At 30.6% G+C, this 71,675-nt stretch overlaps 7 protein-coding genes, 2 long non-coding RNA genes and 1 other non-coding gene across 17 annotated transcripts in view; 4 read left to right on the forward strand and 6 right to left on the reverse strand.

The window, feature by feature from the left end:
• Positions 1–5,974: 5,974 nt before the first annotated feature.
• Positions 5,975–6,428, forward strand: LOC132804139 (uncharacterized). The gene is made up of 2 exons (XR_009639293.1): positions 5,975–6,129; positions 6,234–6,428. It is a non-coding gene; the product is annotated as an uncharacterized LOC132804139 (long non-coding RNA).
• A 2,364-nt stretch (positions 6,429–8,792) lies between these two features.
• Positions 8,793–10,729, reverse strand: LOC107434994 (uncharacterized). The gene is made up of 4 exons (XR_009639475.1): positions 10,575–10,729; positions 10,395–10,499; positions 10,191–10,241; positions 8,793–9,447 (listed from the first exon to the last, which is right to left on the reverse strand). It is a non-coding gene; the product is annotated as an uncharacterized LOC107434994 (long non-coding RNA).
• A 542-nt stretch (positions 10,730–11,271) lies between these two features.
• On the forward strand, positions 11,272–13,776 carry LOC107434984 (monooxygenase 2). Of its 3 annotated transcripts, none has more exons than XM_048464259.2 (6): positions 11,272–11,588; positions 11,886–12,032; positions 12,291–12,356; positions 12,463–12,625; positions 12,859–13,087; positions 13,161–13,776. In XM_048464259.2, exons 1-6 carry the CDS (start codon positions 11,395–11,397, stop codon positions 13,664–13,666), a joined length of 1,305 nt encoding a protein of 434 aa, XP_048320216.2. In that variant the 5' UTR covers positions 11,272–11,394; the 3' UTR covers positions 13,667–13,776. The 3 variants fall into 3 exon arrangements, with proteins under 3 accessions (XP_048320216.2, XP_048320217.2, XP_048320218.2); XM_048464261.2 differs by lacking the exon at positions 11,272–11,588 and adding an exon at positions 12,134–12,184 and having other exon boundaries at positions 11,915–12,032; positions 12,283–12,356; XM_048464260.2 differs by lacking the exon at positions 11,272–11,588 and having other exon boundaries at positions 11,891–12,032; positions 12,283–12,356.
• A 171-nt stretch (positions 13,777–13,947) lies between these two features.
• On the reverse strand, positions 13,948–15,982 carry LOC125419097 (uncharacterized). The gene is made up of 2 exons (XM_048464262.2): positions 15,605–15,982; positions 13,948–14,341 (listed from the first exon to the last, which is right to left on the reverse strand). Exons 1-2 carry the CDS (start codon positions 15,864–15,866, stop codon positions 14,328–14,330), a joined length of 276 nt encoding a protein of 91 aa, XP_048320219.1. The 5' UTR covers positions 15,867–15,982; the 3' UTR covers positions 13,948–14,327.
• An 8,364-nt stretch (positions 15,983–24,346) lies between these two features.
• Positions 24,347–27,234, forward strand: LOC107434990 (ras-related protein RABD2c). The gene is made up of 8 exons (XM_048464048.2): positions 24,347–24,556; positions 25,296–25,368; positions 25,646–25,693; positions 25,778–25,825; positions 26,122–26,193; positions 26,283–26,438; positions 26,561–26,664; positions 26,883–27,234. The coding sequence occupies exons 1-8, from the start codon at positions 24,543–24,545 to the stop codon at positions 26,974–26,976; spliced, it is 609 nt and encodes a 202-aa protein (XP_048320005.1). The 5' UTR covers positions 24,347–24,542; the 3' UTR covers positions 26,977–27,234.
• LOC107409633 (pentatricopeptide repeat-containing protein At4g16835, mitochondrial) lies at positions 26,906–30,297 on the reverse strand. The gene has a single exon (XM_025070218.3). It carries the CDS (start codon positions 30,152–30,154, stop codon positions 28,100–28,102), a length of 2,055 nt encoding a protein of 684 aa, XP_024925986.3. The 5' UTR covers positions 30,155–30,297; the 3' UTR covers positions 26,906–28,099.
• A 27-nt stretch (positions 30,298–30,324) lies between these two features.
• On the reverse strand, positions 30,325–30,397 carry TRNAE-CUC (transfer RNA glutamic acid (anticodon CUC)). Its single transcript has one exon. It is a non-coding gene; the product is annotated as a tRNA-Glu (tRNA).
• A 2,904-nt stretch (positions 30,398–33,301) lies between these two features.
• Positions 33,302–37,093, reverse strand: LOC107434989 (RGG repeats nuclear RNA binding protein A). The gene is made up of 7 exons (XM_048464006.2): positions 36,563–37,093; positions 35,333–35,639; positions 35,167–35,232; positions 34,927–35,053; positions 34,501–34,665; positions 34,362–34,418; positions 33,302–33,726 (listed from the first exon to the last, which is right to left on the reverse strand). Exons 1-7 carry the CDS (start codon positions 36,756–36,758, stop codon positions 33,547–33,549), a joined length of 1,098 nt encoding a protein of 365 aa, XP_048319963.2. The 5' UTR covers positions 36,759–37,093; the 3' UTR covers positions 33,302–33,546.
• A 4,721-nt stretch (positions 37,094–41,814) lies between these two features.
• On the reverse strand, positions 41,815–43,656 carry LOC107434995 (phospholipase A1-Ibeta2, chloroplastic). The gene has a single exon (XM_048463396.2). It carries the CDS (start codon positions 43,548–43,550, stop codon positions 41,907–41,909), a length of 1,644 nt encoding a protein of 547 aa, XP_048319353.2. The 5' UTR covers positions 43,551–43,656; the 3' UTR covers positions 41,815–41,906.
• Positions 43,657–62,833: 19,177 nt separating this feature from the next.
• LOC107434986 (polycomb group protein EMBRYONIC FLOWER 2) overlaps positions 62,834–71,675 on the forward strand; it is a 9,489-nt gene continuing 647 nt past the window's right edge. The window contains exons 1-14 of one of the 6 annotated variants that reach the window (XM_048464110.2): positions 62,834–62,992; positions 63,210–63,356; positions 64,284–64,339; positions 64,655–64,719; positions 65,135–65,187; positions 65,633–65,686; positions 65,768–65,827; positions 66,333–66,379; positions 66,528–66,661; positions 67,147–67,420; positions 68,438–68,486; positions 69,457–69,540; positions 70,656–70,735; positions 70,938–71,027. In XM_048464110.2, coding sequence (XP_048320067.2) covers positions 63,231–63,356; positions 64,284–64,339; positions 64,655–64,719; positions 65,135–65,187; positions 65,633–65,686; positions 65,768–65,827; positions 66,333–66,379; positions 66,528–66,661; positions 67,147–67,420; positions 68,438–68,486; positions 69,457–69,540; positions 70,656–70,735; positions 70,938–71,027 — 1,172 coding nt within the window. In that variant the 5' untranslated portion in view covers positions 62,834–62,992; positions 63,210–63,230. Of the gene's footprint in view, positions 62,993–63,186; positions 63,357–64,283; positions 64,340–64,654; positions 64,720–65,134; positions 65,188–65,632; positions 65,687–65,767; positions 65,828–66,332; positions 66,380–66,527; positions 66,662–67,146; positions 67,421–68,437; positions 68,487–69,456; positions 69,541–70,655; positions 70,749–70,937; positions 71,028–71,675 lie in introns of those variants that run through there. The other 5 variants (XR_007238040.2, XM_048464109.2, XM_048464111.2 and 2 more) reach the window with 5 other exon arrangements.

The following is a 71,675-nucleotide window of genomic DNA, read 5'->3' on the forward strand; positions in this document are numbered from 1 at the left end:
AAACCACCAATAATTAGGTAGGGAAAAAAACAAAAATCCAACACAAACAAACTATTAAAATCTATCTCTATTACTCCTTTTTTTCAAATAATTTATAAACAATCCCACGAAGATACAGGCAAGGATAATTTTGGTATTAAAAGATTAACTTTTATTCATCATCAGATTTTACAATGTAATTGATGGAAGGGTAATTTTTGCAAAATATCTAAAAACATAATGGAAGTATATCTATGAAAAATAAATAAAGGATTTTTATGCATTTTTTCTTTTTTTCTGAAGAAGAAGAAAAAGATTATTATGTAAGTTATCCTATATAAAAAAGTTATGATAATGACCATTATTAATATGATAACAATTAATTGATAATATTTAATTATATATTAATTATAAAATTTTAATTTGAGAAAACAAACCGTCTTGGACTTAAATTGGTAAATGAGGGTTCCACTTTAACCAAGATGATAAAGAGCATTTTACTATATAAATTAGGGGAATTTGGCCCAATACCCCCATAGGACCGAGCTTCATGAATTTTGCCCCCTCAATTCATTTCTTTTTTTATCTACCCCTTAATATCCCTTATAACCCTCAAACAAAAAACAATTACTTACATATCCTTTTATTTTTAAAACCAAACAAAAATCAACTATTCCTTTTCTAAACGTCTTTACACTTTCACAAATACAAAAATACAAAAAAAGCAAACAAACGGCTTTATACACGAACACACAAATACAAACAACCAAACCGAAGCTGTCGTGGAAAAGGCAAACATTAGGATCTCATCTCAGCACAGGGAATAAGGTAATTGGTTAAATCTTTTTCTTTATTTGTTGCCGTGGGACCGGTGTGGGTTGTTTTTGTGTGGATTTGGCTTTACGTTTATTTCTTTCATTGCCGTGGAGTGGGTTTTTATTTATAATTTTTGTGTTTATATTTTTTGAAGATTTAGGATAGATTGATATTGGGCATTAGTAGAAAATGAAGAGAGGAAAAAAATGGGACCGGTTTGGCCTTGATCAGTGGCCGGAGGTGGAAGAAATAACCCGGTGAAGAATCGGGTCGGTAGTGGTTTAGGCGGGTTTATTTTTTGAAGATTTAGGATAGATTGATATTGGGCATTAGTAGGAAATGAAGAGAGGAAAAAAATGGGACCGGTTTGGCCTTTATCGGTGGCCGGAGGTGGAAGAAATAAACGGGTCAAGAATCGGGTCGGTGCTGGTTTAGGCGGGTTCGGATCGACCCGGACAAGGGTTGAAGATGGATTGAACGACATGTCGTCTTGGATGAACGACACCCAGACGACACGTCGTTTTTTTTTTTTTTTTAATTTTTATAAAAAATGTTTTTTTTTTTGGGTATAGATATATATATATAGAATTGAAGATAAGAGAAAGAGAGAAAGAGAGAGAGAGAGAGAGAGAGAGAGAGAAATTAATTAGAGAAAAAATGAGAGAAATACTTTATGATTATTTTTTTTGGGTATTGTTTGGGAAAGAATGAGAGAAAGAGAGAGAGAGAGAGAGAAATTAATAGTAATTCATAAAGGAATGTAATACCGTCAAGAATTCCCTATTAGATTTTTTTCCTTGTATTCATATACAAAATAATGAAATATATTATGAATTTTGTGTCACAAATATGTATGAAAACTAGGATGGCGTTTATTTGATCCAAAAAGCATAAAAGCATCCTGTCTAGATAAAGGTAATATGTTTTAACGGTTGTTGACTAAGACCAAAAGGACCCTTACAAGCAGCAACATCAACATACCCATCCTTTCCACAAATTCCAACACATGCTGAAACCCTTAAATTACCATAATATATATATATATATATATATATCAGAGAGAGAGAGAGAGAGAGAGAGAGAGAGAGAGAGAGCAAAAAGAAGTGAGGTCGCCGACTACTAGAAGACTGCACTTTGTTCTACAAATAAATAGAAAAGAAAAAATGCTTATACATGTCAAAACTCTCCAATGGGGAATAAACTGTACAGTATCAAAGTGCTCTTCCTCTGCTGGCTGATGCTATTGCTATGGATATGTTAAAACTAAAACCTCTCAAGTGTGCATATAATCACAAGAAGCACCCTTCTTGCAATGACCACTCTCATGATACTTGCAAACTCTCTGTCCCTTAAACGGAGGCCTTGAAGAACCTCCCCCTCCCCCTCCCCCTCCATTACCAAACGATGACTGCCTGTTCCAAGGTTTATTACCCACCATAACCAGAATCCCCACCGTGAGATCCTCTATCCCTCTGATTTGAGTATCTATCTGCATTATGATTCCGTTCGCTTCCCCATTTCCCTTGGTTCCCTGTTGGTGCGCCCCAACCCGGATTTGGATTTCCTGGTGGTGGCCCTTGACCAGGAGAAAAGAGAAAAATACTTTATGATTAATTAGAATTGAAGTTGAGAATTCCAAAGTTAGTACTTTCTAAAGGTATAGATATATATATATATATATAGAGAGAGAGAGAGAGAGAGAAAGAGAGAGAGAAGATTGATGCATAAAATTTTAGGTACATGGTTAGCTAGAAGCAAACACGCAAACACTTTATCCCCACAAAAGAAAAAAATAAAAAATTAAAGAAGAAGAAGAAAGAAAGATTTAGATGGCATGCACACTGCTATACATTAAATGTTCAGTAAATATTATGGCATGCACAATATCCTTAGGAAGAGAGCGTATGAAATTGAGGATTGCGGATATTTATACATGTATGTATACATAGTTGACAATGTTGTTAAAGGTAGATAAAAGTTTATTAATGTTGTCAATGTACATTTGTAGGTTGTACTTTATAATGGCACCAAAGAGGAACTTGCGACGTCAACCGAAGAAGGGAGTTAAGAAGGTGGAAAGTAAGAGACGCGGTGGTAGCACAGCAGCAGCACCCGACTCTAAGCGTCGACGTACTACTAGGCAGAAATCCAAATCTGAGACGGAAAGCACCAAACTTCGAGGGCACGTTCCACTTTCCTCTCCCCCATCTGATACGATAAGTTTTATATTCATTTAGGTTGTTTTGTGCGGTAAATGATAAGACATGTGACAGTATTTATTCATGAATGTGAAAACTGAAGAAAAACTTCACCCGATGGCCATCGATAATTGCCGATAGGCCATCGGGCTTTTTTTTTAGTTCATTGTAGGTTGATTACCGATGGTTTCATCGGTAATTACCACTTGTGCAAAAATGTGAACCCATATGTCTTAAGATTTAGTTGGAAATTATTATTATCAAGTTAGGGTGGAAAAATAGGGTATGATTAAATCGTTGATGTCAGTTCCATTTATGTAATTCATATTGCAGCCCATCGATGCTCCAAAGGAACGGATGTTGCAGGATGCCGATATAAATAAAGGTAGGGCACATTCATTCGGGAATCCAATAGGGGCGAACAAAGTAATTACAAGTGTCCTCACAAGTGAGCAGCTCGAAAAGTATAGACAAACATGTTTTGGACACTTACTTGACATGAAGAACCTCCGGTTCTCTGGTCAGTTAGTGCATCACCTGCTTTGCAGACAAGTTGAGTCCAACAATCCAGAAGTTCTGGAGTTTAACTTCGGCGGATCTGCAGTGCGGTTTACGAAGTGGGAATTCGCACTCATTAATGGGTTAAAGTTTTATAGGTACCCTTCGATGTATGATATGCAAATTTCCAAAGGAAATGAGCTGCGCACGAGGTTGCTAGATGACAGGAGTGACTTGAAACCGCCCGAACTGGAACGACTATTCAAGGATACACTTTTTGTGGATGATTGGGATGCTGTTAGAATTGCGTTACTATATTTCTTAGTTCATGGTGTACTCGGAATGGATCCGAAGGTTCAAATAAAAAAAAATTCATTGATTTGGTTGCTGATCTCGACGTATTTAATTCCTACCCTTGGGGCATTCTGAGCTACAAGGAGACGATCAACTCATTCCACAATGCATTCCAGCAACGAGGACGAGGACGTGCAGTAAAGAATATATTTAATACATGTAGCGTTTACTTAAAATTTATATTTAGTAACCTATAATTTGTATTTTGTAGGTGTGGGGGTTTGAAGCAATCCCTGATTTTGGTAACCAATTTGCCGACCGGTTGGAAACCCGTTGTCCGAGGATCCTTGGATGGCATACTCCAAGGCAACCGAACCATTTTGCTGTCCATAATTGGTTCTCCTCCAATAGCAATGTAAGGCAAATTTTGTTTAACTACATGGTACGACTACATTCAAGTTACATTACCATAGTCAGTTTCCAAATTTACTTTTTTTTCCTTTCTTCATTGCATGTAGTATGTTGTGCACTGGACGTTAGATGCTACCGATGAGGAGAAGACTATGGATTACTGGCGAACAATAGCAGTTGACATACATGAAGTTCGCTACACATCACCTCCAATTGTAGCACCAATAGTTGGCGCTAAAGATGTTAGCGCTAAAGATGCGTCCAAAGCTGGGGAGCATTCTAGTGGCCCTCCAGATTCTAATTTCAGGGTATGCAATTGTTACTTGCACGCAAATTTGTATTTCATATGTTGTACTAATATATGTTGACTTATGTTTTGGATATTGATATTGATTAGCTTACTTGCTTGGAGGCAAAAGTTGATGAATTAAATAAAGAGATGGCAGCGTTAAGGAAGATGCTTAGTTCTGTTATTGACCAACAAAAGCATCAGGTATCATTTAGACAACTTAGTATACTTTACTTTAGTGCTTCAGCATTATTAAATTACATATTGTAATTCAGCAATTATTTGTTGTTAGAGTTTGGGAACTGCAAAAATAATCATTGTGTTTTGCAGGCCGAGCATCATATGCATAGCCATTCACCGTCATCTTCGGTTAGACCATCATCCCCTGTGGCACCGTCTGTTGGAGAGCAAGCTGAAGAATTTGATGCACCCATAGACGGTTCCAATGGTATGAAGGAGGATGATGATTGTACTACACCATTTGAGCCTATCGTACCTGGAGGACCCTATGTGGAGGATTCCTGGGCTTTGGTGCCATATCGGCCTTTACATTTCGGGTGGGATATCGGTGCTTCAGCTGACAGTCCACATCATGACCAATCAGCTGAGATTGAGGTGGAAGATCGGAAGCATAACGTTGGTGATACAAGCCGATTCGGTCAAGTTTACCACCAGTCACATCACGTCATCTCTCCTTACACCGACCCGTGTAAAAAGAAGGTCAAATTTAATCTTACTCGACCTATTGATGCATCAAAGGAGAGGGCGTTCGATGAGTGGTATAGGGTGGCACCGAAGGAAGCAACCGTGTGTACATCTTATATGACGGTGGGAAAGGAATTTTTTGCTGAGCTACTGACCGATGAAGGATGGTTGAATTCCGATGTAAGTTATATGTTTTATGTTCATGCAAAATCATTGTGGTCCTATGTTTGGAATGATGTTTTATTTATCACCTCGCACTTGTTACTTATTTCCTTTAATGTGGTTTTGCAGCATATTGACACTATTGTGTATTTCATACGAAAAAGACGGTTTGATAATGAGAAGATGTTCACCAACACCTGTGCCATATTAGACGTGTTATTTTGGGTAAGATGATGGGATGTTACTGCGTTGCTTAATGTTATATTGATGATATTTTATATTGTATATATTTCATTATTTGGCAGTCATCCATCAAAGGGCGTTATCCCATATGGAGGGCATCTCGTAGCACATATTCATGTGATGCGACCCTTTGTAACTATGTGCGTGGGAGGTCACCCAAACCTAGCGTGTCGTGGCGGATATGTGATTATGTAAGTCCATACATATATTGAAAAAAATTCTCACTAAGTTTCCCATTTTGTGGATAATGAGGTTATGTTCTAATTTGCAGGTGTACATCCCTGTCAACAATGGAGGCGCACATTGGTTGGCAGCATGTGTGGACTTGAAGGCCCGGCATATTGATTTATACGATCCAAATATGGGAAATAAATATGTCCAGAATAGAGAGTTGAAGAATGCGGAATGCCTTACATATATGCTGCCTTACCTATTGAGGGATGGGGGATACTACAGGAAGAATCCGGACGTGTCTCCCACTTTAGATCCATTCACGATGACCATGATCAAAGATGCACCCCGCCAAGATAATGGGTATGAATGTGTTGTCATTTCAAACAACTTGTATTGCTGCTGTTTTTTATTGTGGTTACGTGTGAAAATACACGTAGTTGGTTTTCATTAATGCTATTCTGCAGGGGTGATTGTGGCGTCTACGCTCTGAAATTTATTGAGTACATGAGTAGTGAGGAGAACCCTTCATTTGGTCCGCAAGACATTATGTTTTTTAGAAAAAAATATGCTGTTGATTTGTACTTTAATAAACTTTCAATGTAGATCGTATGTTTAATGTTATGACGGTCTATACTAATGTTATACTAATGTTATCTTAATATGCTGAACCTATCTTTACTAATGACAACCGTTGAAAAAAAAAAAAAGATAAAAGATAAAAAAAAACCCTCGGTTGTGGTAAAAATTAAAGGAAAGATGATTATCGATGGTGCATCGATAATTCCCGATTCACCATCGGTAATTACAGAAACGCTTTTTCGTAACCAACAAATAAACCCTGGAAAAATTACCGACGGTTTCGTCGGTAATTTCCGAATGTGTACAGTCCATCAAGTTTTACCAATTTGTTGGGCCCCACAAGTTCCATAATGTGTGTTGAATGCAAAAACATGGCAAATAGGGATTCTAAAATTGTACTAAGGAGAGAAAATTCCAAAATTTCATAAAAGTATATCAAATTTTGCAAAAAAATTGATGACTGTTCACCCTCGGTAATTCCCGAGGAAATCGTCGGTAACCACTAAATTCCTTCAGGAAAAATTACCGACAGTTTCGTCGGTAATTCCCGAGGGTGTACAGTACATCATGTTTTGCCAATTTTTTGGACCCCACAAGGCCCCTAAGGTGTGTTGAATGAAAAAACATGCAAAACATGGATTCTATAATTGTACTAAGGAGAGAAAATCCCAAAATTTCATAAAAGTGTATCAAAGTTTGCAAAAAATTGATGACTGTTCACCCTCGGGAAATTATTGACGAAACTGTCGGGAAACTACAAATGCCCTCTGGAAAAATTACCGACAGTTTCGTCGGTAATTTCCCGAGGGTGTACAGTACGTATTATTTTGCCAATTTTTTTTACCCCACAAGGCCCCTAAGGTGTGTTGAATGAAAAAACATGCAAAACATGGATTCTATAATTGTACTAAGGAGAGAAAATCCCAAAATTTCATAAAAGTGTATCAAAGTTTGCAAAAAATATGTATACTGTTCACCTTCGGGACATTACCGACGAAACTGTCGGTAATTTTTGCAGAGGGCATTTGTAGTTTCCCGACAGTTTCATCGGTAAGTTCCCGAAGGTGAACAGTCATCAATTTTTTGCAAACTTTGATACACTTTTATGAAATTTTTTGATTTTCTCTCCTTAGTACAATTATAGAATCCATGTTTTGCATGTTTTTTCATTCAACACACCTTAGGGGCCTTGTGGGGTAAAAAAAATTGGCAAAATAATACGTACTGTACACCCTCGGGAAATTACCGACGAAACTGTCGGTAATTTTTTCAGAGGGCATTTGTAGTTTCTCGACAGTTTCGTCGGTAATTTCCCGAGGGTGAACAGTCATCAATTTTTTGCAAACTTTGATACACTTTTATGAAATTTTGGGATTTTCTCTCCTTAGTACAATTATAGAATCCATGTTTTGCATGTTTTTTCATTCAACACACCTTAGGGGCCTTGTGGGGTAAAACAAATTGGCAAAATAATACGTACTGTACACCCTCGGGAAATTACCGACGAAACTGTCGGTAATTTTTCCAGAGGGCATTTGTAGTTTCCCGACAGTTTCATCGGTAATTTCCCGAGGGTGAACAGTCATCAATTTTTTGCAAACTTTGATACACTTTTATGAAATTTTGGGATTTTCTCTCCTTAGTACAATTATAGAATCCATGTTTTGCATGTTTTTTCATTCAACACACCTTAGGGGCCTTGTGGGGTCCAAAAAATTGGCAAAACATGATGTACTGTACACCCTCGGGAATTACCGACGAAACTGTCGGTAATTTTTCCTGAAGGAATTTAGTGGTTACTGACGATTTCCTCGGGAATTACCGAGGGTGAACAGTCATCAATTTTTTGCAAACTTTGATACACTTTTATCAAATTTTGGGATTTTCTCTCCTTAGTACAATTATAGAATCCATGTTTTGCATGTTTTTTCATTCAACACACCTTAGGGGCCTTGTGGGGTCCAAAAAATTGGCAAAATATGCCGCACTGTACACCCTCGGGAATTACCGACGAAACTGTCAGTAATTTTTCCAGAGGGCATTCGTAGTTTCCCGACGATTTCGTCAGGAATTACCGAGGGTGAACAGTATACTTATTTTTTTGCAAACTTTGATACACTTTTATGAAATTTTGGGATTTTCTCTCCTTAGTACAATTATAGAATCCATGTTTTGCATGTTTTTTCATTCAACACACATTAGGGGCCTTGTGGGGTCCAAAAAATTGGCAAAATATGCCGTACTGTACACCATCGGGAATTACCGACGAAACTGTCGGTAATTTTTCCAGAGGGTATTTGTAGTTTACCGACGATTTCCTCAGGAATTACCGATGGTGAACAGTTATTGACACGAGAATCAAGTACAAAAACTAAAAACAAAATCTGAATATGGAAGAAATTGGATCCTTTCACAAATATGGAAGTTTCCTTTTTTTTTTTTTTTCTTTTTTGTTTATTACATTTTGGTATCTTTTTTTCTACGAAAATCCAGCTGAACACAACTCTATAATTCCTATGTTCCAAGATTATGTATAAGATTCGAAACATATTGGATACAAAGTCCTACAATGTAGCAGACACGGCAAGACTTTGCTGGCATACCTCATGCTGAACCAGAATCCTGATATCCCAAACAAAAATATATAAAAGAAAGAAAAAATTTGTGAAAAATTAAGTGAAAATTCAAACTCCAATGCCTGTTATCAATTGGCCCAGCGTGAAGGATTCTTTTCACATATACCAGGTTAGGCCATCTACCTCTGTGCTAATAAGCCTTTGCAATTCAAATTTTTTTATGATGCTGAAGAATGATGCCTAAAATTCACACAGCAGCATGCATCTCTAGCCGTCTTCATGCTAAGATTTTCAAATTTGTTCAGAATGCTTTGAAGCAACCTGTGTGTCCACCGTTCTTGTGTCATGCTTTCTCTTGCTTCGTCTCTTTGATCTAGATGTGCGGGTCTTTGTAGGATGCTTTAGAGCATGCTCTTGGATGCCCAACACTACATTTTCATTGGTAGGGAGTTCAGGAGGGGCATCAGGCCATGGTGTGCGTTTTGATGGTACATTGACCTCCAGAGGAGGATCAATTATCCATCTGTAAAGAGACCACACTAATGTCAAATGCATGTGCATAGGAAGAGATTCTGCTAAATGAATTTTAATTAAATAGGCAATTGACTGTCATGATTTTTGTGTGTCAATGATATATATTGAAATTTAGATGGCTTGATGAGGGGTGGGGGGAAAAAAAGCATTTCCATATGACAAAATTATTGACTAAAGGTAAAGATTTGCTGAACCAAAGTAAAATAAAAAGAAGCATGCTACATAAAATCATAGTACAATTATATAAGTCAATTGTTTAAATGATTGTAGTCAAATTGCAAGTAAGAAAGCCCTTGGGAATGAGGTCAGAGGACTGAACAGAAATACATTGAAATGCCACACCAATACCACTTGACCACTTGAAACAATGCAATGACATTCACTTGAAAAGAGAAGTTGAGCATCATTGTCACATTCACAGGTAGGTTACTAATTTTAAGTTCTACCCATGTGTGATATTCAAAATCACAATTTCACAGCCACAATTTTATGCTTTGAAAATAAATTAGAGATGCATAGTGCTTAGAAATTGAAGGATATAACAGCAGAAAGTTTAACATGACAAGATTATTACAAAACATTTCTACCAATTGTATATGATCATTGGCACTGTTGACTCCATCTATGCTTCAAATTTTTTAAACAACCATGACAGCTTTCAGAATGCAAAAACCATATGCACTATAAAATGGAAAATGGATTGGAGACACAATAGGAAAGAAGATATGGTACCTGTAGGGCCAAACCATAACCGCCATTCACATCTTGCTCGAAATAAAGTAACTGGAAAATAAAGCAATTAGATTATAAATTTAATGTCACACCAGCAACACAAAAGAAAATGCAGATGCACAGAGAGAGAGAGAGAGAGAGAGTTCATAGTCATCAAACATGGTATATAAACAATTTAAATGCAAAAATATGAAATATACATACCTTAAATTTGCTTTGTGCATTTGAAGTAACTCTTTCTACAATACCACACTCGGCTTGTTGCTCGTTGATCGTAACACCAAAGAAATGAGCATTTTGCTTATCCACCTGCAACAAAACAAAATCAACCAAACGGAAAATTCCAGAAAGAATTAAAGTCCATGATAACAAACATGAAAGCACCTTTCCACTAACTGATGACAGAATGGAATGTATCCCTAGTTGGCTGTACTCCATCCAGCATCATATCATCATACATATCTCTCAGCAAGAAATGCCTACCACCACCGTTATTAAAAAAAAAAAAAAAAAACAGAACACAACTTTCACAATTTCTCTTTCACAATTTCTCCCAAAAAAAAAAATTCCCAACACCACTAACAGAAAATCAAAATTAGAGTTGTTGCCTACCTGTTGCTTCTGCTTCTGCTCCTAGGGCTCTCTAAAATCCTGCAGTTTTCTCTCTGATTCGCCTCTTCACCATCTCCTTCAAAACGCGCAGTCTCCACGCTTACAATCCGGCCAATTCATGAAAGGAAACAGAGGGCTTCTAAGGTCTGGTTATGGATAAAGAGATGGAAGGGAAAAGTCGAAAAAATGAAAAAAAAAAAACATATAAAAAAAAAACACATAAGAGTATTTTGGGATTTTAAAATATTGGAGGGGTAGATCAAAAAAGAAATGAATTGAGGGGGCAAAATTCATGAAGCTCGGTCCTATGGGGGTATTGGGCCAAATTACCCTATAAATTATTTTGAAAAACAATTCAAAATTATGTTTATACTACTGGGCCACTATACTGAAAGCCCATAAAGCAAGCCCGACTCCTGGTAATAATTGAAAGCAGGCCTTTTAGAATTATCTTCCCGGGAAAAAAAAATCTGAGCCGAGAAACCGCCACATCGCAACCACTTATTTCTATGGCTGACCAATTAAACACCGAGACCTCTCTCTCTCTCTCTCTCTCTCTCTCTGCCATTGACAATCTTTGCGCTAATCAGCCATGTCTACAGCTTCTCTTTCTCTAGTGTTTCCGAAACCTAGTGCATTTTCTCAGAACCAATCTTGGTTTCAAGCTCGACCCAGAAACAAAACCATTTCGACCATTATCAGAGCTCAATCTGGTCCTCTGAAAGAGGATGTTATCATTGTGGGTGCAGGAATTGCTGGCCTTGCTACTGCTGTTTCCCTTCACAGGTTTGATTAACAAATACTGAAAAACTGGAAATAAATATTTCAATTCCATTGTTTTTATTTTGGCTTAATTGTTTGTGCAACTACTATATGATATTTACTTTCCTGTACCCATCTAATCGGACTACAACTAGTTGAGTTTGAAAGCAGGTTTTATTTTGTTTGGACAAATTGACGCTAACCCAACTGGTGGAAATTTATTAAAATTTTGATATTTTACTCAGTTAGGATGATTTATAATGTTCTAATTAGGTATTGCAATGATGGGTAATTATTTCCTATATTGCTTTAACCTGTCAGGCTTGGAGTTCGATCATTGGTGCTTGAGCAAGCAGAATCACTTCGAACTGGTGGAACTTCACTCACCCTTTTCAAAAATGGGTGGAGGGTATTGGATGCAATTGGAGTTGGAAATGATCTCAGAACCCAATTTACAGAAATTCAAGGGTATATATGTTTCTCTATTTTTTTCTGGTTCAAAGTATGATCTATGATTTGCAGAAAGCACTATGACATGCATTGGCTTTGTTGATACCCAAATGGTAAAGGCTTTGACATTCAAGTATAGCATTTGTTATTGGAGACTAATACAGCATTTGGTAATATTTTGAATAAAGTTTACTGTAAATGAATTTTGTATTCTGCATTTATGCATAATTCTGTGTTATTTTTCTTCTGAACTGGTTCATGGTATCAGCTGTGCAGGATGGTGGTAAAGTCGGAAGACGGAAGGGAGCTGCGAACCTTCAAGTTCAAAGATGAAGATGAAAGGTACTGAATCTGTTCATTACTTTCATCCAAAAGCAGACAAGCTTTTACTATTCTAGTAGCAATTTTCTTTATCCTCTGAAGTTTTTAATATGAATGAATGACACAGCCAAGAGGTGCGCGCTGTGGAAAGGAGAATACTACTGGAGACCCTTGCCAACCAACTGCCACCAGATGCTGTTCGTTTTTCTTCGAAGCTGACAAATATAGGAAGAAGTGAAAATGGTGAAACAGTCTTGGGACTGGTGGATGGTACTCAGTTATATGGAAAGGTGATCTTCCTTGTATATATTGTCCAATTTCCTACTAGACTTTCTACCTGAGCTTTATCTTGATAGTCTAATTTTCTGAGTTCTGAGTCTCCTGACTGCCACTTTGTTCAGTTCTGGATATTCTTTCTATAATAAGTCAATGAAAGGACCAAAAATATAGTGATTTGGGTCGGATAACTATTATGTTCCAAAATCATTCTTTGATCAAACTAAATATTATGAATTTCCAACAGATTGTGATTGGTTGTGATGGGATCCGATCTCCAATAGCCAAGTGGATGGGGTTCCCTGATCCTAAGTATGTAGGGCATTGTGCATTCCGTGGACTTGGATTTTATCCGGATGGACAACCATTTGAGCCAAAAGTGAATTACGTCTATGGAAGAGGAGTGAGAGCTGGATATGTTCCTGTTTCTCCTACTAAAGTTTACTGGTTTATCTGCTTCAATAGCCCATCTCCAGGTAAGTCTATATACACACTTCTGCAGGATGAATCTGAGAAATAACTGAAATTTGGACAATCTCTTATTTCCAGGTCCAAAAGTTACTGACCCGTCTATACTGAAGAAGCAAGCTAAAGAACTAGTTAGACACTGGCCTTTAGATCTACAGAACATAATAGATATTACCCCAGATGACACCATCAATAGAACACCCCTTGTGGACAGGTGGCTGTGGCCAGCTGTCAGTCCTCCAGCTTCATCAGGAACAGTTGTGCTGGTAGGAGATGCATGGCACCCTATGACTCCCAACCTTGGTCAAGGAGCTTGCTGTGCTTTGGAAGATGCAGTTGTTCTGTCAAGAAAGCTTGCCAATGCAATCAAATCTCAACCAGCATCCATCGAAGTTGCTCTAAATTCATATGGAACGGAAAGATGGCCCCGAATTTTTCCACTAACAATACGAGCAAATCTTGTCGGATCAGTTTTGCAGTGGGAAAACCCAGTGGTGTGCTCTGTTCGGAACAATATCATCATCCCCAAGCTAGTCAGTCTAGGACCATTGCTGGAGCATACAAATTTTGATTGTGAACCCCTATAAAACAAGATTGTGTTATGTATAGAGATCAATTTCATCATCTATTTGGTTCCATTGTTGGATTAAAGAAATTTGATTGTTAATCCTACAGAAATTTGATACCATTTTAACTACTACTGAAATTCCTTTTTCTTTTTCCATTAGATATATCTACAGTTGGTGTTCTAAAACCACATGTTCTATATTATTTTGTCTGCCTAATATGGATTCGGTTTTCTTTTCCTTTCAAGCAAAACAAGGTATAATCTTCCTCAAAACAATGCTTCAATACTCAGATAACCATGTACCAATAAAAATATGCATTAACCAAACAGAAGCACATGTAATGTAATTTTCTTCAGATCAAGTATGACAATAATTTGAATACAACATTTATAACATACTAAGACCTGCAAATTCTCAAAAAATAAAAAAAGAAAGTAAGATTGCATATCTTCGCTTTCAACAAAGAAAAGAAAATGGTATATCATCTCATTTTCACATATATTGGTCTCTCTTCAAGGTAAGAGAGACCCCCCACTACTTGTTCTTCTTGTCCTGCTTGTAAATGTGTCTTTTTAGTATGTATTGTATTCTTAATCAAAGTCCCCTCAACTCTAAGTGTGGAGGTAAGCTTCTCTTTGTATTGTTACCGCTAATATTGCCATTGATCCTCTCCTCATCCTCATAAGCTTGGTCCTGGCAAAAACCAAATCAATACACTGTTACCATCTCCAAATCAATACATGTTATAATTAGAAAACGACGATGATGATCAAATACTGTGATCACAAATTATACAACCCATATTGAAGCATATAGCAATCTTTTGTCTGAAATTAAGTGAAATACAGCTTTATGTAGTTCGTGGCACTTTCTTTTTCTTTTTCGTTTGCAAAGTTTGCCATGATATAATTGGTATCGTATGCAAAGACTAAACAACCTAAAAAAGATTAATCTTTTTCTATCCGAAAATTCTATAAAACATACATATATATATATATATTGATGTAATATCTCAAAGATGTAACTAGACTTTGGAAAATTCTATAAAACATACATATATATATATATATATTGATGTAATATCTCAAAGATGTAACTAGACTTTGAGAATATATAAAAGAAACTGAAGAATTAGTGATATCTCAAAGATGTAACTAGACTTTGAGAATATACAAAAGAAACTGAAGAATTAGTACTCTCTCTCTCTCTCTCTCTCTATATATATATATATATATAAATTGATGTAATATCTCAAAGATGTAACTGGATTTTACGAATATATAAAAGAAACCGAAGAATTAATACCACTGCCAATTCTCCCCCTCCCCCAAAACAAAGAAAACAAAGAAAAAGGAAACACTTTCTTTTTAGTTTATTAATTCTTATCAACTAAATGAAACTATTGCATAATGGAGTTTCCCCACTTAGTATCAATATTTCATTTTTCAAGAACTTCCCTGCAGAGTTTCAAAGGAAATTTGACTGACGAGGATAGAAACATGAAACAACCAAATCAGCTATCCTCAAATTAAGAATTGTTTCTTGCTCAAACAGTTTACAGACAAAAAGAATGTCAATGGCATACTGTTACTAACTCATACAGTTTACAGACAGACAAAGCCAATTTCATATGCATATCAGGTACAATAGGATAAAAAGTAAATCACCATGAAGACAAGCAAACGGTTACTTTTCCCTCCACATATATTACACCGAGAATAAAATTCAACAAAACTAGTATTAACTCTTTATAAGTTAGGATCATCCAACTTGAGAACAAAAGAAACAAGTACAGAAATTTCAAATTTAAGCTTTCTAATCAAGCACTAAATATTATCTGATACAAAAACAAAAAAAACAAAAAAATTCCTAAACTCAAAACCAAAAACCCAATAAAGAAAAGAAAGCAATAATTTGCTAAGCATGGACAAATGGTTAAATCAGTTTGGTAATGACCTGATTTGGAGAAGAACCAGAGGATGATGGCGCAGAGCACAAGCACGAGAGGTATGAAGTGGATAGCGTTCTCAGCGAATCTGAGACGAGAGCGTTCTCTCTTGGCGGCATGGGAGAGAGGATTGTATGTGGGTAGGGGCTCATCAGTGTTATCTGGGTTTGCTTTAAAAGTTGAAGATTGTGAAGTTAATGATGAAGAAGAAGAGGAGGTCACAACGAAGCCATCATCGGAGACCCTTGAACCACTTGAAGATCTATGCATCTTTTTGAGAACCGAGTCTGAGGCAGAGACAGAAAACAAAGAGAAAGAGAGAGAGAGAGAGAGAGAGAGAGAAACGGAGAAAATCTGATAGTTTCTATTTGGGTTAGATACACTTTGCACCTGAATTGTAACATTTTGATATTTTATCACCTAAATTTTAAAAATTTATCATATCACCATTTGAATTATTATAATTTTTTTATCACTTTAGAGTAATTTTATTTTATTTTTTTGATAAAATATCACTTTAGTGTAATTATACACCACTTTGTTAGGTGAATTTTATAAAATTCATCATACAAAACTAATGTAATTAGTTTATTACATTGGAAAAATAATTTTATTGTTTATTTTATTTTTAATTAATGTTTATAGTCTAATTTTGTTTTAAATTATTTGAAAATTTGTTAAAGTAACAAAAATATACAATAGTTCAAGTAATAATGTGATATATTTTTAAAATTTAGTTAATAAAGTTATGATAGTTCATGGGACAAAATGTATTTTACTCGTTTAATTTTGTGTTTGATAAAATATATAAATTGTTTTTGATCGGTGAAAGATAAAATATGTTTTTGTTCTTCTTGCTCTTCTTTATCTGTTTTTGTTCTTCTTGCTCTTCCCTAGTAGATGATTTTTTTTTTTGTTTTTTAAAAAAAAAAAGAGGGAGACACTGTTTTCTTTGAAAAGGATCTGGGTTTTCTTTAAAGGGGGAAAAAAATATATATTATTATTATATTTTAAGAAAACACCTATAATAGGTTTAATTTCCTACCTAAATCTTTTACCATGTAATACATTTTTATTTTTCTTATAAGTATTCTTAATTTTTTCATGTATATATACATTTTTAGGTTAAATGTATAAGACAAATATGATTATATAAAAAAATTTATTTCTGGTGTTGAAAGGCAAATTTTGGTTGCCAGTATTATATCATTATCGATCATGTCACAAAAAATAAATAAATAAATAAATAATAATAATAATACTAAATTAATTTTAGCAAAAAAATATAATTATAATTTGTTGTCCTCTTTGAGTGTGGTTGGGGCAGCTCGGACAGAATTATTAATTCAGGATTAGACAGACAGGTCAAATACAAGGCTATAATGTGTCTAGCGCAGTTTTGGATAAAATACTGAATTAGTTATCTTATATTTGATGCACATCAAACTGGACTATTACGATAATTATTTAATATATATACATACATTTAAAATATAAAATTGATGTTATATATTTAAATTTAAAATTAAATTTTATTTTTAATATTTACCTATAAAAATTATGTTAATATATTTTTTAAACAAATCAATTAAAATCACAAATAATATAATAAAATAAAAATAAAAACACAGAACATCCACTACAAGGAAAAATATTTTTTTTGCAAGAGGCAATGCCTGTTGTTAGTGGCATTTCACAAGAGGCATTCGTTCCTTGTACATATGGATGTTTGTAACTTTTTACAACATGTAAAAACTCTGGTAAAAATTTTAATACATATATATATATATATATATTGTTAAAATTATATTACAAACATATGATGTGTCAATTACAAAATATAATATCTGCTGTAAATAATCAACTAATATTTACAAGTATATTTTGTCTGTTGTAGATATGGTACATTGTTCATTGTGAATTGCTCGAATTCACTAAATTGATTCATCCAATATACATGTATCTCATACAAATATACAATGTTCAAATATAATAGCCTTAGACAAAATTTATAGAAAATTTTATAAATATCTTAAAATATCCACAATTGATTCAATAAAATCCGAAAATTCAAGTCATTCCTTATGTTTCCGAAGACCATTTAAAGTTTGTAAAAATAACCAGGCCAAAATCTATGCTAGTGCCTTGTACTTTTTGAGAATAGCAGCTGTGAAGTAGCTCTATTTATCTCCAAAGTGGCAACCCTTTAAGCCCTGTATTGAGTCTTCCTTATAGTGGGGCTGAGAGTGGCAACACTTCTAGAAAACCAAAATAAAAGCAATTATGATATATAAATAGGTCAAGATGATCATGTTAAAATATCATTTATTCTAAAAATTTAAGCTAATGGAAAGTGGATTTTTATTTTATTTATATTTTTTCTAACATTCTCTCTCACATGTAAACTCATCTTTTTTTGGATTTTTTAAGGTTTTTACATGTGTTTTTAATTCTTAGGTAGAATTGTTGAGTTTTGAATCCAGAATCTCTTGGATCTTTAGATTCTTTTTTTTTTGGATTTTTTTAGATCTTTACATGTGTTTTTAATTCTTGGGTAGAATTATTAAGTTTTGAACCCAGAATTTTTTAGACTTTGGCTTTGATATCATGTTGAAATACCATTTATTGCAAAAACTTAAGCTGATGAAAAATAAATTTTCATTTTATTTATATTTTTCTCTAACAGATCATCTTTACATACTTGTTCTCAGATTTCACCATACTTTAATTATGATTAAATTCCAGTATGAAGGAGCTAACTAAAATATCGTTTTTCTCACCATAAGTGCATAAGTAAAACATGCTCACTTGATTCATTATATCTTGAATGACCATCATTAAACTCTAGCACTCACATGTAAACAGTTGGCCTCAACAACCCAATAATTAAGATCTGACTCCAAAACTAGGAATTTTATACGTGAAACAAAGACTAAAATTTAGATGGTTTACATGTATAGCCATCCACATGGGGAAAAAAAGGTTAAATTTGGGCATCGAAGAGACTGTGTTATTGACTATTAAGAACAAGAGCAATATGCTAAAGATGCATGCTAGCTAGCTTAAAAGATCGCAAAACCTCCAAAACCAATTAGGTTGTTAGACAAGAATACATGTTTTCTTCCCATGATTACGCTAAGATGGCTTTAAATAAATGCAAACCATGATGATATATCATTTACTTAAAATTAGATTTTATGCTAGAAATAATTACAAGTTTTCTTAAAAAAAAATAAAAATAAAAATAAAAAACTCTATCAACAGAGAGATTCTTCAGTACTCCGGGTGTGTATATACAAGAGTATTGAAGTTTTTTCCCTATCAAGAAGATCTTTTTCTAGTTATCTCAATTTGTTGGGTCCTCGTGGAGCCAAGTATACCAAAATTCTGAAAGCAATTCAAGTTAATAATGGAAAAAGAATTAAATAAAAGTTGTTTTGCGAACTATACGGAAATCTCCGCTTATAATGACATTCAGGAACATAGCATTGTATAAATAGAATGTTTAATGATTTAAGACTCAAAAACTTAGTCCACCAAGTAGCAAATTAAAATGTGTTACTAAATTTCTTTTATACTTAATTATTAATTGTTTCTAAAAAATATTGTTTTAATAATAAAATATTTTATGCAACAAAAAATTAGTAGACATTATTAGTTATATTTTTATATTTACATTTCCATTTTATGTGTTATTACTATTACTCTTAAAAAAATTATATGAAATTATGTCCCAAAAAAAAAAACCTAATAGAGAATCGTTACTTCGTCTTTGTTTTTTTTGTTTTTTTTTTTTTTTTTTTGGGTGGGGAGGAAGAAATAGAAAATTATTATTTAAAAAAATTATCAATTGATATTTAAAATATTAATGAATAATTTTTAAAAATTTATTTTCTAAATTTCAATGAGGTTAATAATGGCTTGAATTGAAACCTTTAATTTGTTTGAGGTAAAATGTGGAGTCTCTTAAGTCTTTGGACAACGATTAAGTGTTCCAATCCCAACATTTTATTATTCAAGCGCAACCAAATAAGTTTTTACAATGTAAAAATCAATAGAATAAATTTCTTAATTTTCACAAGGTCAATGACGGATTTTCCAAATTATTTAAAAGGTCAATAAAATGAATTTCTTGTTTGGGATAATGAATTGAAATATTTTAAACTTTTATTAAGCAAATAGTTTAATCCAACATTTCAAACAATCTATAATTTCCTTCCCATAAGCAATTTTATAGATTGATGATGCACTTTCATTCCCGCTCATCATCATAGCAAATATTTACAATTATTTGTTCTCCTTTTTTTTTTTATGTTTTTGTCTGTTTTTAAAAATTATTATTTAATTAAATATTATCTCACATTTCTTTTTGGCAAATTCTTTTACAAAAAGCAGCTTTTTTATCTCACATCACAAGCCACCATCTCTGACCATGGGGAGTCCATCACACGCGCTACCAATGAAGGTGTGAAAATTTCCGTCGGCACCAATGCAAATGAGTGGAGTTCGCGTGGTTTTGTGGTTTGTGGACCCCACGCCTGAATCAGAACACGCATCTGCTCCTCGGGATCTGAAATTGTCTCCACGCGCTCCAGGTCTTTTCACGCACCCCCATCCGATCTTTCCTATATCTCTTGGATCGACACGTGTAATACCTTTTGAAGCAACTACGATACAGCTGGCTTTTCTTTTTGTCAGTGACGCAATCCAAATACCCCGTGGGTTGCATTTTGATCCAAAATGACTGAAACACCCCCTTGTATCTTCTTTCACTTTTGTTCGTATTTTGTATGGGTATTGCGTCTCTTTTTGCTCCGATGTATATATTTATATAAACAATCAATTTCAATGTAAACTGTAGTTAATTTTATTAAATTAAAATCTATATTTGATAATTATTAATTTTATTTATGGATCAAATTGTTTTAAATGAAAATTTATAATTATAAATAATAAAGCTTTGTTTAATAACATAAAATGGCCTTTATTTGAACTTTATTATTTATATATATTTCCTTTAGGCATTCGGTTTGGTGGAAATATGATATCCTTTTCACGAAAGTGTAATTTTTTTTTTTTAAAGGATTCGCATAATGCTTTTATAGATAAAATTTACCGAAGTATAAAAAAAAAAAATTTAGAAAAATTTTAGTTGCACTACCAAATAACTTCTATGCAATACTATTATAAATTTATATTTTTATTCTCATTTAAAATTATTATTAAAAATTTTTATTAATTAAATATATTTATGTTCATAAATATAAAATTGAACATTTCAAATATGTTTAGAAATATATTATTGAACATTTTAAATTTATTAAAAGTATAGTATTAAATATTTTTATATATAAATATTTCAAATGTATTTAGAAGTATAAGAGTGCACATCTCAGATGTATTAAAAAATATGTGATTGAATATTTTCAGATATGAACATTTCAAATATGTTTAGAAATATGCGATTGAATGTCTAAAATGTGTTCAAAAATATACTATCAAATATCTTTAAAGACGTTCATAATTTTGAAACCAAATACTCCAAAAAATACATCGTTTATTGTCCAAAAGTATTTTAATAAAAAAAAATGTTAAATTTTCATGACTATCAGTTTTACCTAAAAACATTGTAAAGAATTTTCATAGAGTGATGTTTGATTTGTAAGCGATTTATGAAAGAAAAAAAGAAATTTTAGTTTGATTAAGACTTTATGAATTATAGAGTTTTTTAGATATTAGAAATATTATATAAAGCTATTTGATATTATTTATATATTTGAATGATAGTGTATAAATAATAATACTGTATAAAAAGCTTTAAAATTGTGAAAAGAACTTTTCCAAATTTTATTGTCATGTTATGTTTATTTTTAAGATATATAAATTATAAAACTTACATTTTATATTTTTTTTATTACCAACCAAACATTAAATTAAAATAAAATAAAACTAAACACCTATAGAAAGGATAACTTAGATGATGTTTGTTAACGTGCTAATTTTTTTGTTTTGATTTTTATTTTTCTACATAATTATGTTTAATTTGTTTTATCTCCAATTTTTAATCGTTTTCATTAGTGATAGCTAGAATTTATTTGGTATTTTAAGAGTCTTTTGTCAACACATTACATTTTTTTTTTTGGTAAATTATGTATAGTTTACTTATTTTAATTGTTAGTTAGTGATAATTAAAATTTGTTAGACATGTCAAGTAACTACAAATGTGAAAAAAAAAAAAAACTAAAAACCAACATAATTTTAGGTTTTGTTTCATTTTTTGTTTATGTTTTTTTTTTTTCTTATATTTATAGTTAATAGAAATGTCTAACTATCAGCAACTAATTTAACAAACTATCAGCGCCTAATTTAACAAATCACTAAAGTAAACAAACTACACACAATTAAGGAAAAAAACAAAAACAAAAACATAAATCAAACATGTTAGCAAATGGCACCTTAATTAACTATAAAGTTAAGAAAGAAAGAAAGAAAAAAAAAAAAAAAAACATAAACGCTAAATTTAACACAATTTCAAATTATGTTGGTTTTTTTATTTTTTTTCTCAAAGTTTATAGTTATTTTAAAATATCTAATAAATTCTAATTATCATTAAAAACATTTAATATAAGCAAATTACATACAATTAGATAAAAAAAAAAATTAAAATGAACACATTACCAAAAAATAACTTCCAAAAATCAAACTTTTTTCAGAGTTTACCACATAACAAAACAAAGCACAAATGAAAAATAAAAATATATATAGTTATTCTCTCATATGACAGAATTCTATATAGGATTGTCCATAACAATATTATGCAATATGTTGTATGAAATTGTTGTAAATGCTTATCTAAAACCTCATATACAATAAAATGTAAACATTATCATTAAACTGTTACGAAGAAACATATAATTAAAGTCAAATTTTCATGGAAAGAGCTTTGCAACAATTCCTTAAAAAAAAAGGGATTTTGGGACAATTGCTTTAATAATGGCAGGCGTAAGAAATCATCTTTAACATGTAATACTAAAATAAATATGAAGAATGCATAAACTAGTATATACCGTAGACATGAAATTATTCTTAGATATTAAATAATATCATATTACCATTTTTACACAATTTTGATAATATATATGATTTAGATTTTAATAAATGTGTATTCATGCAAAAGACATATTAGTAGCAAGAATCACAAGAACCAATAAAAGATAGAATTGCAAGAAGGTGAACAATGGTTTGGAGTTCATTGCTCATCTGTAGCAAAAATATTCATCAATTTAATTTAGGGCATTGCACAAGTCTAAGACAATGGAATGGTGAATTGCTGAAGTGTGATTTTCCACTGGGAACATGGACCTTGACAAAGCTGCCACTAATCTTTTTGTCTTGTGCCTGCTTTTCTGCTCAGCAGCCAAATATAGCAGTATTTCATCAATTTAGAAACTAGAAAGAAAAAAGTACTCAATTTGTTGGGCAAACAATATTACTAATAAATGTATCCAACAACTATAACATTTTTGTTTGCATTTTTTTTTCCCAAAAAAAGCTGACATTTCCTAAAAAGGGTGTATGCATTTTTTTTTTTTTCAGGCTAAATGTGCATGTAAAAAAATCTTGCTATTTGTAATTAATGAAATTATTATAGATATAATAATGCTAATTGAAAATATTTAATTATGTATTGTTTTTTTTATTTTAAATTTCTAATTAAAAAAAATTTTAAATTGTCATTTTAATTGTTAAATGATATATGGATGTTTATTGTCAATGATAATAAATAATATTTTTTTATATAATTTTAATATTTTAATCAATATAAAAAAAAATCCAATTTCTATCTTCTTTATATTTGAAGGTGGAACTAAAAATCCATTTATGATTGATTTTTGTAGAATTCTTTTTTATTTTTAATGATAAAGTGACTTTTATATTTGCACCTATTGTATGTGTTTTTCTTTTTTATACAGAATCACCAACTAGCTAATATTTAAAAATAAAAAATAAAAAATAAAAGATTTGTTAGAAGCAATGATGAATAGAAAACATTCTATATTTTTAGCAAAACGAAACGTTTTTATTTTCTTGGTTATACGCATTCCAAAATCTCTCCCAAATGGGTATAAAATTTACAAAATTTAGCATGTTTATTTATTTTTTATTTTTTTGATATTAAAAGTATAAGGGAAAAAGGTTAGATTCAAAATTTCCATGTGTCCATATATCATTTAATTCGATTTATTAGAAAATAAGCAAAGGATTTGGACCATTTACCAAAATCCCATATCTCTTCCATTGCTTTTTCATAAGAAAGAAAACAAAAATGCAATTGAAGCCTAATGTTATAAATGCAGATCCAAAAAGAGGTTTTAACTTTAAAATAAATAAATGCAATGCAATTCTCAAGCAAATTCGAGAATCTTGGAAAAAAAAAGTTAGATTAATCATTTTTTTTATTTTTAAAATGTGGTATTTATTTTGAATTTTGGAACCCACTCTAGCTTTCAATTTCATTCTTTTATTTATTTATTTATTTCTATTTTTTTAGGAAATAGAAGAGAAGTTAATGACCAATTTCGTAAATTGAGTGAAGAGTGAAGTACACGTGGCAAGCCCACATCTATGTTGCCACGTCACCCAAACTTCGTACAGGGAAAAAAAAAAAAAACAAAACAAAAAAAAAAAGAAAAGAAAGAAAAAAAATTTTCCGACGTTTTTGGGTGCTTTTTAAATACACACGCACTACCTTCTCTCTCTCTCACACCCCTCTCTCATTTTCCTCGGTTTCTCCTTTCTTTACACGGCTTCTCTCTCTTTCTCTCTCTCTCTCTCCGGCGTCGTTTCAAGCTTCGACCTTTAAATTCTCGCCGGAAAAGCGTTTATTCCCCGTCGTCTTTTGGAGTTTGCTAGTGATTTTTTCCGATCCCCTTCCTTTTTCTAGCCATGAATCCCGAATAGTAAGTTTGATTATTCTTAATTTTTTATTTTTTTATTTTTATTTTTATTATAATTTGTGATTTTTGCTTGGCAACATTCTTGACCTGAAAGCTTTCAAATCCTTATTGTAAGTATATTTTTTCAATTAGATCCGGTACGGGTTATTCGAAAGACAGCATCTTAATTTTGTAATTTTTCGTTGTCGTGCTTTTTATTTGTTTATTTTTTTATTTTTTTATTTTTGAAATTTTCGATTGGTAAATCAATTTTTGTTAATTAATTCGGCTGAAGATTTGGATTTGGTTTGTGGGCTTAGATCTAGATGCCTTGGAGTCAGATCCGTTGACCGGTTTAGGTCGAAATTAGGGTGACGAATTTCTGTATGAGAGTTGGGAAATTGGGGGTGAGTTTAGGGGTTTGTCTCTAGGGATTTTCCCTGTAATTTGGAGTATGTGGTGGAATTTGCATAAATGGGTTAATATGTAAATGGAATTTGAAACGGGTTGGAGTTTATATTGACGGTGTTGAAAATTAGGTATTGGTGAATTTTGGCATGCCCTCAACTTTTACTGTACATTGAGCCGTATGTTGTTTTGGATTTGTATGTGGACTGCTTTGATAGACATTTGGTGTTCTTTCATTTAGGTTTAAGGAAGAAAAGCATGAACTCGTTACACATTTGTGTGTGTTAGCGAGTAATTTATAGGTAAAAATCTGTCTAATCACTCTCTCTGATTGTGTTTTCTTTTTTCTTTTTAGTGATTACTTGTTCAAGCTGTTGCTCATTGGAGATTCTGGTGTTGGCAAATCATGTTTACTTCTGAGGTTTGCTGTAAGTTCTTATCTTCTTTTTGATACAATAATTAGGTTTCCATAACGATATGTTGAATTGCTTAAGCAGAAGAGAAAGTTTAATAAATAAATGATCCTTTACATTGGTTAAGAAGCTGTGGTTTATGATACGTTTTGCCCCCTTTTGCTGTGCTCTTGCATTGCTGGTTTTTACAAATTTTGTCTATGAATAATTTTCTTAAGTTTGGTGCATCAGAACTAACTTAGTGGAGATTATTCAATTTCCCTCCTAATTATTTTTATGTTTCTGCAACCAGGATGATTCATATCTGGACAGCTACATAAGCACGATTGGTGTCGACTTTGTAAGCATTTACTTTGTAAACCATTGGCTTAAATTACTAATTTCTTTTACTTGGACAGCTTTAATTTCTGTTTTCCCTTTCTAGAAAATTCGCACTGTGGAACAGGATGGGAAGACAATTAAACTTCAAATTGTAAGTGGAACAATTGCATTAATTGTAGTTTCTACATCTGTGTTATTTAGCAATCAAGCGTGAAAATTGTCTAATGGGTGAAGAGAACATAGAACTTTCTGTAGTATTGAATTTGAGGCAGTCTAGTGATGTTATTTAAGTTATAATAATTCTAAATTTATAAGTATTTTATGTTAACATTCTTTTATTGCTCTATTTGTTCATCTTTTATCAATACCTTAAGTGAACGTTATATCACCTGGATTTTGCTATTGTAATCATTAATTGCCTTTTTCCCTTTTTTTGTGGACATGCAGTGGGACACAGCAGGTCAAGAGCGTTTTAGGACAATCACCAGCAGCTACTACCGTGGAGCTCATGGCATCATTGTAAATATATTTACACTTATTTGTTCATGTCATGTTTTACCTGGTTTCTGGTGTTTGTATATTAGCCTTATGTTCTTGGCTTCTTGCAGGTTGTTTATGATGTTACAGACCAAGAGAGCTTCAACAATGTTAAGCAATGGTTGAATGAAATTGATCGCTATGCAAGTGAGAATGTGAACAAGCTTCTAGTTGGAAACAAGTGTGATCTCACAGCAAATAAAGTAGTATCCTATGAGACAGCTAAGGTACATATAATAATCAACATGTAGATTGTTCCATTGGATGTTATTTTGAACAGACACCATCTATTCAACCGTTTGGAGTATCTAGATGTATAATACTCAGATATGTTGTTTTCATTGTCAAGGCATTTGCGGATGAAATTGGAATCCCCTTCATGGAAACAAGTGCCAAGAATGCTACCAACGTGGAGCAGGCTTTTATGGCCATGGCTGCTGAGATTAAGAACAGGTATTAGACATGTGGTTTAAGAGTATAATGTTGGTGGAATTTTGCTACCCTGGCAATGCTTTTTATTGTTTTTGGTCTTCTTCTTTTTTTTTTTTTTAAATCATTTTATCACTTTAGGCGGTTGCTCCTTCTATTCAAGCCCTTTGGTTAATTAAGCGATATTTATTCCTTTAACATCTTAGATGATTAATTACTTGTATCACAATATGTAATTGTAGGATGGCCAGCCAACCGGTGAACAATGCCAGGCCTCCAACTGTGCAGATCCGAGGACAGCCCGTCAACCAGAAGTCTGGTTGCTGCTCATCTTAGAGGGGGAAATGTTCTGGTGGTTAAAGATGTTAATTGGTGGTTAAAGATGTTAATTGGTGTTGTCCGTGGAATGTAAAACTAGTTCTTTATGTTAATGCTTTCATATGCAGATTATTGTCCTCATGAATTGCTTTTCTCGTCAGTTGTCAGCACTATGTTAAAGATTCCATTCTTTTCAATGTATTTGATTTTCAAAAACATTTGTACAAATTAGGGAATATTGATGGATAGCAGTATTTGCCTTGTTATGTTCTGTTATTTTTCAGTTGCCTTCCTTTGGCCAAATGCTAAGATAAGTACATGAAAATTTTAAATTCATTTTGAAAAAATTTGGCTTGTTCATGAAAGTTTCAATGGTGTTTCCTTCTTCATGAGAGAACAAAAAGAACTTATGATTTTCATTGGATCTGAATAAGAATAAGCCTTTTATTCATTGAAGCCCAAAAACTGGGGGAGACCATTTGATAAGTATTGCCATGTGGTTCATGGCGTTCGCCTTGTTCTTCCTGAAATAGAAAAGATTAGATCTTTCCACTCAGAACATAATGATTCATGAAATGTACCAGTGAAATTCAATTTTTGAAGTTCTATTGTTCTGAATGTATAACCAACTGCACCCACTGAGATTTCAAACAACCAGGTGGGAAAATTGCGATGTTTTTCTGGCCGACGTAAAAATGCCCTCATTACCCCAATCACGCATATCTAATATCAGGGTCCAGACCACAAGGCACAAACTGCAATTCATTTCTTTCTCAAACAGAACACATGTAGAAGCCGACTTTGGTCTAAACCCATTATCGGATTCATTTCTTTTATTTACTTTAATATTATATTAATCCCAGAATATGAAGTAATTTCTAGGCAGCAAAGGTAGGCAGTTGTTAGATCAAGTAGATCCTACAGCACAAGCATCTTTATCATTCATCCAAAGCCATAGCTGGCTTGCTTGGGAACTTCAATAGAAGACTATGTGGGGTAATTTCATCCTAACACTGCTGTTCTTTTCTTGTATATGAATTTTTTTAAAGAAACTCAGACCGATAATAACTTCCTAATGCTGCAGATGACCATATAACACAAATTGAAAGAAGAAACACTTGGAACTGGTAGTCATGAAAATTTACCAGTAACCACCACAAGAGCAAATCCCATTTTTGAAATGGTGAAATCTTGTAGTATCTCTAACAATAATTTCCCTTCTTTCTATTGCAGATATATACTTGGCTGCACGATGGCAATCTCCACATATCCTCAAGTTTTTGAAAACCCGAATTGGTATGCCTGCAGGCATTTTTATGAGACCTAAGGCGATTGCTAGCTTTTCACTGTGCCATAGCAGAAGCTGCTCTTTCTGCTCTTGACCCACATCATGTAATGCAAATTCGAGATTTGGAACATAACCTGCAAGTTTCATTTTCTTATCTAACTCAATTAGTTTTTCGTGTATAGTGGCTAATTCTGGGTGCATTCGATCACCTGATCTGAACTCATGAACTACATTCTTTACCTCAATCCAACTATAACCAGGTGTTTTAACCACCTTATTGTCTTTCATTGACTGCCATATCTTAGCAACACATTCCCATCTGCTTGTGGCTGCATAAATATTAGCAAGCTGAACGTAGCCAGCTGCATTTTTTGGATCAAGATTAAGCAGATTCTTGGCTGCATACTCTGCTACCTCTAAGTTCTTGTGAATTCTACAAGCCCCCAAAAGAGTCCCGAAAATGGCCAAATGTGGTTCAAATGGCATTTTCTTGATCAAATCTACAGCTTCAACTAGCCTACCAGCTCGCCCGAGAAGATCAACCATACATGTATAATGCTCTGGCTTAGCTTCAATTCCATAATCTCTTACCATTGAGTCAAAATATTGAACACCAATATCTACCAACCCAGCATGGTTGCAAGCCAGTAATACTCCGACAAAGGTTATCCAATCAGGCTTTGCTCCATTGTCTCTCATCTCCCCAAACAGCTGGAGAGCTTTTTGACCTGCTCCATACTGAGCATAGCCAGTAATCATCGCATTCCAAGTGACTACATCTTTTCTTGGCATCTCGAGAAACAACTTCCAAGCATCCTCCATATCTCCGCACTTACAATACATGCTAATCAATGAAGTCCCTGCAGTTGTATCATAATACAAAGGAGATTTATTAATAAGCTGATGTACTTGTTTACCCAATGGCAACGCTGATAGGTCACTGCAACCCAGTAGAACACTGCTTAAACTTGATGCATTTGCCTTAACCCCAGATCGTATCATTCTTTGGAAGAGCTTCAAACCATCCTCAGCTCGAGAATTTTCAACATAACCTGCAATCATAGCGTTCCAAGTTACTATATTTCTCACGGGCATCTCATGAAATATTTTCTCCGCTAATTCGATCTTCCCAAACTTCATATACCCGGTAACCATTGCAGTCCATGCCACAACACTCTTAACAGGAGCTATCTCAAACAACTCCACAGCAGAGTCCAAATCCCCACATTGCACATATCCCGAAATCATTGCACTCCATGAGACACTATTCTTTTCCGGCATTGACGAAAACAGCTCCTTTGCTCTCTGCATTTTTCCATCTTGAGCAAAACCAGATATCATAGTATTCCAAGATGCTGTATCCTTAACAGGCATCTTGTGAAAGAATTCCATTGCAGAAGCAATACCACAATTGTATAAATGACAAACCAACATAATGTTATAGGAAACAGTGTCCGGTTCTGGAATTCTTACAAACAGGTCTTGTGCTTCTTTCATTTTGCCGGGCTTCTTTGCGAGCCCGGCTAATATTGAATTCCATGATACTGTCGTCTTGATTACCATTCTTTCAAAAGCTCTGACAGCAGAATCTAAATCCCCAGATCGAATATAGTTGGTGATCAACTTATTTGACGAAATGGTACCACTGAATTGATGTTGATCAAGGTGTGAAGATTTACTGCATAATTGGGAGATTGGGATTTTCTTAGTCACGTTACTGGGGTAAACCAAGTGACTCCTTTGTGGTGGGTGGTTTGGAAAATTGGCGGGAATGACATTTTCGCTTTGATGAGTATCTGGGTTTTCTAAAGTAGCAGTGGAAAAGGAAGAATTTGGATGTTTGGTTTGCGGTAAAATTTTGAGCGAAGGCAAGTAGTTATGTTTCCTCGAATTCCTAAGATAGTTCATTTCACATGGTTGGTGTTGAGGAAAAAGGAAGAAAATGAATTTTATTAGGTCCAAAATTTGTTACTAGATGCGAACGTATTCTATCTCCAGCAAACTATTTTCTCGAGAAAATTAAATGAATTATTTTCTCGGGAAACATTCTAATTTCGGAAAAAAAAAAAAAAAAACATTTCCGTTGCCGGGACTCGAACCCGGGTCTTTCGGGTGAGAGCCGAATATCCTAACCATCTAGACTACAACGGAATTGTGGTTCGAAACTACTAACATAAATTGAAATAAAACTCAATATTGTTTTAATCTATTTTTCTACACTTTTTCCCATCCTTGATCCATATTAATCATAATGTAAAATTAACAATAAATTTTATTTTAATTTCTAAAATACTATCACATATTATCTCATTCAACATGTTCTTAAAATCTTCTAAACAAATCTCAAAATGACACATTATCAAAATAAAATAAAAATCTCAAAATGACACAAGAAAAACTTTCTTATATTTTATCATTCATTTTTAAAACCCCAAAAGAATATGAGTATTAAATTTGGAAATAAAGTAAAAAATTTGCGTCTGCTTCAAAAACTTTTTCTTCATTTATTTATTCTTAGCCATCATTTGAACTTATCTGGAAATTATCTCTTATGGGTCTCATTGATATGAACGATTAAAGAATAATAATAATAATCATTATAAAACTAGCTTAATCAAGTTTGATTATATGTTGGTTTCAATAAATGTATTTCTGTGATTAAAAATCCATATTATCCTTGAGTATCTAGAACATACTGATTGCTTTTGTTAGTGATTATTATATCATTATTATTTCGATTTTTTCTGGACGTCAAACGAAGACTTTAATGGTGTACAGATTGCTAAAATTAACCATATATTTTGACTATTTAGTCTGCATTTTTTAAAATTTATAAACTTTTAATCAAATCTTCTGATCTAAAATTCAAAATTTATATGAATATGAATAATACTATATTACTACCGGTTTTTAAAAAGGTGAAATGCTATAATATTATACTAAAAACTTTAATAATATCATACCAAATGGCTATCATATCAATTATATTTAGATTTAATTTTTTTAAAAATATGTTGAATCCAATTGATCAAATCCAACACAACAATTGTGAAATAAAAATCTTAATCCTTCGTGTCATATTCTTATATATTAGTGAACCTGCTAAAAAATGAGATGAGTATATTTAGAACGTGACTATGGTGTGGATTATCTGTATGTAGATCTGTAACAAAATTGATACTTTTCAAAAAAATATGGATTTTATTGTGTCTGTGTAACAGCAAAGTTAACGCTTTTTTTAAAAACTTCAACTGTTACGGATTCGCATGATAACGAATCACACTATAACATTACTCGGTATATATATATATACACACAACACCTAGGTTCATATCAAATTTAATCTGAAGGGTAAAACCATCAAAATTTCATTTTTTTTTTTTAATAGCCATCAGGATATTTTTTTATCAATTATTAAATTGTTTTAAAAGTTGAAACTTAAAAAATGTTTATGATTTTTTTTAAATAAAATTTTAATATATTATTAAATCGATATTAGACCACAAATAATTATACTTTAAAAAAAAAAAGAAAAAAAAGCCTTATCTCACATCTACAATTTTATGATGTATTAATTCTACTTTAAAAAGGAAAAATATATTATTAATAATATTGAATGTAATTTACTGTTTATATAATATAAAAATTGATATTTTTTAAATTTAAATGCTATAAATATATAGTTAATTTAAAAATTATTTTCTAATAATAACCTGCATACAAAATAATTAATTATTTTATTTTTCAAAATAATTGTTGGAAGAAAATTTTATATTTAAAATATCTACTCTCTAAAATAGAAAATTTAATAGCAGATCGAAGATGCTTTCAGAATGTGGTAATTCTACTTTTAAAAGAACGAGATCATATCACGAACACACAGTATGAAAATGTTGATGTACCTCTCAATTAACAGTGTATCAGAATACTCGTACACACAATTAAACCGCCATTGGGCCATTTATCAGTGCCCTTCTTTTGTCTTTATCATCAGCCCTTTATTGCTCCAATAGTAAGCAAAAGGTTAAATTTTCATAATAACATTTTAGTATCATAGATTATTTGCATCAGCGTTAAAATATTTAAATGATTTATTAAGAGATTTAAGAAAAATAATTATTAAAGACATTACCAAAGTATATAATATTTAAAATTTAAAAAGAATGTGTTGAATTTAAAATTTTAGAAATTTAAAAATATTCCATTTAAATTTTAAAACAATATGTATAAATTTAATAATATTTAATTTAAATTATAGTGAAATTTATAAAAATTAATTAAAATTTAGATGTATTGAATTAAAATTTATAAAATTCTTTAAAAATCTAATTGTATTCAAAAATTTATTTTAAAATGCGATGAATTTTAATTTATTAAAAAAAATTAATAATAATATTATAAAAAAATTTATCAATATAAAATTTAGATTTAATTTTAAAAATTTTATGAAACTTTTACAAATTTTTAATAAAATCAAACTTTTCGAAAAATAAAGAGGACCAATACCTGTTACATTAATCAGACCAATCATAGTATAGAGATGGAGACCTTGGAAAAAGCAGCCGGTGAAGAACCCGAGCGAAATGGAAGAACGAAAAAGAAGAGTGAAAAGGAAGAAATGCTTTTCTTTCAGAAAGCGGAAGAGAAACCAAGCGTTACTAAGTATCACACAACTTGGAAATTGCAAAATTAACAGACAAATATTTTTTTAAGAAAAATTGTTTCTAATTTGAACTCCATTTTTAACATAGGAAAACGTTTTAAATTATGCCCAAAAGGTAAGCTCTTTCTTTGAACGAGGTCTTAACCATTCAAAATTAGTTTGACTATAGTAGAAAAATAGTGAAACAGATTGACAAACAACCTGCAAAAGATCACAACCAATTGAGGTTGACAATTTCAAAACTAAGAGAATTTTTTAAAAAGATGATAATAAAAAATAAAAAAGGTTATATTAAACCATGATTGACAAGATCCCCGTGGGCTTATGCCCTTTTATAGCTTTTTAAAAATAATTTTTATGGGTTACTCTTGAAGCTGAAAATTACAACTAAATAACCAAGCAAAACAGATACTAAATAGAGAAAAATAGCTGAATGTATTCCCAACCTACTCCAAATCAAAACTGATGCAATGACTTCTGGATCCAAGACATAACATCTAAAATTTACACTCAAAACAAAACATTAAAAATAGTTTTAAATGTAATTGTTGATGCCCTGCCACTCAAACTCTTTTAAGTGATATCACATAATCCCCAAATGGATAACAACTTAGAGAGCGGAGAAAGTGGTAGAATATCATTTACCACCCAGGGTCGGGAACTGTCCAGGGTCTTCAATGGATGGAGCTGCCGCATTGCCAGCTGCATATCCACCAAATCCACCTCTTGAACCACGTCCACGGCCACGACCACGACCTCCAGAGGAATAGTACCTCTCTCCTTCAGCAGGCTTCAGAAACTCGTTAATGCTAACAGACTACACCCAAATATCAATTATTCAATCATTAGTAATGTGAGACACATTAAGGCAGAGCCATAAAATAATCTATTCATTTAATCCTTACCATATAGCAAGATTTTAAGCAAACAGTCGAATAGAAACAAAAATTAACCATTTTCAGAACAACTTTCAGAGTACCGATTCAATTATATACAAACACATGGGAACAAATCCGTATCAAGATGAGATTCCAAGATGCAGATGAAAGCATACAGATAGTGAATAAGAAAATAAGGGGTACGGATGGACATCCGATGGTAAGGATGGCTCCCACTTAAGCTCTACAGTGCCCAAGAACCTGCTATGCTGAGAACAAAACATCAACACATGCAAGCGCATAATGGTATTACCAAAAATGCCAATTGACTGACCCCATTGCTCCAGAACATTGAGGGGAGTCCTTTAAAAAGAGAAAAATGAATCCTTAAGGAAGCAACCAAATCTGGAAAATAAGATGAGCTCATAGCATGATCTATAGCACAAAGGTCAGATACATGAGATGTTGGCAAGAGCACAGTGGCCAAAACAGTAAGGTGAATTATTCCTTTTCCCCCTTTCATTTTGGAAGAAAAGGATTAAAACACACATTATGCATAGACAATTGAAGCTACCTTCTTAGCTTTCTCTTCCTTTTCAGCAGCCTCTTTGCGCTTGTCTTTTTCAGAACCCTGAGGACAGAAAAATAAATATAAATATTGGTAAATCAAATGAAATACAATACCACCTATTGAAAATGCCAAGGAGTATTACCAGTTTGATAAAGACATCATCATTTCCCTTTCCCTTTTTACTTGAAAGCTGCTGCATGGACTCAAGGTCTTTGTCCAAATTAACCTTCCTCTCCTCAGTCTTCAGTGCAAGCAAGGCCTTTCTCTTCTCTTCAAGTACCTTCTCATACTCTTCCAAAGTCATCTCCTATTATAGCATGCAAGCAAGATACAACACAAAATCAGGATTGTGAAGCCAATCAAGAAGTAAACAAAAATTATAATATCAAAGAACGCATATTTCTTCAATAATGTATACAATCATCTTGATATTAAGTTGATATATTATCTAAAACTCAATAGAATGTATCTGGGAAATAACTTTGGTGAAGAAATTTTATCTATAGAATCCACACTCTGATTTGACCAACTCAAAAGCATAAGAGACATTTACTACAAAAGAAGCTACCTTGTCTTCAGGTTCTTTTTCTTCTGGCTCATTCACAGGACTCTCCTTGTTCACATCCACAGCTTCCTCATCTCCCACTGGCTTCTCAGCATTCTTCTCACTTTCAATGACAGGCTCTTCAACTTCCCTAATTAAAGCCAAAAAGAGCAAATAGGAATATTAGTCTTACATCATAATAAATATCAAGTGATCATGTCATCAGCGAAAGTTAAGACTAGCAGGAAGGATGATGATGCTTACGGAGCAATCTCATCAGTGGGTGTTCCCCAATTCCCACGACCTGACCCCTCACGCTTAAGCTCATTCCTGAATGCACAAACATAAATATAAAATCAACAGCTAAAACAATAATCAATGAAGAAATTACTAAGCACAAGACATTTCTGATAATACACAACACACTTACCCTCGTCCAGTACCACTGCGACGTTCATAGGTTCTCCGAGGACGTTCCCCTTCCACAGCCTCACCATTGCCAACACCACGGCGACCACCACGGTAGCCACCACGACCACCACCACCATAGCCACGCCTTTCAGAGGATTTTCCTGTATCTCCCTCTTCAGGTGCCCTATATCCTCCAGAAAATCCATTGTTGCCAAAAGAGCTTTCATTGCTTACTGATTCTCTATTATATCCACCTCCTCCACCACCACGTCCACGTCCAAACCCACGTCCACCTCCACGGCCAGTTTCATTCTTTGTCTCTTTCACTACACAAGAATAAGCAAAAGTTGATTCATTCCAAAACGCAAAATATACAGCATATTAACACGTTAACAGAAAGGAAAAATGTAATGATATGTTCCAAATTGGGCATACTTTTAACAGATATATTCACAAGAAAATTTTAAATCATACATAGGCCATTTGTAGAAATACAATATATATATATATATCACACATATGGAGTGGAGACGAAATAGTTGAATCAAACCATCAGAAATCTTTCATTTCAAATGATAAATTCAGCTGATTGGAGAAGAATGTTGAGACTTGACAAATAACCATATCTTTTCCACATTCAATATGGCCTGACTAAGGAACAACAAAATAGTCGAGCATACAAGTGTTCACTATGAGACAACCAACAAAAATACGTATAAAACGTTTGCAGCATCGCCAAAACAAATTCATTTATAGGGAGAATGCCAAAATACACTTCTGAAAACTATCAAAAGTATGAACTATAGTATACCCACTTCCTCGGATAATTTAGTTTTCATCACACTATCCATTTAGGCAAGTTTGATTGCCGAAAAAATCCAAAGAAAATATGAACACAATGAAGTTTCTGGAAAAGACATGTTAAAAACTACTTTTTAACTTCTTTCAATAACTAATACAAACTAAACCAATACAAAATCTTGAAAATGCAAATGATATCATAAAGTTCTAAAAACACATTCAACCATACTAGAGCAGAAATAACATAAACTTACAACGAATCCAGCTCAAATTAAATTTGCTAAACCCCAGAAATAAAAATAAAAGTATACTTCTACCGGATATACCAAATAAACAACAGCGTAATAAAAAAATTTCACCAATTTTTTCCAATACCCAAAAAGCAATCCAGAGCAAAATGCACAAACTAAATCCAAAAAAACACCAGCCTAATGAAACAAAGTCACACCAGCTTGAGCAGGAGGGACAGGCTTGGAAGGAAGCTTGGCAGGCTTAGCGGGCTGAGCAGCAGCAGCAGCAGAAGGAGCCTGAGGTTTCTTAGTCTGCTGTGGAGGAGGAGTAAGCTTCTGAGCCGCAGCGATAAGCTGACTTGGGTCCTCCTGATCAACATCACCCAAAAGATCAAAAGGGTTTGTGGTTGCCATTATTTTAGCACCGAAAAATCCGATCCCTTAAAGCCCACACAATCCAACCCAACTGTTAAAAACAGCAACCACAGAACCCCTTATTGATTATTGGAATCCATGAATCGACGAAGTAAAGAGATACGAAAAAGCTTCTTTTTTTAGTGTTTGGGAGGCGAGAAAAATAGAAAGGAAAAAGCGATAAGAGATTAAAGATGGGAAAAATCAGAGTTAATTGGAAAATTTAGATGGGGTGTGGTTGAAGGGGCTAAAAAAAAAATAAAATGAAAAAACCCTAGCCAAAGCGGCTGAGATGCAAGGAAGAGTGTCTGATGCCTAAACCTGATCTTAAAAACCCTAGTTTTGGGTATTGGGTAGTTTTAAGTTGCGGTCAGGTTCACTCCAACTTAATTTGTGTTTGCATTTTCATTTTTCATTTTTTGTGTTTTTATGTTTTTCCTTTTGTCGTTGGATGGCAGGGGCGCTTGTCTTTTTGTCCGGAATTATAATTAATAAACAATAAAATGAAAAAAATTCATTTCCTATACTTTATTTTTTTATTTTTTTTTAAATGTGACTTTGAAAAAAAAAATATATGAGGGTAAAGCTTCTGTGTGGTTTGTCTTTTTATTTTTATTTTTAAATAATAAGAATAAGTCAATCAAATAAATTTTTTTATTAAAAAAAAAATGTCTTTTTTGTAAATTGCAAAATGAATAATCTATTTTTCTGGTCCATCACGAGCTTTCTTTTGTACAAAGTAATTTGAAGGAGTTGAATCCGGCTGTCTTTAAATCTAAGCCATCTATTTTATTTACTTTCAAAGTCAATTTCGTGGCATGTTGAATATTCTTTTGCATTTTTTTTTATTTTTTTCGTTTAACCATGAATTAGAGTGTATAGAGTTCTAAGATGGTGTATAAAGAATATCTGAGTGTGGAACTCAAATTTCTGTATGACCCAATGCATGACTTCATTAGCTCAATGCCTTATTCATGACCAACCCAACAACGAATCCATGAATGTCGTACTCCTCTTGACCAATTACAGTGAAGAACAAGAATTCACCAATAGCCAGTGAAGTGCAATAAGAGAGAATATGTATCTTTTTTATTCATGGTACATTCTAGAAACTAAACTATTTTAGATTTTAATCCAATTAAACTGAAGCTTCTAAAAGGGTTGTTATTTTTGCGCGAGAACAATACCTTTTTATACAACTAAATATCCTTTTTTGATTCCTATCGGAATTACCGAATAATCTCAAATTGTTCGAAGTCAGTAATTTAGAGAATCTCATCCACATATTATCAAACACGACCCCGTGACTAAACATTTCATAAACAACCGACCAAAACAAAATCAAACTTTTAATATATAGTAGGAAGAAAATTTAAATTATTGTTCGGACCACTTATTTTTCCAGATTTATTATTTTTATTTAAAAATAACAATAATAATAAATTTGAAAATTGATTGGAGAATTAAATGAGTCTAAAGCTGTTCATTTTTATTTTTATTTTTTATTTTGGAACAATTAGAAAGTTGGAATAAGGCTAAAGTTTTATATTTGAAATATTGATTCATAATCAATATTTAATTCAAAGATTTATGTTTGATTTATTATTATTATCTTTCGTCTAATTTCAAATGAAAGCAAAATATACTTTGCTTGTTAAAATAAAAGAACCTTTTAATTTGATTGTTCTCTTTCAATTAATACAGTCATCTTGATTTTGTCATATTTATTTTTGCACAATTTATTTTATTTTTATTACCATATTTTTTTATTTTCATTTGCTTAATCCAATTTAGAATGGCACCTAAAGATTCTCAACAAACATATGTGATTCATTCCTGTAAAGATTCCAACACACAAAAGACTCCTTAACTTGGAAGTGAGATAAGTGATACATCCGAGGAGAGCCTATGAAGAACGCAAGCAAAACTGGAGCTCAAACATTGTTATATTCCATCAAGATGAAGGACTCATATTGGTAAGAAGGTTGACCGCATATGGGAAGTGGACCAAAAAGCTCAGCTTAGAGACAACCAAAATTATTTGGTATTTGAAAAAAATGCCAAACAATTACACGAGTAGATAATTTATATTTAAAATAATTTAGTCAAATTAAATATTATATTTTATAATAAGTTAGTTGAAATATGTTTTGTTCATCGTTCCCCTAAATTGGACTTTATATGAAATTTTAAAAATTTCATTGCTATGCATATGTTTACCTAATAAATTTTCACTTCTGGTTCGATGAATTTTATTATAATTCTGATTTTCATTTTTGGTTTGATGAATTTTATTGTGGTTCTTTATTTGTTTTCATAGATTTGATCTAATAGTAAAATCATGAGAAAATACCTTTACTATCTCTAGGCCCTGTTTAGGAAGTATTGAAGTTTGGAAGTAAATTAATTCTTAAGATTTAGAAGGGTATATTCAATTTATAATTTGAAGGATTTTACAAATATTTGAAAGTTTAAAGATATTCGATTTAGATTTTAAAAAGGTCCATACAAATTCAATGATATTCATTTCATATTTTAATGGATTTTATAAAAGCCCATTAAAATTCAGATATATTAAATTAAAACTATATAAAATTCTTTTAAAATCTACAGTTATTTAAAAAATCATTAACTTTAAAAGATTTTAAAAAAATGATAGATTTTAATGGATTTTAAAGAATTTTAACAATAAAATTGTGAAAAAAACTGTCATTATGAAATCCAACTTTAATCTTAAAGATTTCATTAGATTCTTATAAATTCTTTATAGAGTTTATGGAATTCCATAACAATCTATTAAATCCTTTAAAATCTAGAATTCATTTTAAATCCATTAAATTCTAAATTGTATATACCCCTTTATTTATCAAGAATTAGTTTCTTAAAATCAATTTTCCTCTTGTTATATTTGGTAAGTATTAGGAAATTTAGGATTTTTAAGGAAATGACTTTATTTTATGTAATAAATTAAGGATAAAAGTTATTTTTAAAAAAATTCTAAAACTATTTTTCCATAGATTTTTAAAATGATACATCCTAAGTGGGAACAACTTTTCCATATCTTTTTCAATATGGATGTGAATCTAATTTCTTAATCCTACATTTTCTCACATCAAAATACATATCCAAACATAAAAAAGTATAACTTTCACATTGGAATATGATTTTCCACTTACTTTACCATTTACCAAATAGTGTTTTAGGTCTACCATTCAACCGTGTGGAAGAAATCTCCCTACCCATTAGTTTAAAATATATTTTGAACTCTAATAAATTAAAAGAAAAAAATAAGAAAAAGAAAGAGAAACTGTTTTCGGACTAAGAAATAGAAAACAGCTTTCACAGAATAATAAATTAGGTAGAAGATGTACAAAAGCGTTCAAGGAGGCCTTAAATTATTATTTTATTACAATAAGTTTAATTAATTATTTTTTAAAAACTAATCTTCATAAAGCAAACTTCATATTGGAAATATTTTATTATTTAAGTTTGGTATACAAGAGAATTGCTATTAAAGAAGGATAGAAAATCATGGATTGTAACATTATTTCTATGGTCTCATAAAATACATTATCTTTCTTCATTTATTTCTATGAACGTAAAGTACATCTTATTCTATATGCACATTCTCAAGTAATAATGTTGAAATCTAAAATCTAAGAAATAATCAATCAACTAACCTTTAATTATTAACTTTTTAATTATCCCTTTTTATTTGAATTGTGTTATAGAGATGGAATCTTGTGTCATTTTTTCATGTTTCCATTTTTATTTGAGCATTGATATATTAATGATATATTTTTTCCTTCTTAATTTATTTTCTACCGTTTATTAAATTAGATAATATCATATCAAATTTTGTTATTTGCTATCATTTGATGATGATTACCGATTTATTTGATAAATTTTAATTAGAACATTTGATTATATTGTTTTTTTTTATATTAAAATTCTAAAAATGAACAATCATTTAAATTGTTATTTGACATGTAAATTTTATTTGTGATAGTTTATTAATAGTGACAAACAATATTTTTTTACCATATCATTACTTTTTGAATTTTTTTCTTTTTTATTTATTTTTTAAAATTTTAACATTCTTTGTCTGATAATGATATATATGATATCACTATGTTTAAAAAACATTAATAAAAAGTAAATAAACCAAGTAAAAGAAAATAACTATATTTTTCCATAACATGAGACCATATGATTGGTCGTACATAAATATGACGAAAGATCTAATCCGCGTTATGGGCTCCTTGCGTTCTCGTCCATATCATGTTCAGCTCTGTAAATCAAGTAGGCAAGTCTAGGAACTGTTACTATTTACCAAAAAAAAAAAAAAGTCTACGAACTTTTACTATCTCTCAAATTTCATATTGCATCGTATGAGAAAAATATTGGTTTAAATGAACTGTATTCGTTTTCGTTCCACCTAATAATAATAATTGGAGCATGCTCATATAATAAATTTGCTGGGCCTATTAACATAGGCATTGGTCCATCTAGCGGGGACAGTGTCATGACCAAAGTTCTTCAATTTCACATTGGTGTAAAGCTCCTTTGACAAATGACTAGGGCATATAGGATCTCAATGGGTGTGAAAGTAAAAATTTGCTGAAGAAAACTGCAGCATGAAAGTGTATGAGAAATTCCCTCCACCTACCTAATAAATTAAGCTTTAGAATAGGATTTTCGTTTCATAACAGATAATACATGACCTATTAACTTCATAACTTGCTAAAATTCGACGTTGAAAATGTATGAGAACTATAGGATTTAAATAGGACGAGTTCACTGTCATCCATGATTCATGACTTATTTAACTACCTTATGCTTTTAATACGAACTATTAAGATGAACATTTCGTGTATGTCAACCAGCCAAGTTTTACCCATGTATTAACCTTTAAAGAAGTTGTTCTATCAATATTTGCGACTATAGAGACGATAATGCCATTAAGATCCATTTAAAAGGGAAAAAATTTTAAAATAAAAATGAAAAATTCAAGCGAACCATTAGTCTCTTTGAAAATGAAACAAAAGTCAAAACAGAAAGAAAATAACGTCCCATAAACATGTCATAATTTCAAGTACTTCGTACAAGAAATTTGTGCTATTTTCAAGTAAGTATATGAAATAATTATCAAGATGGACTAGGTAAACAACTAGAGAAGGGAAGTCGTCCTTCCCTTTCAAGTTTCAAACTCAAGGTTTTCGCCTTGCTTGTGTACAATTTTTTCACATTAGATCTTTGATCTTGTAGCAACCTCACTAAGCTTCTCTTAGCATTAGCTCTAAATGGACAATTAGAAGCCAAAAACCCATCCACCAAGTGCAAGTAAGCCTCCAAGTCATGGCAACAAGCCACATCTGCGTCGGGCTTAAGGTAAGGAGACATTTTTGTATCCACCCTAAGTTCGGTCCCAACATGCGAGTATGCCAAGGGCATGTTGTTGTCTAGCACATCAAGAACACCTCCAATTTTGGTGTTCCTTATCTTTGCCTCTAGTTCTTCACCCCAAACACCTGGAACTCTAGTGATCACATCTTGAGAGTTCACAATTCGTAACACTTTGACGTTTTTATCCTTAATACGATTGGCAAAACCCCGATTACCGACACGGGGACCGCCGAAGGAGAACACCGCCACCGGTGGCACATCGGCATCACATGTACTTAATTCGTCACCTACTAGCAAGGCTAAGGCGGCACCAAGGCTGTGGCCTGTCACGGTTATACTTAATGTCTCGCCTTTGTATTGTTCCATCAACCTCTTGACCTCTTCAACAACGGACTCGGCTAGGCTCGGCACGTGAGCTCCACGTGTCTTGTATAAGCTCAAGAAACCGCACTCCACTTTGGGTTTCCCTTGGGCTGTCGGGTCTTGATTTTCTTCGGGCATTTGGATCAGCTGTGCCCGTAAATTCTCGGCCCATTCTAAACACGTGGCGGTACCGCGGAGTGCGATGACGATATCCCTCCTCCCCATCCGTTGGATCTCCCTCTTGTCGTCGGAAACCGCGACGTATCCGATCCAGCTGGATCTCTGGGTCATCCACCCGAGATCCGGAGCCAAATCATCCACCAATTTGGGCAACCCGATGGAGGAAGTAGCATAGAGACTCTTCGTCACCTTATACGACCTATCCGGCAACGCCACTTGTTTCGGCAACGGTGGCTCGTCGGGCGATGTCTCGGGATTCGAATGGAAAGCATGGTAAGCTGCCTGAACAAACTCACCGTACCTAACGACCTCGCGGCGAAGATTCTCATCAAGCGGGTCAAGCAGTCCGACCCAATCATTCCTACCATGATAGTCTCTCCAGCGGCTTCCAAGGTTATTCCTTGGCGAATACTCAGCTGTCTTGGACAGAAGCCGCTGAAGCCGGTTCAAATGTCTTGGCGACATGTCCTCGGCGGCTTTCATTTCGGGCCAGAGCCGAGCCAAGTTGAGCCCTTCAAGCAAACCTTTTCCTTTGGTTTCAACCATCCCATTATTGTTGTTATTATTCGGGTCTTTAAGAACCGGTTGAGGGTCGTATTGGCTTGGTGGTTGTGGTGCCTTCTGAAGGAGCTTATCTAGGTTCGCGAGGTGTAAACGGGTCGCCGACTCCGTTAGAGCCGGTTTCAGAGCCATTGAAGAAGAAGAAGAAGCAGAAGATTGTTGCTGTTGTTGTTGTTTTCTCAAAGGGTTTAAGGGAGACATCTGGCACTTGAAGCTTGCTCTTCTTGTCTGAAAAAGGTTAAGGTTGAGAGCTGGAAGAGTGGCTCCGATTTGCATGGCCATGAGAGAGAGAGATAGAGAAAGAGAGAGAGAGAGAGAGAGAGAGAGTAAATTAGAAAAAAGAAAAGAAACAGAGGAAGCCAAAGGAGACTGCTAGTTGAACCCAAAAATTGTGATTAAATGGATCAATAGCAGATATATATAGACGGAGCTTTTTCAGTGTCGTGGATTTTTCAAAACAACATCGTTGAGGGGTATAATTGGTATAAGGGATTTTATTGACTTTTTCTGCTCAGTACGTGTACAAGTTGTGTGTCCGTGTTTTCTGAAAATGATTCTTAAATGTCTGCCATCAAAAGCCTGAGTCGTGGGGTTCCTTTATTTAATATTTCACTTCAATTGACTGAAATGTCCTTTTGACTTCGATTATTTTATTGATTTACAACTTTGTCCTTTTCTTATCCTCCGCGGATTGGTTTGGTTATGACACTCTTTTTTGTTTTTGTTGTGGATTTTTTTTCATTTCCTATTTGTTATTTTAATAATGGATGACTTTTTTTTTGTTTTTTTTTTTGGAAATGACTTTTCCATCAAGCAACTACCGAAATGTGTACTTGGGTTCCTGTGTACGGACCAAAGCCACCAGGGGAACAGTATTTGACCAATTTTGTGCATAATTTTTTTTTTTTTTTTATCTTCAATTTTGGAAAATCATGAAGTTGTAAATTAAAACTTCAAAGATCATCTTTAAAAAAATATATCTATATTCTTGAATCTAAGAAATAATTTACAAACTGCTTTTAATTAGCTTGACCAAATTTGTTTTCCCAAATAACCCAATATATATTTATATATATATATATATATATATATATATATATTATGGAATAAAAATTTATATTGCACTTCTTTATAAAGTTATTTTTAAGATTAATTGCACTTTACTATTATAGATTTTTAATATTTTATGATTTAAATCTTCAATTCTCTTAAATAATAATTTCAATTATTAATTTTTTATTTTATATAGATTAGTTCCATTTTTAATTTAACAAACAGATAAACAATAATTTTTTCCACATGGATATTGAAAAATAGGGTGGCTTTTTTTTTTTTTTCCCCTTTCTATACTAGAGATGGATCACGTAAAATTCACGTTAATAGAATTGTTATTTATTTATTTGTTAAATTAAAGATTAAACTGGTCTATAATAAGTTAAAAAAATTAATAGCCACATTATTACTTTTGAAAACTAAAAAATTAAATTGTAAAATTTTAAAAATTGAAAGTATTAAAATATAATTAAATCTTATTTTTATTTGCAACCATTTAAAGGTCTACAACTAGGATTTATAAAGGAGATAAGGAATCGGAATAGAATTTGTTTATCTATTATTTTTAAGAAGTTAGGTGAGGTCAAGAAGTAACATTTTATGGTAATATCCCAATTTTTTTTTCCTTAAAAAATAAAAAGTCTTGGGAAATAGGTAGTGTTTACGTCTTGTTTACCGTACGTTTGAAGCCGAGTACACTTGTATATGTTCGCGTCTATGCATATTAATTTATTGACCTCTTCATGCCTTAGGTATTAAACATATATTACAAATACTACTTTTGCTTGAAAAGTAATATAATTATAAATATTACTTTTGATTTGCAAAGAAATGCTAGAAACACATAATTTATTTACAGATTCAAATACATATCACTGCAATAATATTCAAATTGTAATGCCAGATTTTCTCCAATATATTTGGAGCATATATATATATATATATATATATATATATATATATATATATATTTCCATATAAATTCTTCATTAATTATGACTTTTCAACATATATTTTTTTGCTATTGAATTCGAAATATTTGATTTCTAAGTGTGCATTTATAATTATACATAGCATTTACCATTCTTTTTTTTTTTTTTCCCGATCGTTATATGTTGTTTGAGCAATTATGTCATAATCAATTTGAAAGATTAAACTGAAGAAATCTATTTTTTGGATGTGTGTCAGGCAAGTAAAAGGTTGAATATTGAATGGATATTTTCAATTAAAAGTAAGACGCTATATGTAGATTTCTATATATATACATATTCAACCACCAAAAAATAGACATAAAAAAAAGACGTACATGACTTTTCAAGTCAATTAAACGGTTATGTCAAACATCAACAAATTCTGTCTCGACCGATATCAATTAGCGAGTATCAAGTATTGATACCAATTATGACGTAATTCGAACATATATATATATATATATATAAATACATATCAACTACGACATTTCTAAGATGGCCAATTACCTTACTGTGCTAATCCTTCAAACGTTAAATTTCCTTCACATAATTAATGTCATACGATCTTCTATATATATATATATATATATATGGGATGATTCACCAAATATATATATATATATATATATATGTATGTATGATAATTCCCAAATTATGGGTTTGATCAGATATAATGCTAAAACAAATTTTCCCGATTGAAAAATAAAATAAAATTCCTAAACAATGCTGTGAAACTTATTTTTGAGATTGACCAAATAATCCATGTATCATATAACACATGCATGGCTGCTGAGGTTTGCCATAACAATTTGTTTATCCTAATTCCTTCACCATAGATATTGGCGGTTAAGGGTAGTTTGATACTCTACCTATATTTAGGAACTAGAGTTGTATTTCAGATTTTCTAGTTTAAAATATTGTAACATAGATCTTTAAGTTTTTGTTTGTTTTATTTGATTTAATCAACTTTTTTGGCAAAGGATCGTCTAAATTAAATGTAGTAGAATATAAATTTTTAAAACCTGAAGGGTCTAAATTGTAATAAATTAGACCAAAACTATATTACATATAAAAATTAGACCAAAACTATATTATATATAAAAATTAGATTAGTCTCTATTAAAATTCCGAATACTTAGGTTTCCTTCTAAAAGTATAAAAAAAATTATTAATTATTATTAAGCTGTCTAACAACCATGACTTTCTATTATATTATAAATATATATTTTTGATAAAATTAATTGTAAAAATAATATAATGAATATTTAAATATAAAAATTTCATATAGAAAATCGATTTATATTCTATGTCTACGATGATATATATAATAATAATAATCACTACGACTAGATTATTTATAATTATTTGATTAAGCATTATATGAAAAATAATATATATATATTTATAAATTTTTCAAAAAAATTACAAAAATAATTTTATTTTATTTTATTTTATTTGTGAAAAAAAATTTGAGATATCATTTTTAAAATATAATTTTTAAACATGACAAAAAAAATTTTCTATTCAAAATAAATTATTTTATTTTATTTTATTTATCAAATAAATTAAATACATTTAGCAATAATAATTAGTAAGCACCACTTTTTGTTTGTTTAAAACTTGGTTTTTAATATTTTGGCTATTAATATTTTATATTATTTTATTTTAATGTTTCTTATTCTTTCATGTTTCAGTTTCAGTTATTATTAGGGATTTTTTTCCTTTTAATTATTTAATTTTTTTTTAATTGGATGGATCCCAATCATGATTATTTAAATTATAAACATAAATATAAACTATGCTATAGATTTTGGTTGAAAATGACAATTTTTATAACAGAGTTATTAATGCCAAATCAAAATATGCTGTAGAAATTTATCTAAAGAACAAAAAGCTTTTGAAGAAGATTCTTCACTGATTCAAAAACAAAATACGAACAAGTTCAAAATTAAAATTCTAAATTACAATATTTTAAATTTTGAAGGTTGAGAAGCAATTATGTATATTAAAGGTACTAAATTGTAATTATCCACAGGAAATATGCATCACTAGGGATGTAAAATTTGAAAAGCAGCTCGGTGGATAGAATTAAACAACACTCACTTGATAAAATGACGGAAAAATAGCGTGTTTAGCATATCCAATTTCAAATCCCATTGAACATGCTTAATAACTTTTTCACATGCTCTAATGTCAGATACTGTTTCCACCACTCCGAACAGCAAATTCTCTGATTTTCTGTATATATTTCCACTGCCATTATTGATATCCTTTACTTCAAATGGGAAAAGTGCATCTCATTAATTAATCAATACTTTTAGCGAACTAGAGCACTACATTACTTGCTGAGGTGAAGTTTATATCACATGCTTTTAAACATGTAAACTATGTATAATCATAATCATATCGTGAACATATATATATATATATATATATATATATTATAATAATCCTGACAATCCAATTTTCTATAAGTTTGGCATGTTTCTTTATTCTCTCTTTCCAGTCCCTCCACTCATTCACGTTTACGACGTGGGATTGTTTTAAAAGTGAATTAAGCCCACCAGCGACATGGAACACCACAACTATTGTTTAAATCTGTTGTCAATGAAAAGATACAGCCAAGGCACTAATCACATTCATAATCAAATTGTTCCCCTCCCCCCCAAGTTTTGGATGCTACAGGTCACAAAAAGTAAAAAGCTGTTGTTAGTGATCATGAAATTGATTATATCAGTGATGCGATTGTCCTTAGATAGATGGTGAAGGGCTAATGCACTATCACATCATAAAGTTAGAAAATAATTAATTAAAGTGAAATATTATAGAAAATCAAAATACTTAGTATACAATCTATTATCATGCACGGGCAAGAGATGTCGATTTTTACTATTTTTTTTTATTGAAAGTTTAAAATATTACTCATTCTCAATTCAAAAAGCTTGAAAATTTAGAAAGAAAAAAAAAAGTTGAAAATATTTAACTGGTCGATCTTTTTTCTTACTTGTTGGTGGAATTTATTCAAAGTATAACGCCTGAAAAAGGCAATACGCGCCACATTTCACTTTTTCAACACTTACCAGTTCAAAAAGTTTGAGCTTTTAGAAAGGAAAAAAAGAAAGATAATTTAATGATAAATTATATAAAATAAAAATATATTAGAAATATATTTATTGTGTGGGAAATTTTTATATGATAAATATTATTAATTATTACATCCTTATTGAATTCAGCTTAATAAACTAAATATCATTGTATCCAACAGTCTTACCATCTTAGGCATTTTAAATCATTTTAATAATGTTAAACTTAACAAAATATTCATTAAATTTTTTATCAAATAACATGGTAAATGATTTGATAATATTTAATTGATTGATTTTTTTCATTCATTTTTCTATTTAAACTTTACTATTCATATTTAGATTATATAAATATATTATTTAATAATATCTTTAATATATTTTATTTTATCAATAAATTTAATAGATATTTTGATATCTATAACATTACTGTTAATTTAATTAGCAATTCTTTAATAAGAAACATTTTATTCTGTACTATGTAAATAGAGCTTCCAATTTCCGATCTAATTTTCAACCTTAAATTTGACGGCCGAAATTAAGATATATAAGATCAACTGGAGTCTTTAAATAAGTGGGTTTGTACTAAGAAAGAAAGAGAGACTTGAAAGTCCATCATGCATGTGAATACACATACAGACAGACTACAAGCACGCACGCGTTTCTCACACAGAGTCTCTAATTACCTGCTCCTTGTCCAACGCCATTGATGGATAAAATAATGTATATACACTTGCATTTCTTGCTTTAATTTAATTTTCTGCCTCGAAAGTGGACTTTTTCCGGTTAATTTGAGTAAACTGGACTCGGTTTCTTTTGTTAGAGAATATCCCATTAGTTATAATATTCTTATGATTTAGTATCATAGGTATCAGACCGTGATGCAGGCATCAGGCCATAGTTCTGTATCACGCGGTATTATTCTAGACAATAATAAAATTTATCAAAAGATGTGAAGATTAAGTGGCTTTTTTATGTTAAGCTACCACCTTCTTAAAACCCATATCAATTTTAAGTGTCCATTTTTTTTAATTTGTTAATTTTTAAAATATTAACAAAATAAGTTTTAATTATATTGATCTTAATGGGAGACGTGAAAGATACGAATTGATCTTGTTTTTAGTATTAAAAAATATAAAACATGTTTAGCAAGCGTGTATAGTATTACTAATTATGTATATAAATTAATAGTGGAGGTGATGAAGAACGTGGGGCATTGAAAATGGTGTGTAAAGCAAAGCAACGTGGAAGTGATATATCAGCATTGTTTGTGGAGTGTTTTAGGGGACAGGAAAAGGATTAGGTGACCAATTAATGAAGTGCATGACAATTTGAAAAGGAAAAAACAAAAGAGGGAATTAGCTTTACTTTATTTATTTGCTTTCAACAAAACTAGACCACCTACCTGCAAAAACAAGGAAGATGAAGAAAGAAGAAAGCAGAGAAATTAGAGACGCGGATATGTCTAAAGTTTACGAGTGGGGAATTTTCGTAAAGTGATAAGGCCAAAAATTCACGCTGCAGCCACTCTGTTGGAAAAATGTTAAATGAATAAATAAACAAAAACGTTTGTCGCAGATAAATAAAAGCGTTTAATGCGTGAAACCCATGAAAATGGTAGTGTTTGTCAAAGTAGAAGGGTTACTTTGCATTTGGGTATATTGGATTATATGGGATTTTGTAATTTAAGTTTTTAATTTTCAAAAATAATGATTTAAATTTTTAATTTTTAAATGTGTTTCATATTAGTTTAAATTTTAATTTTGGTTAAATAAATTGATAACAATATTTTATATTCTTTTTATCATCGATTAATATTCTTTGAGCATCTTTAATAGTTTTATGAATTACAATTTATTTGGCATAAAGGTTGAAAGAGCTTCCAGTTTATATGGTATAAAGTCTACTTAATAAACATTCAATTCTAAAATTAATTTATAATATTTCTGTTTGAATTTCAATTAATTAATAATATATATATTTATTTGTTTCTTAAGGAAAATAATAATAATAATAAAAATTGATAATATCTATCTATTTATTTAAAAAAAAAATATTATATTTCAGATAAATATTATTTTACTGAATCACACTGCATAAAAGCTTCTCCAATTGTCTATCTATTATTTTGTCCATTGCTTAAAAAAAAACTTTGCTATATCAAATGAATGGACAGTGTTGAGAAAAAAAAAAAAAAAAAAAAAACTCTCTATGTTCTATGAAGGAGCTTTGTCAATTTGATATGACAACCAAAAAAATAAAGGATGTTAAAAGCTCCTTGGAGTTGTTAGACATGAGTCTGCAATTTCTCCTTCTTCCTCTTTATTTATTTATTTTGTTGTTGAACAAATCCAATTTTCCAAGGGTATTCATCACCTACGAATCCATCACAAATAAAAAATAATAATAAAAAAAAAAAACAAAAAATTGGGCATTGTGGTTGGTAAAGAGGCATCGATGCTCGTCACCACCACCACCACCAACATCAACAATCCCAATCTAATATCCTAATTATCTTATTCCCTTCCTTTTCATCCCCACCAACATTAACAATCCCAATCTTTTTACATCTCTCTTTACTATCCTCTCTGCAACATAAAAATGACGATTTTGTCGTTTAATTTCTACACAATCTTTTGTAGTAATGCATTTTTCGTCATCTTCTTGGGAGCTAGTTTCATCCCCTAATTTCGATCCCCCATATCCCAAAGCAATATCTACAAGTAACCATTGCAATTCCTTTTAGATTTTGTTTTTTTAGGATCGAAGTTTTATTTTATTTTATTGGCTTTAGGATTTGAAGGAGGCTGTAGTGAAGTTCTAAGGGTTTCAGGTTGATGATTATGAGATCTTACTAAATCGATGTGAAAGAGTTTAGAGTGAAGGAAGAGAGTGTTTGAACATATTAAACAGCTTGAAAACAAGATGTTTTGGATCTGGGTTTGGACTGAGAGAGGCATTGGAATTGAAATTTGAGAATTAGCTTGAAAAGATTTGCTGGAATATATGGTTAGGTTGTTTCAGCATAAGAGAAACAACAAAACAACTCTAGAAAATAAGGAATAAAAATAATAAAATAAAATATAAAATTAACCACTAGAATGTTACATATAATTTTTTTTTTTTTAATAGAATCTATTGAAGAGTAATTTTAAATATATATACTGCTTATTAAATAGATATTTTGTCATATATGAAGCAATAACTTATAACATTTATACCACATAAATTCTAATAGATAGAACTATTGAAAATGTTCTTAAAAATCATCTGAAATAACAATTTCTTTGACAGTATTAATTTATTTTTTTACCACGTTAAACTAAAAGGGTCTTTGCCAGAGTCATTGGAAAGATTTTTTTTGGAACAAATATATAGAATTTCTAATATGGCAAACAAAATTTAGCAATTTATAGAGAAATTAGTGATGCTCTAATTTCTCTTTTCTCATACAAATGAAACTAATTTGTTTGACCAAAATTGGGACTGAACCAATCAGCAACAAATTTAATAATTAAAAGTTGAAATTGTTACTTTTGAAAATTGAAAGCCTAAATTCTAAAACTTTACAAATCAAGGATATCAAAATATAATTAATCTAAAATATAAAACAAATGAAAATCTTATATTCCATTTATTTTATCTATTTTTTATTTTCAATTAATGATCATTTGATCTAAAAAAAATGATTATTGTATTTGTAAACTTGGTCTAGTGGAAAACCTTGTCTAATCTAAAAAAAAATGGATAAGCATCAAGCATTATCAAAGTGCAATTACCCAAAACAGAAAATGGATTACAATCTTCTATTCCATTTTTTTTCTATATGTTTTTATTTATCTCATCTAAAAAACAGTTATTTTATTCAAAAGCTTCGCGCAATAATAAAACATTAAAAATATATTTTTGGATCCAGATTTGAAATTTGAGTGGAAATCTCTTTTCTCTCAAATTGTAATTAAAAAAAATCTAAAAACTGATTACCTATTATATGCAAATTTTTATTTGTTTATATAGGTAATGTTTTGATAGCACGTTGATCTTTTTCATTTTTTTTGTTATTTTATATTTTATATTTTGTTTACTTCAAAGTTTTAATTTTGTTTTAGTTTTGTTAACAAATAAGTTTGGATTTTGTATTCCATCTTTTTCTTAACTCCATTCATGTTTGATAAGTGACATAATATCAATTTTATTTAAAAAACTATTACTCTTTTTGTAAGTAATTTATTGTGTTTTTTGCTATAGTTTTTAAAATAAGGTAGCATTATAAGTTTGCTTTATTGCCACCTTCCTAATTTTTAATTCCTTGAAAATTTTCATTTACTTTTATGAGATTTGAGAAAAATATAATTACGGGATTGTATTCAATCTAGAGTTTGAAGGATTTTAAAGTGTTTAAAAGTTTGGAAGTATTCAATTTAGATTTTAAAGGAGTTTATACAAATCCAATTATATTCAATTCAGATTTTAATTGATTTTATAAAAATCTAGTAAAATCCAAATATATTCAGTTAGAATTTTGTAGAATTCTTTTGAAATTTAATAGTATTAAAAAAGTTATTGATTTTAAAAAATTTTAAAAAATAATAGATTTTAATGGATTTGAAATGATTTTAACAGTAAAATTGTGAAGAAAATTGTTAATATGATGTCCATCCCTAATCTTAAAGATTTCGTTGGATTTTTATAAATTTTTTATGAAATCTATAGAATTTCATTACAATCCATCAAATACTTTAAAGTCTATAACTCATTTTAAATTCATTAAATTCTAAATTGAACACACTCTCTTTAATTCCATATTTTAAAAAAAAAAATAAAAAAAATAAAAACAGTACTTTGATAAATAATTTGTTTTATTTTATTTGGTGATAAATATTGGAGTTAAAGCTTGAAAAGAAAAGGAAACTTTTTCCCCCCTTCTTTTGACTAATCTCGATTATAATTTATAATAAAAAGTCAAAAATATATATTAAAGAATATAATTTACTAGCCATTGCATTTAAACCATAAGCCTTTGAATTAGTAGATGAAATATATATTTTTAATATATTTTGTTATATAAAATAAATAATAAAATAGTACTTTAATATTTATTTTGATATTTTAAGGATTAAATAAAATTTTCTATAATTTAATTATTATTGTTATTATTTTATTGTGAACTCCATAAATGCTAAATAGTGATGATTAATGATTTTTCAAACCTAGGAGTACTAACTGCTTCTTGGTCAAAGCAATATTATATACATATGAGATTTTCTCCTAAGTTAATTTTTTTGAAGTGATAGATGCGTCCACTTTGATAGTAATTAAGAAGACTAATTACATGACGACCTAGTAATTAAATGTTTACTGGTATTACCTTAAAAAAAAAAAAAAGAAAAGAAAAAGAAAAATGTTTACTGGTAGGTATAGAAGAAGATAACAATAAATTGACATTAATTTGTATAGTAATTACTTCTAACAAACTTGTCGGCCCGTTAATTAAGGTGTAACCTAAAGATGGATACAGTTGCACAAAAGATAGATTAGACGTTTTAAGCAAAAAATGATAATAATAACAATAAAATAAAAAGGAGATAGACAATAGATTAGGAGTTGGCTTTACCAAGCGATTTGATAAATATTTTTGACAAATCACAGTCACTTTAGGTAATTGATAGAAAACTGTTTTATTTTAAAGGAATTATAATTTTAAAAAATTAATTATTTCCAATAATAAATCATAGATAGATGTATATTTATCATTGGGTAAGAAAAATTAAAAATTTTAATTATCCGTTAAAAATATTTTCAAATCATTTTAGACTTTATTTACTATTGATTTGCGAGTTTTAGAATCAATTATGAAATTTTTTTTTAATAATTTAAGTGTTTGGTAAAGTATAATAGAGTTAATTATTTGAATAGTTTAGCAATTATACAACAATTTCTAGAATTATATTTTAAAATGATATTAAAAATTTGATTCTTTTATAATCAGTACAGATAAATTTAAATTTCTAAAATACCCTTAATACCTTAATTAATTGATATAATATGATATTATATTTATCTTTTATTCTATCAAATATTCATACTCAAATTAAAATTCTAAACAACAGGGCTATCATTATTCATCTAATGAACAAAACAGGGTACGAACTCATTCTAATGCGAATTAATCCACCCTAATATCTAAATAAATGTACTATATATATATATATATCTATATAGACACAAATAATCTATTTTATTTTAAAATTTAGATTTCGACCCAAAAAAAAAAATTCACATATTTTAAGGTAATATTCTCTACAATTTATTATGTATTATTTAATTTTGACATAAAATGTATTAACATAACTACATATAAATCATTGATTTTTTTTTTATATAAATAACTTATAAACATCGTATCCATTTTAATAATTCAATTTAATAAGTTATTACATATTTATTTGTGACTTTTACATTTTACAATATTTTTATTAATATAAATTATCAAATAATTTATTTGATTATTCAATACATATGATCAGATCCTTTTAAATTTAAACATTATCAAATTATACCTTTAACCCTTCCCGAGATTTATTAGACGTCAATGGATGGAACGGGAGGTCCAACGAATGCACATGTCATAGTCAGGAATATAAATAATTGTCTGGGCTGTCAACCAGCATAAAAAAAAAAAATCTGTGGCTGTCAAATTTAGTAAATTATCAATTATGCTTTTATATGTAAAATTTACACAAGCTATTACCAAAAAAATATATCTATATATATAATATATATATATATATATGTATGCACACAAGCTTGATGAAAAAAAAAAAAAAAAAAGTTGTTTGAGTCACCCGTTTAGAAAAAAGGAAAACAAAAAAGTGATACCAACCAACCCGTTATAAATAATTTATATATATATATATATATATATATATATATATATTTTTCATTATTTATTCCCTGTATGATCATTTTTTTCAAACATGTTAGGCTTTAACTAAAGAAATTGCACTTTGGTCCATTTTGATTTAACCGGAGATTGCCGAGGCAAAAAAAAAAAAAAAATATATATATATATATATATATATAAAAGGCAAAATATATTATTAATATTATTAGAGACAACAATGCAAATAGGGTGAATTGAGCAAGGAAAATTCTTAGAATTCTGTTTTTTGGATTCCCAAATTTGTGCCCAATTGGCAAGATAAACGCAATGACTTGTTTCGTTATTTAGCAAGGCTTTGTGTACATATATATATATATATATATTGAAATGGGAGTAGCAAACTTAAATTTGAAATCCCCATCTTCTATAGAAGAAATTGATCTTTTTTTTTTTTTTTCTTTCCAATTTAATTTATATTAATCCATTTATTGGGTCAAATTATTAAATTGAGTCTGTACTATTATTAAATTGTGTCTGTACGAAGTTCTTGGTCAATAAGGTTGGTTGCAATTTTCTACATGTATATATGTATGTTGCTAGCAAACTAGCTGGATTCTTGGCAAAAGCCTTGACCCGGCATCTTCTTATTAGCTTATATTTGGTCTATGCCCAAAATTAAAAGTATTGAAGAAACAATACAGAAGAGAATGACAAAACAAATTAAATTCTTAAGCAGATGGATATATGTGTTTCATGGTTCTCCAAGTAAACGTCTCTTTCTATTTATGTGCCTGGAAGAGAGTTAATTCATTTCCGAAGTCTAGGTCTTCCTTTTCCATCTATCTAAGCAACTTTTCTTGTCCCAGGAAGGACAAACAAAATGATATAAGATATTAGAATGTAATTGAAAACTAGGCTTGAATATAGTCGTTCAGGTGAGAAACACAACATATAATATTAACATATATATATATATATATAGAGTGATGATATAATAAGTTATTTAGTATTGGCTATTAAGGATTAGGATCCATAAATCATATATAATAGTATTAATTTAAAACACTTTTTTATTTTTATTTTTTAATATTAAAATCCTAATATGAGAATATAAATTATTTCATAGAAGTCAAATTCTCATATAATATTTAAATAATATTGAATTTAAAAAAAAATTAAAATTTTATGCATTTATTTCTTTAGATAAGATCTTTGAACTTGAGTCGAGGTTGAAAGGGTATATTTAATTTAGGATTTAATAAATTTAAAATCATTTTAAAATTAAGAAAACAAATTATAAGCTACTAAACAATGACTGATTAATATTACCAAGTACACGTACAACATGCACAACTAATCAACAAAAAATAAATGTCTAAGTTAGATAACAAAAGTGTTTTTTTCAATAAAAAATATATATCTTTTTAATGAAATATAATAAATTTTGTATATCATCTACATAACATGTCCCTGTATAGATAGTCAAGTGGTTTTGCCACTGGTTTTTAAATTATTATGGGCCTTACACGACATGGTTATGGTTAAACCTCATAATATCATGCGAGTTTGTTTCCTATTAATAGTTTTGTTAGATTCATAATTCATCTCCTCTTAAGTTTTACAATTAGTTAAGAATATTATTCTCAAATTCACATATATATTTATATATGTTTTTGTTTTTTTTTTTAACTTTTAACTTTCACTTTTTGATTTTAACTTTCATTTTTTCATATATTTTAGTGGGAGAATATGTATTTGATAATGAAGGTGAGGAAATTCAAACTCTAGAACTTTGCCAATTAGAAATAGTGGTTTAACCACCATTAAGCTACCTAATGGAGACTAATGGAAAGAGTAATATTTGAAAAGTACTTAACAATGGCATCTAGATTTAATTTTATTCATATCTTAATGTTATTTTGAAAATCATGAAAGAAAGCATAAAACAAATTTGATCTCTGTTTCACTTTGAATTTATAATCCATTTCATGGTTTAAGCTTTTATTATCTATGGTTTAATGACAAAATCATAATTATTATTATTATTACTATTATTTTCTACACCGATACAAATACAATCGGTAACTTTAGGAGATAAGACAGAGTCAACCTGACCAAATGTCGGTGGTACGAATTACAATCTTCATTAGAACACATAACCTTGCTTGAAACATGGGAGAATGAAAATAATTTTCAAAGTAATAATGGTAGAATATGTCTCCAAATATATATCAATTAAGAACTTCAATTAACTTTCAACATAAATATTCTACAACCAATGTACAGGAAAGAAATCAAACATCCAAAAATTGACCCATACATTGTCGAGAAACGAATATGTAAGGTGTTGGATATTGTTCATATAAATTGCTTACTCTAAAATAAAAATTCAAAAGTAAGAAGGCCAAAAACTCTATGTATAGACCATGAAAGATTCGTCCCACAATATTGACACCGTCTTTGGTACAGATATATATATATATATATATATTGTTTGGGAGCAAAGTATGTACATAGATATTATATATTTATAAGAGTTGCTTGTTTCGGAGAAGATAACATAAACTAAAAATATCCAAATGTCGTTCCACATGTAACTGCGGTTGGCTGGAATCAATATGTTTTCATTTATGGTCAAAATGCATGGTCTATATTCAGAAATTAAGCATGAATGAAGATTTCTTATTGGACCGACCAATGTTAGGTTTGGTCACTACAATAAAAAAGCATAAGTCTTTTACTTGGAAATTCCTTATTTAGTTAAAATGATAATTAATATTTTAATTTTAATTTAAACCTTAAATAAAATGTTGCTATAAAATGTTATAATTTGTAGCATTCGATATATCATTATTCCTTACTTTTTTAAAGTTAGAAAATACCTATTTAGAAAATTCTTCTATATATATATATATATATATAATTATTCTCTCAATCCAAAAATTCCAAACAATTTTTGTCCAAAAAGCCTTGAATAATATGTAACCGTTGTTCGAGATTTCCCATGATTATTTATAAAATCACTTTTTTAATAGGTCCCCGGGGCCCACAAATCCATTTACGCCAAACCAAATACAATATGGAAGAAAACCCCAAATCGGACTCTACAAGCCATCATTCCCAGAAAATTCACTCGACACCTTTAGGTCCAAAGGGACTCCACATGACATTTCGGTGGTTTGCTCGTCCTGTTGGATCAAAGGTTATTTCGACCTAACAACGGCTAGGATAAAAATGCTAACCAAATTAACTTTTGGGATTCGTATAAAAAAATAAATAATAAAAATAAATAAGACTTTTGGGATCGTCAACCCATTCATATGCCATATCTTATTCTATAAGACTTTAATGGTAGTTTGGTTTACGATTAAATGGTGAAATATAAAATATATTCTTAAAATTTTAAATTTTTTTATTTTTATTTTGTTGGGTTTTAAAATTAGGTATAAAATTGAGTTTATCTATTTTTATGAATTCCAATTTTGCAAAATAAGGAAATTTTATTCTTTTTCATTTTTTTTATTCAATGTTATATTTTATTATTGCTACCAAATTTAAACATATATATATATATATATATATTCCATACCTTTTTATTCCTAGAATTACCAATCCTATTATTATTATTATTATTATTATTATTATTTAAAAAAGAAAAACAATTGTTCTGCCAATCAAACATATACTGAATTTTGGAATGTTATCCCAAAACCAATATGTCAAAGTCTAATTAAACAAATCTAAGAAAATCCAACGCTCATTTTTAAGTACCTTAATATAATATTATTACTTGTTATTATTTTTTTTGGAAAACTAATTAGATATTATCTTAATTTGATAAGAGACTAATCTTACGTATATATGTAGAATTAAGAAACCGAGTACGTGTTGAATTTGATCCATTAATAATAGTATGCAGTTTTGAAGTAGAAAATTAGTTTGTTATAAACTTAAAAGAGCTGAAAAACGCTTTGGCACCGAAGAATCGTCTAACAATATATATTGCTCCAATTAGACGAGACAGATATTGGGTTGCCTTGCCCGTCAAACTAACGAATAGAAGGTGTACGAATATTTAGCGCTGCGGTCTGCATGTGAAGGTCTAAAAGTGTGTTGCTAGCTAAGTCTAAAGCTTTGAATTTGCGTTTTACTTTTAGTAGTTGATATTGAATTTGTATATGTATTTTGTTTTTGTCAATTAGGTCTATAAGTTGACAATTTCATTGTTTGAGAACGACTGTTATTGTTTAAGGACGAATGCTATTTGGTGGAGACTCTTTTAAGTCTTCCAAAAAAAAATTAAAAAAAAAAATCAAATAATGAAGAAAGTCCATGCACATTATGGTCTACGTCATAGTAAATGGTCACAAATGGGTTACAGGTGGCCGTTGAAAGTGTAAAAATGTATAGTAGTTAGCAAAATGTCTTTTTGGCTTTTCCATGAGGAAATTGGGTGGAAACGTATAACATGGGGATTAAGAAGCAGTTATACCAAAATTAAAGGGGAAGTAAAATGCAAAATTCTTCAAACCATGAAAAAAAGCCTATTTACAAGTCACATCCAAAATGGGTCAAATTACAAACCAAACGTAAAATCCAGAATCTAAAATTATAGGACTACAATGCGTTCTTTTTGAAACTATTGGTACCAATGAAGTGCGCAATTAACTTTTTTTTTTTTTTTGGCTTGGAGCGCAATTAACTTTTATTTCGTTTACCAAAAAAATTGATTATGAAGTCAACATACCACATATATATCTATTTTCAAATTTAAGAATAATCAAATGAAATCTCTCCTATTATAGGGAAAAAAAAAAAACTAAAAGTAGTAAAACAAAAGTTATCGAAGAAAAAAAAAATTCATACAATTGGGGGATTTAACATTAATCCTTGTCTTCAATAAGAATAGGGATTTGAATGGATAAAAATTAATTTTCATAATGATGTAAGACTACTTGTTTGCGTGTGTATAAATGTATATATATGCATGCTTATGTGTGTATACATAACTATATATATATATATATGATCATGTTCAAATCAGATTTTTATTATCAGAATTAATATGAATTTTTTTTTTTAGGCCTATAAATCACATTAAGGATTGAAAATGTAAAATTATATTTATTAATTATTATATTCTAATAGAAATTATTTTTTTTAAATAGAATTTTTATGTGCTACTAAATTTAAATTTGTTTATTTTTTAATTTTAAATGATGATTGTAGATATTAAAACTATTTAGTTATCCTGATAAAAAAAGATCCTATGTTAAAATTAATATGTTATCTTCATCTAAACCTGACTTTATAAATCGTAATCCTTGATATTAAAATTATATAATTGTCATGACAAAAAAATATCTGATATTAAATTTATTAAGCTGTTCTAATATGATTGTGACTATATTTATATATATATATATATATATATATATATATATATATATGATATTATATATAGTTACAATTATGACCCTTAAATTTAAAATATTGTAATTTTAAACTTTGAAATTTCAATTTATTGCATTATATTTTAAATGATTTTTTTTTAAACTAACGGGGTAAATGTCACTATAGCTTCCTTTATTTTACTATTTTTTTAATATTACATTCCGATTATAAAAAAATCAACATAACACCTTCACATTTCGGTTTCATTTCGATGTAATATCACTTTTTAAAAATTGAGTTAGATTTTGACTTGTTTATTTATCATTTAGTGAAATTCTTTTAAAATAACAAAATTAATTTAATAACCCATAATGTCTTTTCGAAAAGAAAAAAAGAAAAAATGAAAGCAATTCATAATAATTTTTTTCTTTCTTTTAAGAGAAAAAACAGTTTTAAATGAATTTAATTTGAATAATTTTTAATTTTTAAAATTATATTTGAGAGAATAGTGATTTATATACAATTTGTTATTATTATTTTTTGATAAATTGGGAAAATGATGTTACCATCTAGATACACCTTAGCAATTTTAACGTGTATGTATCTATGTTATTTTTTTTTAAAAAAATACATCAAAATAATAAAAAATTATAGAAGTGAAAAAAAGTCAAATAATAATAAATCGGTTAAATTTTTATTCTATTGGTAAGAATTTAAAAAATAATATTATTTTAAAATGAAAACAAAATATAAAAATATTAAATCGATAATATTAATATAGTTCTTAAAAAATAATAACACGGAGGCTATCAATGTTTATTATTAGCTTTATCGTAGGCGGACCCATGTGGGGCAGGGGCACGTGTCCCCCTCATTTATTTTTTTAATTTTTTAATAATACTTATTTCACTTGTTTACTATTTTATCCCTTTGCAAATAAATATGTACACTTGTGCCTCCCTCCTTTATCTCTCCTACTTGTAATGGGTTTAATTTTTTTTTTTTCCATTTATTTTCTTAGTTTTATTACTATTTTAAACTTATATACGTGTATTTTGGTTTCTCTCACTTATCAACAACTATAATTATTTAATATAACATCAATACTTTATAATTCCATAGCAATGTGATACTTATTATTCAAAACAATATATTACTTATTTAATTTTTATATATAATAATAATACTTATCGTACACTTATCAATAATTATACTCAATTGATAAGATTGGCTAATAACAATAGAAAATATGGTAATTTAAACAAGAAAATATTTATTTATAATACAATACTATTTAATTATAATTTGAAACATTTTTATTTTCTTTGGTTTCTTTTTGCCTCAACGAGCCTTGAGTATGTTTATTTTTTAAAAAATAATTAGATAATAAATTTATTGTGAATACAAAATCATTTTTGGTAAAGTATTGAAATCATTATCTTCTCCAATCTTTTTTTTAAGAAAAATAAAGAAAATTATCTATTCTAATTAGCCATATACTATAATATATAACAAAGCAAAATAAGGTATGTTTGTATATATTTGTATTTCCTTATAATATAACTTAGAAGTTATTATGTAACGGTTGCCCTCCCACCTCTCCTATAATTTTTTTTGGGCTTCGGGCCCCATTACATATGACTCTCATGTCACCAATATTAAAAGGCAATTGAATATAATTTGTTTCAAATTATGTCATTTTATTTTAATTTGTTGAAATTTAAACTCTTAAATTTTAAAGATTTGTTCTTTATTATACTCAATTCGTAAATCCCATTTAGCTAAAGAATTACATTGAATTAAAATGTTACATATTAAATTACAATATTTCAAACTTAGAAGTTGAAAGTGCATTTTTCTTTAAATTAAAGTGTACTCGTAACTAATTAAAAGAAAAAAAGGAAAAAAAAAACACAAAAACAACATTTTATCAAAATCCATTGGTTGGGCCGTTTTAGATCTCAATACAAAGAGAGAAAAAAAAAAAAAAAAAAAAAACACAATAGAAAGCCCATTCCAAGGCCAAATTCGAAAATAAGAAAAGTAAATATAAAAAACTGCAAGTGCAATCAGCGGCTAGTTGACCAAATACCAAAACATTTTAATAAAATAATAATTTAAAGACGGAAAAACCCTTTCCCGAGACCAAAAAAAAAAATTCTCATGATTAATTTAAGAAATAAAGGAAAATAAAATAAAATAAAATAAAAGAAAAAGTAAAAAAGAGAAGGTAAGTCCAAAATCCCAATTCCCGAGTTCGTAGATCCGAAAAATGGTCCGGTTCGCCGGCGCTGTGAAACCTAGGAGAAATAAAAGCTCCCGAATTCTGACTACGAATCGGTAATTTCTTTCTCATAATCTCCCTTTTATTATTTCTAATTTAACCTAATTATTATTCACTCCGTGCACGATTTAATTATTTTTAAATTTTTTTTTTTGGGAAATTAATCTTTATAATAATACTTATAATAATAATTTGAATTTGAATTTGTTATTCAAAATTCACAATTCTGATTGAAAGCATTAAAATTCAGAAAAAAATTCGAAACAATTTCAGTGCAAAAGGCATCTCGAGGAGATGTGCCATCAAAATGCTTGCGTGCATCTGTCGGTAGAAGAAACAGCTGTATTGGAGGAGAGTCTGCTTGTATATTGCAAGCCTGTTGAGCTCTACAACATTCTTCGCAGCCGTGCCAACGACAATGTAATTTTCATCTTCCAGCTTTTCCTTCAGCTTTTTTTTTTTTTCGCTGTTTTACTGTTTAATTGTATGGATTTTTCTTTTTATTGATTGTGAGGATTTTATATATATGTATGTGTATATAGATATATATATATATATATATGTATTGGTTAATTTTAATTTTGTATGTATTTTTTTTTCTTTTCCTAGAGTAATTGCCTTTTGGTTACTTTGTACGAGATCTCTTGGACTCTGCAAATGCTTTTGGGTAGGGTGAAAAATATCTATTAATATGAAATAAAATATAAAATGGTTTCTTTTATTTATTTATTTTTTCGTATAATTGAAATTTAACTAATTATTTAAGGTGGGTTGGAATGTTCATTTGAGTAAGAGAGAGAGGGATCGTTAAGAGCGGTTGGGAGGAGGTAGAGGTGGATCAAGGGTGCCAGGGTGAGAAAGGAAATGAACGTGGTTCTAAATGGATTCCTAAACCCTTACCTGTAGTGTGATTAAAATTTGTGTCAGACCAAAAAAGTTCAAAAATTTAAGTTGGGGTCGTACAAAAAGGAAGTTAGTTAATATGTCTGTACAGATTGGAGTTTGTCATCTGACCCACCTAACTGTAGGGTGTATACTATTGTTTTTTTATGTTTAGACTTCCAATCTAGTTGAAATCATCTGGTATGTACATTTGAATGTTTATCAATGCTTGACATCTGCTACGTATGCCATTTTTCCTTTTTTTTTTTTGGGGCATGCTATGTTTCAGAGTTGAACAAAGTTTGCAAATTCTAGCCATATACTTCTGGAATTTAGTTTCTAATATATAGCTGAACTTTCCCTCTTTTGTAGACTTCTTTTCTTTAAAGTTGGAAGTCTAAGTCCTCACATTATGCTTGTAGAAATTTAGTTATAATTTGTAACGGATCACTATCTCTTTTACAGCCATCATTTCTTCGAAGATGTTTACGTTACAAAATTCAAGCAAGACGTAGAAGGAGGTATTAGTTTCATTGATATATAGATCATGCATTAGCATTGGAAGTACAGTTCCACTGCTGTACTACTTGCTTATTTATTTCTTTATTATATAATTGTTATTATTTTTCATATCTAATATTTTTATTCTGTAAAGCCTGCTGGAGTGCTTTTTCACATCAACGAGAATTACCTGATTAATTTTCTAACTCTTTTTTATTTTTTTACTTTTAAACATTTGATGCTGTTAATATGTTTATACTGCCTGCATTTATATGATAATTGGCTTGTTTGTATGTTTACTTTTTTAATATATTTGGCTGCAAAATCTTGTTTAGGCTGAGGGCTGGAATGGTAATCTTCAACTATAGAGACTGCCATAACATGTTACGAAAGACTGAAGGTATAGTGATTTTCTGTGCCTAGTGAACTTTATATTGCTCAGTCAGTTGAGACAGGAGTGAATAAACAATTTGGTTAATGCGACTGTGGTACAAGATTTTGGTCAAACTTGTTTCTTGTTGTTCAAGTGGAAAGGAGCTAGAAGGGAAATTTTACTTATGTTCTTTATTTTTATTTGAGATGGATTGGGTCCATTCTAATTGGTACTCTTATTCTTACCATTGAAATTTCAATAATTAAGCCCATATAGTTTTATGCTTGTACAGAAGGACCTGTTAAGTAAATGAAGAAAATGATTTTTTAAATTTATTTATTTATTTACTTTATTTTTTATAACATATATTTACTGATAGATATAGTTGGTTTTAAGATTAAAGACATTTATATACTATCTTTTGTATGTTTTTGATGTACAGTTACTGAAGGCTTCTCTTGTCCATTTTGCTTGATGCAATGTGCAAGCTTTAAGGTATATTCTAATCTTGAGTTGTGTGCTTATTTGTGAAATATTCCATTCAGCTAGAAATTTTCAGGAAAATATCTTACAACTTAGTATTGGTGTAGTAGATCATTGAGGATGAACATTGAGCCGGACTACTTTCTTATTTTGTATGGTGTTTAAATTTTACATGTCTTTAAATTTAAAAGTTTGACTTTTTTGTTGTTTGTTTACCTACTTATGTTAGATTTCTTTTCATATTTGTATCCACATTATATTTTCCCAGAAAAGTGCTATTAATTTACCCTTCATAATAGCTTCTGAGAATTTCTTACTGTTCCCTTGATTTTTTGATATTACTGCTTATAGCTTTGGATTTTTTATAATCATAGATAGATGTTTCATTTTTGACTAGAAAATCTTTGTTACTTATTGTAGTGAGATACTGAACAAAACATTTTACCTTTTCTTGTAGGGCCTGCGTTATCATTTGTTGTCTTCACATGACCTTTTCAACTTTGAGTTTTGGGTTGGTAGTTCATAATGTAAAGTCAGTTGCTGCTTAGTTGACCCTTTTGGAGAGGCTACTCAAGAAACATTTATCTTGTAGGTAACTGAAGAGTATCAAGCAGTCAATGTTTCTGTAAATATTGCCATATCGAGATCAGAGGTCAGAGCTTGTATTTATATCGGAGTTTTGTGGATGTGTTAATTTGTGTCGGGTGAAACATATAATCCCTTCTATGGGAGTCATCACAAGCAAAAGCATCTAATGTGAACCAGCCAGTTGGCACCAATTTCTAACATAAATAAGGTTCTCTTGTATGGAGAACTATTAGATTTGGATCCATGTTATTTCACTTGTGTGAGATAGCTAAACAGAATAACAGGATAGAATTTACAAATCTTCTAGGATTTTGCTCTCAGTGAGATGTTTTACATTTTTCTATTACGTTCATGCAATAACAACTACTGAGTTTCCCATAGTGGTATTGGTCATTGAATTTTCCATTTTTTTAAATCAGAGATTCAAGTTGTTTTCATAGTTACACTTGCACACTTATGGCAGTTTAGAATTACAATCAAGTCCATTTTCTCAGTCTGAAATACAAATTTCTTTTGCTTCCACTTTATTGTTTTCCAGCTTATCGGGTCTTGGTTATATATTTATGCAGACTGTTGCAGATAGAGCATTCCCACAACACCAGTCATTCTTCTTCTGGTCGGTTTCATAACTCTGCGTACAACTTACAGCTTCGGTTGATATCCTACTTGTCTTTTTTTTCTTTTCCTTTCTTAATCTTCTACTATTTTTCTTTCATCTAAAGAATACTGAGAGTTCAAAAGGTGTGAAAAACTTTTTTCTGCAGCTCAAGATCAAGAAGGCTCCGGCCAAAGAACCTTCTTCAAAAGAAAAAGCATGTTGATGTACAATTTTTGGAGTTGGACTCATCTACACTTGCCAGTGAAGGAACAATCAAGGGATTTTCAGAGAAGGATGATGGTAAAAATTCTATACTGATGCATCTAAAAATTTTAATGGGATCTTTCCCGCCTCTTTGTACAAGAAAAATCTCTAGTTTCTAGCTAGACTTGTGTTTGGATTTGGCTAACACTCATTTTTTCTGTATGCATGACTCCTACTTGGACAAAATCTAATCAGGATTTGAGTCAGTTTTGCTAAATTTATAGGATCACTCAGATACTCTCTAAATATTTTATGTAAACTTAATGCATACTTCTCTGTTTGATTCACTCCAATTCTGTACATGATATAGTTGCGTTTGAATCCAATTCATGTTTCATATAATTTATTGCTTTCCTTAGAAAGGATATAGGATACAAATGATATATTTGATTGAAAATTACAAATAAAAATTTTAATACATAACTCAGGTGTTACCTGTTATTATTTTCTGGAGAGATTCATTCATTATTATCATCATATGTCTTTTGTGTGGAAGACTGAAATTAAATTTCATGCTTTAGATGCTGTATCTTGCAAAGGTGAAAAGGCATCAAAATCATTTTGTTGTGAGAAAAATATGCAGAGTGGTAGGCATGGACAGGAAAACAATGATCGTGATTGTCCTAGTTCCATGGAGTGCATAGAACGTGTCGGATCAAGTTCCAATGTTCCAGGAATTACTATTGCCATGGCGCAATCTTCCATGGACCTTGATTGTGCCAAACCGCTCTCAGGAAGTGATCCTGCCCCTCCTGCTAAGACAAAGAAAACCATTGAGCGATCAGACCCTAGAAAGTAAGTCAAGGGATGCCATGTTTTCATAGTTGTCTTCCACTGAATTCAGAGGCTCAAACATTGTCTTCTATTTATTTGAAAATCACTTTATTTGCTAAAAACGATAGCAGCTACATTCTTGGTTGAGCTATAGTAGTGTAGAGACTATCAAATTAAAAACATTTGTGCAGAAAGGGCAGGATGCCTCTCCAAAAACAATAAAGTATAGCATGCATTAACAACTTATATTTATGTTATTGAATTTTAATTATATATTTTTCAAAACCTCAAAATTGTGTTCTCCACTACCTTTGTTAGGTTCCCATGCAGACATTGATCTACATATGCTTACTTGACCTGTGTTTTTACCAACTTCTATCCCATGTTTTCATGGATCTATGTCCAGCTTTTAATAGATACCTTCATATCTCTTCTATTTCTTCTCTGATTTACCAGCTTTTGTGGACTGGGTCTTCTAGCTGCCTGGCTTATATAAGGTGAAGCCCAGATAGTCCAATATATGGATATATATATATATATATATATATATATATTATTAAGTATATAGATATTTCTTTTTCTCCTTCCATATATGGTGTATTTTTATAGCACACAGATCTTCCGCTGGTGTTGTAGTTGTTCCACTCCTGTATGAACATTCATTTCTTAGTCTTATTCAGGCACCTCAGTTGCAACTTTCCTCAATTAAAAGATTTCTACATTGTGCATCATTTAATTGTTCTCAGTACTTTTCATGAGCCATTTTTCCTTTATCTGCTTTTGTCAACAATCATCACAAGCCGATATAAAACACACAACTCGTTTAATAGAAAGCTGGTATACTTATGTGCTGCTGCTGTAGTTCCTTGTACTTCTGAATTGCTGCTTTTAGTTCCTTATCCGATGTTATATTGGTTTTCATACATAAAAACTAACTAAACTTTTGCTCCTCCAACTTTGAGATTCTTCTTATTATTAAGAATATCTAATTTTGTCACATGCTGATTCATTTTTTTATATTTTGAATTATTTGGCTAGCCGCGTGCTCCTGCAGAAACGACAATTCTATCACTCGCACAGAGTTCAGGTGATTAGAAATTTAGAATATTTATTTCATCAGTCTTCTTTGTTTTCCTTTCTTCTCCTTCTTCTTTTTATTTATTTATTTATAATTTTTTTTTTTATGTGTGTCTCTTATTGTTATCTCTTACATACCTTCATTATTTCACTCCAATCTTTAATTTCTTTGCAAAGAGGATGTAAACTGTAGCCTCAGATGTAGTTTGGTATTAAACTTATCTTATCGAAATTAAGCTCAACAACCTTTTTGCAATGTTGAATGTACTTTTTGTCAAAATTATAAAATCCACATTTATTTCTGCCATAGTTGTTTGAAAATGCAGTTTGATGCTATGATTGGTATTTCCTGAAAAGCTTATTTAAAATTTGGACAGTAATAAAATGGTTTCTATATTGGGGAACATTTCAAGATATGAAATTATTATTTCTTTCCCGCCTCAGTAACTCTTAAGCATTTCTCATTTTTTTCTTTTGGTTCTTTGAAGTTTTCACGTTTTATGTTTAAATCATTGTTCATCATATCTAACTGGTTTCTTAGTTGTAGAATTATTGTATACTCAAGATTTTAAAGTTAATGCAACAAATGTACTCCAATTAAGTATCCTCTAGAGGATTATAACTGTTTAGGAGCGTGCATGTTGGTTATATGGTTTCCTAATAAAGAAATGGGTTTTACTAAATAATCATTGTACTTGGCTGATCTTATTCTGGACCCGGTGGGAACTAAGGCTCTTGGTTCCATGTTTGGGTCATACTAGTTGGCCAACAATTAAATGAGACTGCTGGAGTATCTTCAGTAGTTTCAGTCAAGGCTTCTTCTTCTCCCTAAGTGTGTATATTTGTTGTGCATATGTTCAAATGCAGTTCTAGAGGCAAAATAAAGTTGACAGTGTTTCTGATATATGTATATATCCGTGTGATATATTGTCTTGACCAACAGTGTTTAAGAAATTCTAATTACTTGTTTGCATTTAAAGCCTATGGCATTAGAGCAAGTGATGTCAGATCGTGATAGTGAAGATGAAGTTGATGATGACATTGCAGATCTTGAGGATAGAAGGGTATGCTTGTTGGTTATGATCTATATTTATATATATATATATATTTCTTGGCATCCTTTTTCTAATTGAGATTCTTGTTACAGCATTTGAACATATTTTCTTGCCTGGCATATTTATCTACCTGATTCTTATTCTGCAAATAAATTGTAATCTGCGCTTGTCAATGCTAAAGCAATGACATAAAGGAAAAGAATTTGTGGAAGGACATGAGCATCTTTAACTATATGTGGCACAGGCTTCATTTAAGGAAGTTAGCGTTAAATTTGACTGTTTTTATTAATTGATTTATATTAAATAAAAAATGTGGTGAACTCACATTCTTAAGATTAACCATTATGGCTTTGGATACTTGATTGACCATACAGGAATTATAATTTATGGAATCATAACTTTGTTTAAGCAAATATAATTTATGGAGTCATAACTTTGTTTAAGCAAATATAATTGGATGATATGTATCTCTCTTCTTGATACCTCTCAACCAAAGTTTATGGATTTGGCACACTGAAATGCTGGTTAGGATTCTCTATCATTTCTCACGATAATATATAACTTGCTGGTCGAATGTTTTTCATAGCTTGCTAATCAATCAAGCTTGCCAAAATGCAATGTCCAATTAAGTTCAGACTATCATCATGATCGAACTATAGCATCTTATTAAGAATCTTGTCTAAAATTTTGAGATTCCTGCGTATTGAATAGTCAAAAGATAGAACTTTCTTCATATGTAAAGTAGTCAGATATTCTGTCTCATATATATTAGATGTACATTCATTAATCTTTTGATCTTTGGAAGTCACCATTAGTCTTAAAAGTTTAAACTGTTACAAAGTGGTTGGTTTTATTTACATGTGACAAGTACATTAACTTTTAGTTGATTTTATAGAAAGGTAACGGGAACTTAAAACTTGATCAGCCATCACTTAAAATTATTTTCTGCATTAAAACACAAATGGTTCTTTGAAAAGATAACTTTTGTTTTTTAGTTTTGGAAAATTTTTTTGCGAGATCAAAGCTATAATTGCGTATAAAGACACAAGTTGCCTATCTATGATATATTTAATGTATCTTATGCTCAGGAACTTGAAAACTAAAATCAAGCTGCTCTGTTTCAGATGCTTGATGATTTTGTGGATGTTACCAAAGATGAAAAAAAGCTTATGCATCTTTGGAATGCATTTGTGAGACAGCAAAGGTATAATTCGCAGGTTGCTTCTGGTTCTCTCATTTTTTTCTAAATTATGTATCTTTTCTTGTTTCTTTTTTATCTTCTTCTCCCTTGCTTTAGGATGTCAAAGATTACGAAAAATGATAGCATGTTTGGGTCATCAACTGCCCGTTTCTTGGTACATTTTTTATGCAATTTTTATTTTAAAAATTATACTGTCATTTTGCAGGGTGTTGGCAGATGGCCATATTCCCTGGGCATGTGAGGCATTTTCAAAACTTCATGGAGAAGAGCTGGTCTCATCTCAAGCTCTTTTTTGGTACCATTCTTGCACTACTTAGCCTTGATTCTTTGACCATGCCTTCTTGTTTCTTATATTGATTTTTTTTTCCCAGATAAATACGTATAAAATTTTCTTCTATTGGTTGATGTTTCTCAGTATAAGCTGGGTGACAAATGCCTCTCCACATTCGATGAAGTGTGTAAATCTACTTCTACGCCCACAATATGAGGAGAGGTGTTTGTGTTGCCCAGTAGAAAATTACTGAATATGTTTAAAGTTTATTTTCTATTCTATGACTATGCCCACATACGTTATAATTTAACATTGAAGTTATAGATTGTTTATATGGTATTGGGGTTTGGGCTGTGGGAGATTTACTGAATGTGCTTTTTTTTATTTTATTTATTTATTTTTTTATGGACTGAGTACAGTAAGCCCTAGATGTGCAAGACGAATGTCATTTATGTGGTTGATTATTCTATTTGTTGCACTAAAAATTTTAGCCTCATCTCTAACACATGCTTGTTAGGGAAACTTCATGTCTTGTTCCACACATATCAAGATGACTTATAGGTCTTTGTGGGTCTGTAGAATCTCATTCCATGCATATTGGTTTGGTTGTCTCTGTAATAACTCCAAGGACATAAACTCGCATCTTCTAGCTATTGAATAAACACTCTATAA

This window comes from Ziziphus jujuba, chromosome 6 (assembly GCF_031755915.1).
Source record: "Ziziphus jujuba cultivar Dongzao chromosome 6, ASM3175591v1".
Taxonomy (NCBI): domain Eukaryota; kingdom Viridiplantae; phylum Streptophyta; class Magnoliopsida; order Rosales; family Rhamnaceae; genus Ziziphus; species Ziziphus jujuba.

Coding starts and splice junctions, on each gene's coding strand:
- LOC107434984 (XM_048464259.2), top strand. CDS start 11,395: ATGTCTACAGCTTCTCTTTCTCTAGTGTTTCCGAAACCTAGTGCATTT. Junction 12,033..12,290: donor CAATTTACAGAAATTCAAGG/GTATATATGTTT, acceptor TCAGCTGTGCAG/GATGGTGGTAAAGTCGGAAG. Junction 13,088..13,160: donor CTTCAATAGCCCATCTCCAG/GTAAGTCTATAT, acceptor TCTTATTTCCAG/GTCCAAAAGTTACTGACCCG.
- LOC125419097 (XM_048464262.2), bottom strand. CDS start 15,866: ATGCATAGATCTTCAAGTGGTTCAAGGGTCTCCGATGATGGCTTCGTT.
- LOC107434990 (XM_048464048.2), top strand. Junction 25,369..25,645: donor GTTTACTTCTGAGGTTTGCT/GTAAGTTCTTAT, acceptor TTCTGCAACCAG/GATGATTCATATCTGGACAG. Junction 26,439..26,560: donor TATCCTATGAGACAGCTAAG/GTACATATAATA, acceptor TTCATTGTCAAG/GCATTTGCGGATGAAATTGG.
- LOC107409633 (XM_025070218.3), bottom strand. CDS start 30,154: ATGAACTATCTTAGGAATTCGAGGAAACATAACTACTTGCCTTCGCTC.
- LOC107434989 (XM_048464006.2), bottom strand. CDS start 36,758: ATGGCAACCACAAACCCTTTTGATCTTTTGGGTGATGTTGATCAGGAG. Junction 35,054..35,166: donor CCCACTGATGAGATTGCTCC/GTAAGCATCATC, acceptor GGCTTTAATTAG/GGAAGTTGAAGAGCCTGTCA. Junction 34,666..34,926: donor AAAAAGAACCTGAAGACAAG/GTAGCTTCTTTT, acceptor ATGCTATAATAG/GAGATGACTTTGGAAGAGTA.
- LOC107434995 (XM_048463396.2), bottom strand. CDS start 43,550: ATGGCCATGCAAATCGGAGCCACTCTTCCAGCTCTCAACCTTAACCTT.